Source organism: Acomys russatus, chromosome 22 (assembly GCF_903995435.1).
Source record: "Acomys russatus chromosome 22, mAcoRus1.1, whole genome shotgun sequence".
Classification (NCBI taxonomy): domain Eukaryota; kingdom Metazoa; phylum Chordata; class Mammalia; order Rodentia; family Muridae; genus Acomys; species Acomys russatus.
The window spans coordinates 30,923,651-30,995,739 of record NC_067158.1 but is presented as its reverse complement, the minus strand read 5'-3'; the positions used below and the strand labels follow the sequence as shown (position 1 = coordinate 30,995,739).

Genomic DNA, 72,089 nt, shown 5'->3' with positions numbered 1-72,089 from the left:
GTCCCTCAGTAGGAGAATGGATAAAGAAACTGTGGTACATTTACACTATAGAATACTACTCAGCTATTAAAAACAAGGAATTCCCAAATTTTGTGGACAAATGGATTGAACTAGAAATGATCATAATGAGTGAGTTAACCCAGAAGCAGAAAGAGTCAAATGGTAAATGGTAATATTCTTATTCTTAAGTAGTACACAAGAAAACACTGATAAGCAAAAGGACATGATATGTGTTGTTTATTATCAGATGGATTGAAAAAACATTGGATGTAGTAGGAGATGACTATACTGAAGCTATGTTTTCTGGACACAGCAGGGCAATTGCATATATGAAAGGAGGTAACATGCTCTGTATACTATTCCTGAGTGAATCACTGAGTGAGAGGGTGAGTGACTGATTAAATAAGTGGATGAGTAGGTGAGTGAGTGAGTGAGTGAGTGAGTGAGTGAGTGAGTAAGTGAATTCCTTCCTTATCATTCCTAGACACCATTCAGGATGAACTCTCTCAACACACTGACCTCTGTCATATTTTTCAGGTCACCAGGATGCATAAGCATGCTCTAGCAGGCCTTTCCTTAACTGATCTGGCCATGAGTGACATTTGAGGGTGTCACAAGATGATGAAGCACACATCCAAAGGCACCACCAAAATCTCTGGCTTCTTATCAATAAATCTACTCATTTCTTTCTCTCTTTATTCTCTCTTTAAGCACTCATTCTCTCTCTCTCTCTCTCTCTCTCTCTCTCTCTCTCTCTCTCTCTCTCTCTCTCTCTCTCTCTCTTTCTCCCCATTTCAACACTTTTTGAATTCTTTATTGCCTCAAGGGTAAACAGCTATGGTCCTAAAGCTCTGGCTCATGTGCTGTTCTCACAGAAGCCTTGCAAAGCCAGCATCTGAAGTGTTCTGGAAGCCAGAAGTAATTCTTTGTCCTCCAAAGTCTGTTACCTTAGTAATAAAACAAAACAACATCCCTTGCTTTTTCTTGGGTGTTTTCCCTCACACAGTCTCTTTTGATTTGCACAGTAGTCCGACTTTATGTTGAAGGCCCTTGACATTAAATGTGTGGAGTTCATAGTCCCTTTGGGGATCCCTAAGTAAGCAGGGGTCCAAGGCTTGCTTCCCTTGTTAGCTGGGTGGGAAACCCTTCAGGCCCAGGCCTCTGCCCCTAGATCAAGCAGCCAGGCCAACAGAGTTGCTTGCTGGAGCTTGCTCCCTGGACCATAGTTCCAGGTTCCAACCCACTCAAGTATTGTCACTACCACAGAAAAATAAAACACACAAATAAAAAAGAAACCAAATAGTGGAGACCCACCAGTCCCCAAAAGGAATGTAATTTGCTTAAATGCTCAAAGCACTAAAAGGAGAATTAAGTCTTAACTCTAAGAAGCAGGTCAGTTTCTAACCGCTTGGTTTATCTGGCCACACAGATCATGTGATTTGACTGCAAGATGAGAAGAATAATTAAGAGAACTAATTCCTGGAGGCTGAAGGCCATGGCAGGTCCCCATCCTTTCCTCTCATCCTGAGTATTGTCACATGACACTGAAAGGTCATAGACATCTATCACCTTCTCTAGGACCTGTCTCTGTCTCCAAAAAGGCATCTGGGGCTTCCCCTTTACTTGTCTAGGCTTTTTCTTCCTCCTCCAGAGAACATCCTGAAGACAATGGCTTACCCCATCTCCTGTGATATCTGTCTTCTTCTGGCAGAGAAATAACAAGCATCACTTTTTCAATTACCTGTTTCTTGCTGTGGTCACATTTAGCTGGCAAGAGGCAGCTTAAGGAAGTATGGATTCACTTTGGCTCACAGTTTGAAGGTACAGTCCATCATGGCAGCAAGACGAGAGCATGGCAGCTGGTCAGCCGGCATTAATAGAAAGACTGATGGGGTTTTCTTTTCTTAGGTAGACTATGAGCCCAGTCCTGATAATGGTCTCAAGTACATTAGAATAGGTCTCCCTGCCTCAATGACTCTAGTCTAGCTATCCCGTGAAAGAAGTGCCCATAAGTGTCTCTCTTTGAAGTTCTAGATCTTGTAGAGTTAACAATATTAACTATTATCATTCATAATCATCTATCCTTGCTTGGAAACAGGATAAGTATGAAATGGGATGGAGGTACAGGAAGAGCGAAATAGGACAGAGGTGTATACCACAGTATGCTGGCTCATGGGCCTGTTTAAGTCCCATTACTTACCGGCACTGTTAGAAAACAAGGACCACAGCCCTTAACCTGGAGAATCACAGAGCCTGTGATGTAACTCACTGAAAAAGCTCCCACAGGCAAGATGCTCCTTTGAAAAAGCATTCTTGCTTTTCTTCAGGCTGTGTTAGCCTCTTTCTGTGAAGAATCTTGGCCCTGGTGTCATGCTCTTGGAGGACACCAATATTCTCTAGTGAGTACTGAGAAGGATGGGACACCAGGGGATCACTATAGGCTCCAGAAGGGCCACAAGGACCTAAGTTCAGAATTACTTACAGAAAGCTGGCAAATGCAATACATTTGTGAACTCTCTTTCTCCTGTGAGGAAAACACATGCTGTCTTAGAGAGCCCTCACTTCCGTGACCTGGTGAAATGGCCTCCACACTGCCTTCTCCCCTGCCCCTCCCAAAGAAATCTTGCTCATTCTTTCAGATAACACAATCATATGCATTTATTTGAAAAGAATTACAACAGTGGAGAGATAAAATACTTAAAAACTAAAATCTTGGAGTGTTGATGTGCCAAAGATATTATATTAATTTGATAGATCTAGAGTTACATATTTTATTTCTCTTTCATGAAAATAAAATGTTATCTCTCCTGGTTTGTTTGCTTGCTTACTTGCTTGCTTTTTTTTTAGATAAAAAGTGATTGTTCAGCATCCTGGTCTGATGTCTGTAGGGTTTTTTCCCTGTGAATATAGAATGTTTATTTCAATAGTCATAAGGGAAATTAAGAAATGTTTACCATTTTTTTCTGACTAAAAACAATATTTCCAGTTTCCATTTTAGTCTTTCTGGCTGAGGAAAGGAGACTTAACAGTTAACTCCAGGACCTGTGGATCTCAGTGGATCAACATAATTCACAAGTCAGAACTTAAACACAATGATGTAGTATTTGCATGCAGCCTATACAACTCTGGCTGTGCCAACTCATTTCTAGATTAAACATAATACCTCATAGAATGCTGGTTAATTCTAAATCATTGTTATATTGCATTCCTAAGGTAATAAAGATAGGAAAAGAGTACTATATATACTCAGTAAAGATGTGATTATTTTATTAAATATATTTTATCTACAATTGGTTCAATACACAAATATAAAATGCTTTCATATGGAGAGTGAAGTGTTTATATAATTTTATGGTTGTTTATTGTACTGTAAAGGGATGATATTGAGCAGCTAATCAGGTGAGACGGTGTGTCTTATTATCCATATACAGCATAACTTGGAATTGACCAAGTGTCTCAGTATATGTTTCAGTTTGATGTTTAATATCAAGATATGGTGATAGTTAACCTCATTTGTCAACTATCTGTGGAAGAGGGGATTGTCAGGGATTGTTCGGCTGTTGGTATTATCTTGATTACACTAATTGAAGTAGGATGATCCACCCACTGTGGGTGTCACTGTTCCCTGGGCTTGTGTTCTACTGTGATATAACAAAGAGAAAGGAACTGAGCTAAGCACAAATTTTCATTGTCTTCTGCTTCTTGACTCTGAATGGCATGTGATCATTGGTCCAAATTTCTGATGCTATGACGTATCCACCATTATAGCTAATGCTAACCTTGACTTGTGAGACAAAATAACATCTCCCTTCCTTAGGTCGCTTTTGTCTGTTATTTTACCACATCAACAGGAAAGTGAACAAACAAATATGGATTTGATTATCTCCACCTAATGACGTTTGCTCGTATCTGAAAAAGAAGGAGTAGAGAGACGCTAGGACACAGTGTGGATACAAGGTAAAGCAAGGGCTTGTAGAAACCTGGAGCACAATGGGGTCAGTAAAGAGCAGTAAATGTTTAGAAGGAAGTTTTGATAGAGGAATGGTTTTGATGTAGGCCACTATATAGTGACAAATTGTCATTTACAATTCTACCTCCCAAAGAAGTACAACTACATCTAGAATATTCTCCAGAAAGGCAGAATCAGTGTTAGAAATCATCTCAAAAAGGAAATGAGCATTGAATGGAGCTCATATTTGAGTAAAACTCAGCATCCTAGCACGCACGCATGAGCACGCGCACGCGCGCACACACAGACACACACACACACCTGTTTTACATTGAGAATAAAAGAGACCTGCCCTGGGAGATGAGCAGGGGAAAAGACAAAGATGTGTACACAGTCACCCCATGGATCCCCTATGACTTGCAGATCTCTGTGCTCCTCCTTATGAAGTGTAATTTTTAATGAGTCTCTTGTGTGCACAGAAAATCAGATCAACTATGTATTTTCTTTAATGTTTATATATGTATTACACTTATAAGTTTAATAATAAAAATCTATTTCAGCATAAACATTAATAAGTAAATTTTACAAATAATTATAACCCTGAGTGAAATCCTGTATCTATCTCAATGAAAGTTTAAGATGAGTATCCTGTTTCTTTAAGTGCTTTGAACTCTGAACACACACACACACACACACACACACACACACACACACACACACACACACGATATTTACATATTAGCACAATGGCTATTCTATGCATTGCTAGTTTTACATGCAAACCCTAATAAATTATTGATCAATTGGCTTTTTAATGTATAATAATACACCTTTCCCAGGTATAACAATTTACCAAATATCAAAACAAAAGGCTGATACAAATCAGAAAACATTCGGAGGCAATTAGTGATCAAGGGAAGGGGTTCCTTTGAGAGTAGAAGGCATTTCTTACCTGGTGTCTCATAGAATCAGTACTAACTTGTTTTGTGAAGAGAAAACTCTTCAAGGCTGAGTTTTGTTTTGTTTTGTTTTGTTTTGTTTTGCAAGCTGGTATTGTATATTTCACTTATGCCATGGGCTGTTCCATCACACAACTGTGTCCTCCCCTAGTTGCAAGAATTCAAATCTTCCACTGAAGTGTGTCTCTGTATTGTGCTAGTACTTTAAAATAAATATTGTTATATTCTGAAGCACTGGAAGTTGGCAAAGAAAAGGAATGCAAATGGAGTGGTTGAGTGCTGCTATTACCCTGTGACTGCTGTTTTTAGGACTGGAGTGGAATAGGCTCACAGAAAGATTATGAGGACACAGAAGGGCTCCACCTATAAGCATTAGCAAGATCCCACCTGCTCACACCTTGCTCTGGGGCTCCCATTTTAGGGCAGTGAGGCCATCACCACAATGGTTAAGCCACTCTCTCTGTGACAGGCCTAGCAGATAACGATAAGACATTTTGCTTCAAGTTTCATTTCAGCTCATTATCTAATGACTACATCTCAATCCAATTGGTAGACTCTTCCATAGGCTTTCATTTCAAGCAGAGAAGAAAACCAATTTGAGTTTTAGCATTTTCTTCTAAAGTGTGTGTGTGTGTGTGTGTAAGAGACTGAGATACATGTACACACACACACACACACACACACACACACACACACACACACACACACACACACACAGCCATGAGCATATGGAGGCCAAGGTTGGCTCTTGATCTCTTACTTGATCACTTAGTCAATCTCCACCTTACTTTTGGAAACAGTTTATCACTGGAGCTTGTCAATCCTGCCAGATAAGCACTCTGGGAAACTCCAGGGATCCATCTTTCTCTGCCTTCCTGGGGGTGAGAGCATAGATGCATGCCTCCACGTCTCTTTTTAATGTAGGTGCTAGGATTTGAATTAGGGGACTTCCATTTGTGTGACAGGTACTTTACTGACTGTGCCCTCTCCCCAGCTTCTCCTTCTTAATTTTTGACTATTCTATCATGTAACAACCCATTGACAGTCCTTATTTCCCATTGTCTGCACTGATAGGCCCCTTCTGATACTGGTGACTTCCTACCTCTTTTCAGAAGCTCTGTGCTTTCCTCCCCCTACCAGACACAAAAGAAGGTTAAAAAAAAAAAAAAAAAACCCCACACACATTGGAATAGACAGGTACTTGAAAAGGCGGAACATCATACATGTCAATCATCCTTCCTAATTTTTGCTATCTTAAAAAATGCATTTACTCTTCTTTGGTATTATAATTACCATCTTATACATTTTAATGAACTAATTTGTTCATTGAATATATGACTTTCTTATAGGCTCAATTTATTACAATTAGCTGTAGACTTCCTTGCAGTGTCCCAGCCACTGCAGTTAAAACTCCATCCACCTGTTTTTTTTTTTCTCCTTCTCAATACATTGAAGCAATTGGTCTCCACGTGTTCTTGACTCAGTAATTAATACTGAAGCATGGATGTGGTTGTCCTATGACTGTGAGTGCTAAAGTAGAGAGCACTGTGCCACACCACTCTGGAAACAGAACGGAAAACAGCTTTTTCAGGTAGGTGAAGTCCACAACAGCAGTATAATAAAGGTTTAAGATTAATAGGGTATTTTAGTACTTTAACGTTAGTATTGACAATGTAGTTTGGAGTCCGCCATTCCAACTGTAGCTGTTGCTTTATCCTTTTCCTTTTCCTCTCTTCATTGAACAGTGTGACTTTGTAGTCACTTTTTGACACTTGACTTCCTAAGCTGATGGTGTAGATTCTTCCCTGTTAGTGTGTCCACAAGGCACTCTGCCTCATGTATAGAGGGTGCAAACAGGGAGCACAGGAAAACCCTGGAAAGCTGAATTCCAGAGGCTTAAGGAAGGCCCACTTTGCCAACCACACAATTTGCAGGTTGAATGACCTCTGCCTGTCCTCTACTCCTCTTTAGAGTTCATCCAACTCACTTGTAAAATACCTTTTAAAAAATAGTATATAAAACAAGAACAGAAAGGAAAAGGTCAAGATTCAATTTCCATGATTCCAAACTGAATGAGTGGGGCTAAGGGTGTAACTCAGTGCTAGAACTTGGCCTCTCACACACAAGGCCCTGGGTTGGATCCACTGTTCCTCAAACATAAACACACAAGGAACTAACTATATAAAAAACAAGCAGGATCTGGGATTTACAGGATTTTCACAGACTTAGCATGGAGGCAAAGATAAGAAAACCATAAGCCTCTGGGCTCACAAAAACAAATAAACAAATGAAAAACACCAACAACAGTCTTTAGTCATACTTTTCCCATATTGACCTGGAAACTTGGAAGGTTTGCAAATGTTTGACAACATTTTATACACTTAAACCATGTACATGTTTTCAGAATTGTATGACAAATTATGGGTTAATTTGGTCATGAAGCAGTTATAGTGGCCACAACAGTGACGACTTAGAAGTCCTTAAAATCTGTGCATTCTTCAGTGCCCTGCTATGAGGCTGCACAGCATTTGAGATATGAAAATAAATTCCACGCACCAAAAAGCAACCATTCACCCATGAGCCAGGCTCTCAGCTTTCTCCGCACACCTGTCTGGAAAAGATCCAACCGGAAGACCTCACCTACTAGAGATAAAGACCAACCCGCCAAGGACTAGGATGCCATGCGTTTCGTCTGTCTCCTGTGTAGCTCGGGGCTGTAATAAGGCTGAAGCACGCAGGCCTTCCTGGGCTTTTTTATTTATTCCAGTTCCCAGGGATGACACTCCCAACTCTGGGCAGAGGTACACCTTTGTTCTCATTCCAACATAAGCAAATAAAGCAAGCTCATGATACAGCAGTCTAATTACCGTATGCAAATTTTTATGCTCCCATTGCCTCTTGTGCTTTCCAGGTCATGCCTTATTTACAGGGAAGGAACACACAGCTCAGAAAAGCTGGCATGATCAAAGAATCCAGGTGGAAAAGACAAAAGAATCCCTCTGCACTCTTCCCCAAAAATTGTGGCTGGAAATGTGGTAAGGGTGAAAGGGCCAAAAAGTCATTGTCACAGTCACTGTCATGTGACATCATCGCTTTCAGCTTTGGTTTGGTTATGTGTCTGTGGAATGGCTGAAGGGTGAAACAAACTCACTGAATGATTTCTGCAGTCGGCCTTGAAAACATGCATACAGGTAATATTATTCAGACTGAGCAAGTTATATTTAGGAAGGTGTGTGTGTGTGAGTGTGTGTGTGTGCGCGCGCGTGCGTGTGCGTGCATGCACATGCGTGCAATTTGTGAAATAAGGGGCAATAAATTTGAAGGAGAGAGGGAGGGGTATATGGGAGGGTTTAGAGAAAAGAAAACAAAAGAAATATTGTCATATAATATTCTCAAAAATAAAATAAATATTTGTTTTTAGTTTATGTATACTTTCAGTGTACAGTTTTCTGAGAGTCCTAGCATAGCCACCACCATAAACAGTAAGGACAACAACTACGATTTCTGTTCAGCTTCTCCCACTCACAGCCCTGAATCCAGAGAGCCACTATCAGTCCATCTTACTTGTTTTCCTGTTCCAGAATAACACGCAAATATGTCTACTTCCATTCACCTCACATAAGGCATTCTAGATTCACTCAGCACGCGAGTCGGTAATTTGTTCTTTTTGATGAGACTACTGCATTCTCAATTACTTGAACAAGCCCGTGCTTGTTTGTAAGTTCTGCAGCTAAAGGGCATTTTCATGTTTGCAGGTTTTGGTGATTAGCAGTGAAACAGCTCTGAATGTTTAGATGCATGATTTTTGTGACTTATGGTCTCGCCTAGATAAGGTTGTTGAATCTTATGAAGGTGAGGTTATGACATTATAAGAAATCCCCCCAAGTATGTTGGAAGGTTAAGGGACTGTTTTGCATTCTTTCTTCGATGAAAGGCACTACATGTTGGTCTTCAACCTCAACAGCATTTAGTATTGACTGGTTTTATCTCTCTGCGATTTTATTATTATTCTAATAAATGTTTCCTCTCTTCTAATTGTGGCTTCGATTTGTGTTTTCCCAGTGACTGACATTTTGTGTCATTTCATCTTTAGCAGTTATCATCTATTACTGTCTTCAATTATTATTTCTCCAATTTTAAATGTGTTGCTTCCTTTGTCTTGAGTTACATCAATGATTTTATATTTGCTACTAACTAGGGAATGGCTGACAACCATACACATATAGAAATTAACAATAGACAAAGTATATGCTAGTAAATGCAAAGCTTTACAGTTCTAAAGTAGTGGTTTTCCAAAGTTGGTATCTAGTAAATTACACAAGGATCATTTGTAAGATGTGGCTTCTGGTTGAGCAGGCCCAAGATGGAGCATGATAATCCCTGTTTTCAGTAAGTTTCCAGGAGCTTTTAGTTCCTTGGTCTGTTAATTACATTTTGAATAAGAAGAGTCCTAGAATCTTTGTTTAAATTTTCCTTTTAGAACCTTAAGACTAACTAACGTTCATTATTTAATTAATTTTTCCTTTACATTTTGAATTTAAAGTAAACAAAATTAATAAATTCATCACGATATTTCCATCACTTTCCCCCTCTCAGGACGTAATGAATAGTGTCAGAAAGCTCTTAGTATATGTTCAAAAACTATTCTTTCTTCTTTTAATTAATTAATTATTTATTTATTTTTATATACATTGGTGTTTTACCCACATGTGTGTCTGTGTGGGGGTGTCCAATCCTCTGGAATCTGAGTAACAGACAGTTGTGAGCTACCATGTGGGGTGCTGGGAACTGAACTCTTGAAAAGCAGCTGGTGCTCTTAACCACTGATTCATGTCTGTAGTCCCAACTATTCTTTCTTGTTCTATGTTGCTGGCAAAGCACATGGAGAAATATTTCACTTAACCCACTCCACTAAGGAAATGTTTATACTTGTCTTTCATTGAAATGTTAATTTTTTCTTCTAAAATATTTTGATGTGATCTGTGGCTGTAGGACGATTCCTCTCAGTTTTTCCTCTGTATAAACAATAATGTGGGAGTGGGTAGTTTGTAAGCCATAGCTTGGCGTATTTGTTATGAATCTGAGAGGATAGGAAGTGATGCAGGTACAGTGTCTCCCATCATTCTTAGAGATATATTCTAAGACTTCAAGAAAATATCCAAAACCACCAATGGTATGAAACTATAGAGTCTGTGCTTTTATCTTATACACACATACACACATACCTACACTAAAGCCTCTGCTTGAAGCAGGTAGAAAAGTTCAAGCTACATTCAGAACTTAAGACTTCTGCTTTAGAGAGATGGGAAGCAACCCTGGAAGGGAAATGTCTTCAAGCATAAGATGGAATTAGGACATGGGCACGACAGGCCAACAGCAAAATCAAGTAGAGCATCTGAGGATAAAGACTGCTGCCAAGAGTGGCCAGCACACTATTGGATCCCACAGAGGCTCAAGAAAGAAGGGAGCATAAAGGTAAAGGGCAGATCCAGGACCTGTAAATGTCTAGAAGTAATTGCAGGAGAGACCGGGAGGAGAAGATATGGAACACTGCAGTTGTGCAGATCTCTATCTCCTCTTCTTCTTGGAGACAGAAAGAATGTCTTTCCGGTGATTCTGTCCACTTGGAGTTTACCTTCAACATATTTGTTAGAATGAAACCCACCCCACCATGGAGCCAGCTCTCCTGTTATCAAGTCCCTTAAGCTTCCTGATAATACTCACACAGGTCTGCTCAGAACTGTATTTCTAAAGCCTCTGGAGATTCTGGGTCAGGAGGTCAGCGTTGGACCCTATGTGATTGCTGTTATCATAAAAAGTTGAGCACAACTATGCAATTCCTTACGTGATGTGGATCTCTAGGAGATACTTGCAAGAGATTTCCCTAGTGGTTAGAGACACCATCTCAGAAAATCCAATGGGCTTTGAAGCTCTAGACAGACAGTTTGTAATTTTGCTCATGTCAGCTGATGCTCAATGTATTTCTAAATATAGATCACTGGATCTAGGCCCAGAATTTTTAATTCCATGTGTCTAAGGGTCTGACAATTGCACTTCCAAGTTCTCTGGTGGAGGAAAGTACATGAACATGTTGATGTGGGGACAGGTCAGTTTTCAGGAAGTACTGAAAGAGAAGCAGAGGGTCCACAGATATTCAGCACATTACAAGTCTGGCCTTAGAAGCAATGGTCTCTCAATTCTTTTAATCACTACTCTCTGACAAGAGCCCACAAAGCTGGCAAGATAATGCCCTACTAAAAGTTGCATGCCTTATGACACATAGCCCAAACCTATGCCCATGTGTCAAGGCATAAGCTGTGAAGCCCTTAGTGTGTTTTCTAGACCAGGCAGCAGTCTCGTCCAAGTCACAGTCTCTTCTAGATTGGACAAAGGGAAAAAGAGAAAGAGAACTGTGAGGTTCATCCATAGAGGAGGTGTCTGTGCAATTCAGTCTTGATGGAGGCCAGATAGAGTAAAGTCAAGGAAACGAAGACAAATTCAGGTTTGTGTATTAGAAAGAGGGCAGAGGATACATTGGGGATATTTACTGGAGGTGAATATAATAGGTGTGCATAGGAGAATATTGACTGACAGAACAAGACTGATAACCCATGTACTTGGGAACTAATCTTAGGAGTGCTTGCCATACCAATAATAAAATGCTTTTTCCATTGATCAGATCTCTTAATACACTAAGCAAATAACTGCAATTGTTAACATTATTCATTACAGATTGGAAGGTCTGGGGCACAAAAATGTCAAGTATCAATTGCAGATACTCAGTGAATCTTCCTGTGGGCCACATCTCAAAGTCAGAGTGACATCAGAGACTGCAGTGTCACTCGGACACGTTCCTGCTTCTCTTTTTACAAAGTATCTACCACCTAAAGAGCCACGACTGACAGTCAGTATTTCAAACACTTGATATGGTGATTCTAAGGGAGACTTTATTTAAAAGAAATATTTTGTCCTTCATTGAGATAGATGGATCCTAATCTGATGGGAGAATAGACCACTTACCAGCTAACTCAAAGACTGGGAGAACTCCAAGCATCTGTGAGTCATGGTAAAGACTGCAGGAAAAAAAGAATAACATTGATGGGATGCTTACCATGCATTACGTATGAAGGGCTTCCAGAGAAGCTAAGGTATTGAAGACTTGGTCCAAAATATCATCTTTAGAGGTGGGGTTTGGGGAAGATGATTGAATCATGGGCACTGTAATTTTATCAATGAATTGACTCATTGATGGTCTCATAATGTCCTGACAAATATTATGAACTAGAAGGAAGTGGTGTCCTGAGAATGGGCCTTTGAAGGATGTAACTCTTCCTCATCTTGTCTTCTCCTCATTATCTTTTCTTTCCTTCTTTCCATCTTCCTCTTCCTTCTTCTCCCCCCACATCCTCTTCCTTCTCTTCTTTCTTGTTATTCCAGGCTCTTATGAGGTAAATGGTCTCTGTCATGTTGTTCCACATCCATGATGCTCTGCCTTATCTGAGCAGCAATAGATCTAGCTGACCTTGAGATAAAACCCAGTTAACTCCATCTTCCTTTTCTACTGTTTTTTCTTTCTTTCTTTTTGATACTGTTACTGTAGTGAGAAGTAATGAACACAATAGTAAACCATGGAGATCTGATAGAATTTTTGCCTAGGGCCTTGAATAAATTGTAAACAAAAATTAGTCAGTGGGAAAAAAAAAACACCATATTCTGAACCTCTAGCCTAATTTTTAAAATTCTCCTTTACTCCGTGTCCTTCTCTGACTCCATTCTAGCCACCTGTCATTCTGCTGGGCTCAGAGCATAATAATCCTTAACTTCTCCAGCCAGACAGAAAAGACTTTTCACTTAACTCCCCACTGTACAGCTGAGGTGAGGCTGGAATTAAAAATAATGAAAATCAATAGGCCTTTTTTACTAAACGCTGAAGGGCAGAAACAGGGAAATAAACAGTCCTATAATATCAAAACTCCATCTAAGAGGTTTTCCCTATCCCCTCGAGACCTACAGGAAAGGAGGCCACGCCTGACATCTTGTCCTCTAGGCTGTTGTCTCCCTTAACTTAGCAGCTGCTATTTTTATCCATGCCTATTATCCGGACGCCCCCAAGTCTAGACAAGCCGGTGGACAATGATTCTCTTTGGATGTGGTGCCTGCCCTCCAAGGTACAGCGTCTCGTGTTAGAACTCACCCTTTCTCCAAGTAATTGAAAGTGACTGGCTTTCCCCCTATGGGCTACAATTTCTTTATGATCTTTTAGAGAATGCCATGGCTACCTTCTCAGAAATCAGATCTGGATGTTACCATTAATTAATGGCATACATTGGGTTCAAGCACTAAACCTCTCTGGGTTTCCATTTTTACTGTCAGCAAAATTAAGGGTTTGTACCAGCACTAACTCAGCCCTCTTCTGCCTTCCCTGGGGTTCTAGGGACATCCTTTCCACATGACTCAAGCTGTTCATAGCATATGCTTTGCCTCTGTGATACAATTCATTAAGGAACTTTCTGAACCTGAAAGTCTGCATAGGAGGACCACTGACTTAGCTTGAAAGGATCTTTGCTTTTAAAGAAGCCAAAGTGTGTGGGGTTTGTATTTTCTAGCCCTTTATTCACTATAACTAATTACATTAGGATAATGTAGAAGACTATTTTGGGGGCAACCTCAGATGTGTGTTAAATTAGCTGTTATGAAAACAAAAGCCAATACCTAGAGACCCCCTCAGGTCCCAATGTCCAGAGGCCTCAGAAATGACAAGCAGGGGTCAAACTAGCTCATGAAATCAAGCACTTTCCCAGAAAATTCAAATTATGACTGGAGTTATGTGCCATGGGACTATCAGCTTAGGTCTGGAAGTGACTCTCAGTTAATCCCTGAACTTAGACTCTCACCATATACACATACAGAGAATTTTGTATGATGACAATGATAGGCCTCAGACTTAAAGGAAAAAGAGTCCCAGTGTATGTAACAAAATGCTTTAGGTAAATCTACTGGCCCCTGCAGGAGTCTCTGTGATATACCCACCTGATTACCCACATACTACACTACATTTAGCCATTCTAAGCTTTAAATTTTTTCACTTTAAAGGACAATGCTTTTTCTGCTGCCTTAGGGCACTTTGCTCTAAAAGAGACATAGCTAAAAGTATACTTTAGTGTAATGACCTAGAAATTAATCAATAGAAAATGCCCAATGTTCTTCTAACATGGGGATGAGGATATGCTTGTATCTTGACGTTTCAGGTGGTTCCCACTCCAGTGCCTCTGACCAGCCCAACATCCCTGAGCTCACCAGACAAATAAGTGTATCAAGGTAGATGATATACCAATGAAGGAGAGACATCAAGGCTTTAACTCATCAAGCCTAGGCCTTGGGGAGACCATAAGGACATAATACTACTGACCCAAAATCAATGCTGTTATGTTTACTGACTGTATTACATGTTCATTCTCAGCTTGCCAGTGCAAATTCCAAATGCCTGTTGTCATGGCAGATAAGAGTCATACCTGCAATAGGAGATAGTATAAAATTATCTTGGTAGGCTCAGGATTGTTCCTTTGCACTTTTATTATCAGTCCCAAGGAATGATTACTAGAATGCAAAGAGAGGTTTCAAAAATGTCCAGTGTGATTAGTAAACACACTAATATCACAGCGAAAATTATTAGGAGAAATTAACTAAGAGGTGGATAAATTGAGAACCACAATTTTACAAAATAGGGCTCCTATAGATTATCTGTTGCTCAAGTATAATCTTGGTTGTCAACATTGGTTTCTTTAATGTGTCAAATTCCTTTCATACTATCAATGGCCAAGTTAATGGTCTACATAGAGAGATAACCAAAATCTCTCAAGTGACCTTGGAATAGGTATCATAATTAAGATGTTTATCTTTTTCATTGGTTGTCTGTTAGATATTCTCACAGTTCTGTTATGTTTGACTGTATGAGTAACACTAGCCATTCATGCAATAATTCAACCTTAGCCTCTAGAACATCCACAATGTTCTCTTTAAAAAAATAAACTTGAGGAGATTTGGAGGCACAGAAGTCCTTGTGCTCACAGATAAGCACTAGGGAACACAGAATGTAAACCACACAGAGTTGTTCTTTTAAATTATGAGATGCACAACCTGTTAACCAGAAGGCTGGAATCAGATGTTGCTAATAGCCTGGGGACCTCTGTATGGCCATAGACCACACTGGAACCTCCCCTTGACCCTAAATTTGACCTTGTTTTTCTCATTAATTCTTAGAAACAAAATCCATCTTTAAGGAAGGTGTCATGTGTGCTTGGCAAAGAGTTTCAATGTCATCACATCCAATTTTTACTTAGCTTACTTTGTGGTTTATTGTGCAGTGGGATTGAGTTATCAACAGGAAAGTTTTCACCTAATTGTGCTTTGCTTAAATATGCCTAAAGTGAACCACTTTGGGTCAGGACTCTCAAAATTTGAACCAACACCCGTTACTTAGTCGCATTGAATTGAACTGACTTCTTGCCTCCTATAGGTCACTGCTCTGTTGGCCATGGTGGTCCCATAGATTCGTTAACACCCACTGGCATCTGTTAAAGTTCATACTCTTGACTTCAGGTTTTCACCATGTAAGGAGCTTAGAATGTCAATTGTTTCTCCTTGGGAAGAAAGTCTGGGAGAATCAGACCTGAAAGATATAGAATAGAAGCAAGATGGAAATGTTTGCTTGTTGGGACATCACACTGGGCAAACTTTCATCAATGGAGAGCCAAAAGTAAGAGGTTAGGAGGAAAGAGAAGCAGATATTCAGATGTGGATGAGAATCAAGAGATCCAAAGGCCAGGAAAGGATGAGATCTGGGACCACTAAAGCAGATGGGTGCTCAGATAATTAGCTTGTAAAAGGACTGTAGAGCATCTAAATTGCTCCACTAGTTAATAATATCCAGCAGCACTTCAAAACCTGGATGTGCACAGCACAGGAATCATCACAGCTTCTCTGTGTCAATCTAACCCTCTGAAATGATACAGTAATGTGTTTAGTTGGCCTCATAATGTCATAAGCTTTCAATTTAATTTGGTTTCTGCTATTTAGTTATATGCACAATAGTTATGCATTGATGGGCAATAATAGCATATATTTAGTATATCACAATTTCTGCGAATCACACCTGGCTGTATTTCATCCTCTGCTTCCAATTTCTTCTAAAAAGCTGCAGTTGAGGGTGAGCCAGGCCTGCAGCCTCTCTTCAAAGTATGACTAGAGAATCATCCCCTTCCAGGGCCTGTGGGTTTTTGGCTTGCATGCTGCTTATTGCAAGCTGTCAGGGTAAGGTCCTCAGCTTCTTGCTATCTGACAAATAATAACTGCCCTCAGCTCTCAGCCATGTGGTCTTATCCCGACAAGAAGCAACTTTTAACATAGGAACTCACTTCATCATAACTAGCAAAGTGAGCTGCCCAACAATACAATGGCATTATTGTCCGTAATCTAGTCATGGCTGTGCAATGACACTAACTCCTTTTCTACCATATTATTATTGTTGGTTAAAACCAAACAACAGGGCATGAATTTGCACACTCAGAGACTGAGATAGGGAGCCCCATTAGAACCTATCACACACAGAGACAATTAGAGTTAGTGCATGGTATTAGGGAACCCCTTCAAAAAATACATAAAGATCCCACAGCAGTAGCAAGGAGCAACATCACATAATTAACTACAGGCAGCAAGAAGAGACAATGGGTGCTCAAGCTATGTCAAGCTAATGGGACAAAGTTATTTCTTTCTCTTTACTCCTGTGTGAATTTCTTTCCCAGAAATCAAAGCCTTTCTTTTCCCAGATAGACAGAAACCACAAACAAGATGAAATGAGGTGAGTAATCTAGCAGGGACAAGTGTAAGGATCAAGATTTGGGCCTCTAAATTGACTTCACAAGTTGAGGCAGGGCTGGGTAATAAAGGCTTGTGAATAAGGCTTAAGGGATTTGGCTGAGTCAGTGAGTCAGCAGCATGAGGCAGTTGCCAAGAATAGCAAAGCAATTGTGGGCAGTGTTAGACAAGTCTAACTCACTCATCCAGAGGACCGGAGGGGACCCTTCCTCACTGTGCTACTGTGAGGACACGTGAGGGATGGGTCACTTCATAGGTTCCCCATTCTAAGAGAAACATGGTTCAGTTAAAGCTCCTGTGAAAGAGAGGTCCCAGGAAACTAAAGAGACGCTGCTAAAGGCAGGGCTAAAGACTAAGGATATTGACTCTGCAAAGTCAAAATTCTACAGTGGATAACCATATTCTTGTCGGACCCTAGAGAGCTTTGCTCAAGGAGGACAATTAGATGACATGTTAGTGATTTATCTGCTTGCTGTCCCCAGATACCTAATGAGAAGCAATTGAAGAAAAGGGGTTTAATTTTCACTCGTGTTTTAAGAGGGGATAAAGGCCATCATGGCACAAAAGACATAGTAGCAAGAGTGGAGCTGGTTTCATTTGTGCTTTATGCCCACTGCAGAGAGATGAATGGTGGTGCTCAGCTTGCTTTTTCCTTTTTGTTCATCTAGGGCCTCATCTCATGGGATGGTGCCTCATTTAGGGAAAGTCTCCCCTGCTGAGTTAAGTCTTTCTGTAAATAACCCCAGAAGAAAACCCGCAGGTATGATTTGTGTGTGTGTGTGTGTGTGTGTGTGTGTGTGTGTGTGTGTGTGTGTGTGTGGTAGATTCCAGAGCCTACAAAGTTGGCATGAAGACTAACCACCAAAGATAATTTTATCTAGACAATGAAACTCAAAGGCATAAGTAAAAATAAGTCCTGCAGGGTCAGCTTTTGCTTAGAGTGAAATCACTTCCAGTAGACACTGATGTCCTAGCAAGAAGTCTATGCCTCTGATTGGAGGCTCTCAGTGAATCACGAACTTATTCTATCGACTGCCAAGCATAAGCTATGTCTAACAAAGATGACACATTCCCTGTCACCAGATGTGTCCTTTAAATAAGACAAAGCAATAAATTCTTGCAATTAAAAACAAAACAAAACAAAACTGGAAGTGTTAAGTGATGAAGGAAACCAGCACTACTCAAGTCTCAGTTGCTTATTTCATGTTCATGTCAAGTGCAGGGGGCTAAGGATCAGCACTGGTGGCTTTTTGTATCTTCTTCTCATTTTTGGGACCAGACTGAAAGAACCAAAGGTGTAAGAAGAGCAGGGGAACTGGTGGGAGTTTATGTCTTTGGACTTTTCCTAGGGGATGTTATTAATCAGATCACTCCATTGGCTGAAGAAGGTCACATGGCCAAAGGCAGTTTAGAGGAGAGAGACACATAATCTCACCATAAGTGGAAATCATAATGCTACAGATCACACAGCACTGGGCAAGTAAGACCAATGCTCAATAGAGAAGCATCCTTAGGAGGACACAATACTGCTCTCCCTCACAAGTCAGATATTTATGGGAGCAACAACTCTTTCCAAGTAATGTCCAAGAAGATCATCCAGATCTAGCCAATGGACAGGACATTCTTCACAGTTGAGTAGAGAGTGGGAACTGACTTTTACACGAACTCTGGTGGCCCATATTTGACTACGTCCCCTGGATCACTCAGAGGAAGGATAGCAGGCTACCAAGAAGAGACTTGATACCCTATGAGCATATACAGGGGGAGGAGGTCCCCCTCAGTCACAGTCATAGGGGAGGGGTGGGAGGATACAAGGGAGGGAATAACAGTTGAGATGTAATATGAATAAATTAATAAGATGTATTTTTTTTAAAAAGATCATCCTCTCCAGTCTTGGCCTAGTCATCCAGTTTTGGAAACCTCCATTCACACACACAAAGTAACAACAGGCTTCACTGTGAAAATCGCCTACCTGCTGAGCTGTGGTCTATGTGGAACAGTTTCTGTGCCTGGGAGAGCAATGGAGGACGTAAACTACTTGGGAAGAGAAATCTACGGAAGTTCAAATCTTGTTAATGAAATCCAACAGCTGAGAAAGCACTGCTATGAGGAGCTAAATTAATCTGGGGATGGGGGGCAGGGAATGGATGAAAAGAAAAATAGGAGAAGCTGAATTTAATTAAGGGACCTTAAAAGAAAGTGTTAGTAGCTAGTCTCCATAAGGAATAATAAATGAAAGCAGCCGAGTTGGGCAGCACAGGCATAAATTGTGGCACCTCTTATGTTTCCTTCCCCCAAATTGAACTTATTTATCTGTGAAATTTCCATAGATGGTGGGAGAAAAAGCAGGCTGATTAAAGCTTACTTATCAGCTTTTAAGAAATTCCTATTGTCTGGCCACCAGAATTGCAACAATCCCCAGTGGTATAGAGAAGGAAAACTGCTCTTTATTTCTTCAGTGTGCCCACAGTGCCGAGGGAGGCTGGGTGAGACAAAAGAAACATTTGGCTCAAAATACTCCACTGCTTTTCAGCACATCCTCTAATTTTTAAAAGACTTAATGTTGATAGTCAGAGTGTAGTTTTGTTTGATTGTTTGCTGTCGCTTTTGTTCTGTTGCCACTCATTTTCACCTCTCGTAAAGATTGGGGATGTAGCCGGGCATGGTTGGTGCAAGCCTTTAATCTCAGCACTTGGGAGGCAGAGGCACGTGGATCACAGTGAGTTCAAGGCCAGCCTGGTCTACACAGTGAGTCCAGGACAGCCAAGGGTAACACAGAGAGACCCTGTCTTGAAAACACACACACACACACACACAAAAGAAGATTGGGGATGTAATTCAGTTGGTGGAGTGTTTGCCTAACATGCATGAAGCTCTGAGTTCAACTTCCAGAACCATATAAATCTAGTACAGTAGGGCATGCTTGCAATCCCCACACACAGGAGGCCAGAGGGTCAGAAGTTCAAGACCATCTTCAGCTACACAGTGATTTCAAAAACATCATGGGCCACATGAGACCTCATCTCAAATAAATAAAACAAACCACAACTCTGGGAATGACCAAGTCCAAAACTACCCACATAATACATAGCTTATGACAATGTAGATTACTGAGGGGTCTGTTACAAAACCAACTTGCTGTCCTACGAAGAAAAAAAATGTTTTAAAATTTGTGGAGTTATAGCCAGCTCAGCAACATGCACAGCTAAAGCTGGCAATATGGCCCAGGGTGACATGAAGGGGGTGAATAGGCAGAATTACCAAGTCTTGATCTGGCCAATGGAAATTGCAAGGCCTGGATGGGATCCCTGGTGGGAGTTCTCCAATCTTGGTTAATGCTAAAAGCATTAAACACTTACTTTACAACACATATGGCTCTCGGATCTTGCCTGTATTGTTTGATAATGATATTAACATTATTTCTGTGCCAAGTTCACACGTATGAAACCAGAACCACAGTGGTAGGCTAACACATGTACAAATTTATAGAAATTACTTTAAAAAAAAAAAAAAACTCAGCATGCCAGGTGTGCAGACATTTAACTCCAGCACTCAAGAGGCAGGAGGGGGCTCTATGAATTCAAGGACACCCTTAATTTATTAATTAATTTAGTTCTTCATAGTGGTGCCTGGTTTAGAAAACAAGTTCCAGCCCAATTACAGAGTTAACAGAGTGTCCAAAATTGAATGGCTTGCTGTTGCCGGTCCTGGAGAAGGAGCAGGGCGACACAATTGATGAGGCCCGAGCAGATCCTGCTTGGTTTGAAAACTGATCAGTCTTAACAACCAGGCTGGGGTTTCTCCTGGGAAGACAGCAGCCTCACATGAAGTCTTCACCGACGTAAGTGTTTGCCACTATGCGCTGAAGATTATGTAAGACTGCTCCAAGAGGCAGAGTTTGTCAAAGTGTTAACTAACCAGAAACCACAGAAATGCCATCCACAGAAGGGCAGCTAAGAATACCCCACATTCAGCCCACGGCATCCAGCATTAAAAAGAAGCTACAGCCATGTGCAAAAGCAGGTGAATTCTCTAAACAGTGGCGAACAGGACTGAGAGACAGAAAGTAAATGTATTGGTGGCATTTAAAACAAGGAACTGCTCGCAAAACTCAGGCTAACTGGAGACTTTAGGGGGTACAGGGGAGGCCTGTTGTTAAGGAAGAGGACTCCAGGGCATCCTGGAATGACATCAGTGTCCCACACATCCCCTGCGTGAGAAATAAAAAGCTGTCTTTACCTCTAAAACAGTTTTCTTGCATCCTGCTTCATGAATCAGGAGTGAGTGCTGTGGGGCTGGCGCAGTGGTAGAGCTCAGGAACTGAGCATACGTGAGGGCCGGGGTTCAATTGCCAACACCAAAATAAGAAACAATCATACTGGAACAACAAGAACCGGAGGTTGATCTATTACTTGCATTTCTTTAGATCCGCATATACAAGCATGTGGGCTTTTACATTTATTGTCTTATGCAGTAAGTGTTGAAGTAATTGCTTTTTAAATGAAAATTTCTGCTTTAATTGTACCTGTGCTTGAGAAACCAAGAAACTAAATAATCAACATTATGTTTAATAAAGCTCGACGTGAACTGCTTTAAGTGTTAAAGTCTTAGCAATGCTGAAGTACAACAGACCAAAGGCTGGGTTTCCCTCTCAACTGAGCCTTGCTGCTGCCCCAGTCTTCACCGGAGGGTTGCCTTTGGGTGGTGGAATTACTGCTGTTTTCTTCTTTATTATTTCTAATTTTCCCAATCACCTTTAATGTTTAAAAGGGAGTATGTTATAGCGAATGAAATACAGAAACCAACTAACCATTGTGCTTAAGTAAGTCTTGAAAGCAAAGATGTGGGGGTCTTGAAAGCAAAGATCTGGGGGTTAAAAACAAGGCACAGTGCTCTGGGTGATACTCCAGTGGCCACCTGCTTCTGTTCCCATGTCAACTCACATTATACTCAGTAGAGCATGTGCCGCTTGAATGTCTTCCCAGGACAGTAAAACCATGATGCACAGGAACTTTTCTCTCCTCGGTTATAAGGACTATCTTCTCTGAGCAGACAGAGGGAAGCAGTGCTCTGTAAACCTAACTGGTAAAAGGCAGAAGGATCAGAAGCTCATCTCTAGCGATATGGAGAAATCTCAGGTAGCCTAGACTGCATTGAAGCCTGTTTCAAAAAAGTTTACACTTTTAAAGCTATGACCAACATTTACAATACTGGTACACATTCTTGGGATAGAGTAATTAATACTGATATCTTGACAGATTAAGGGATTTACTAGGGCCTCAATTTTTGATACAGGATTACTTATTATTTTATATTTTATAATAATATTATTATCTATTATGCAATGTTAAGGTCACAAGAAAAACATCTAAAATATGAATTTAAAGATTTTAAGAATTAATATAATGTAATTTATTGACCTTGAGGGTTTTGATTTTGCACATTTTAATACTTGAGAAAATTGGAAGGCCTCATGGCTGATGGCAACTTAGTCCTGCTGCTGGCCAAGTGGTTACATGGTGCTGGTGCCACCACTGCTGCTGGTCCATAACTGTTCCTCAGTGGAAGGATGTTCCCCTGTGTGGAAGGATACTCCCTCCTGTATAAAGATGCTTCCCATGGAAGGATATGCTCATGTGGAAGGATACTCCCTAGTGAAAGGATACTACCACATGAAAGGATGCTCCCCTGTGGAAGGATGCACCGTTGTGGAAGGGTTTTGCCCCCCTATGGAAGAATGTTACCCTGTAGAAAGATATTCTCCTGTGGAAAGATGCCTCATGTGGAAGGATGCTCTTCTGTGGAAGGATGCTCCCCCATGGATTGATGCTCCCCCATGAAAGGATTCTCCCCCATGGAAGGATGCTTCCCTCTGGAAGGATGTTCCCCTGTGGAAGGCAGCCTCTGCGTTGCCTTCCAATGATCACAACTCTCAGTATGTGTGCTGCCAAGAAACTCACTCAGTGTGAGAACGGGCTAGATCTAGTAATTTGTTTTCAACAGCTGAAAATGTCAAATGCAAGATGACAGTCAACGGATTTAGTTACAAAGACACTATGGCATCTACCTTGGATGCCCTTTTTATTGCCACCTGCTCAGTTCATAGCCAACTACCTGCCATGAAATGCCCTATAAAAAGAATACATAGTAAGTAATGGAGGGGGACTCTGCAGCAGCCATCAAAGAACTCAGCTCTCACCCTAACAACCTATAAAACCTGAGTCTTCTCAGCAGCCAAATGAATGAACTGAGACATAGGTCCTCACCCACAGAGCCTCTATAGCCACTGTTACGTCTTGTACACAGCTTGAGATACAGGGACCAAAAAACCTAACTGTGCCAACTGAGACCAAAAGATAATACACACTTCTAGCTTTAGGACAAAAACATTGTGGGTGTGTTATCATGCAGCAATAGCTAATTGAGATATTGGCATGGTATGAAGTATAGTTGTGGACTGTAATCGCTAGAATATTTTTAAAAATAGACACTAAGATTTGACTTAAGAACAAAATTTTAGTATGTATGCAGAAATAAAAAGAAAATTGGAAATAAAAATTAAGTGCTTTATGGCTCAGGTCATATAAGAGTGATGAGGAATTCTGCATTTTGCCAAGCCAAAACCAAATGCTTTATGAGCAAAGACTGCAAAGGTTGCTTTCCCAAACACAGGGCCATAGACATGATGACCTACACAAGAGACATTTGTTATGTTACAATTCTAGAAACAAGGTCAAGGTCTGAGCAGGTTGTCTCCTGCTAAGGGCCATGAGAGAGAAAGCTTCATGCCTCCGTCTTTAGTTTGTAGATAGTTCAGGTCTGCCTGTGTTGTTAAAGTCTCTTCTTTTTCTAACTTTGTGCTCATATTTACTCTTTTCAAGGTTGCCATTTTATATTGCTTTGGGACTGTGAATTGAAAGGTGCAGAAAATACAACCTGACCTCTCTGGTAGGGCTTATGGCATCTCCTTAAAATACATTTGTGGGGAGTGCACTCTCTCCTCTTCTCCTAAATAGAAGCAGGTGCTAAAACACACGGACTATGAACACACTGGAATCACAGTAACATCAGAAAAGCTGTGGGCTATGAATACAATTAGAGAGCTGGACAGGGTTTAAGTCCTGCAAATTGGGGGTGGTAGAAAATGGCGTCAGGCTCTGTAAAGGAATAGGATTGAGAAAGTGCACCAGGGCTTTTGAGGGGCAGATGAGGGTGTAAACAGCCTTGGCCACAGCACCACTTCCCTGTGCTGGTGCAAAAATGACTAAAACAGGAAAGGGCTAAGCACACTCCTTTTCATTAATAGAGACTAAGCTGGAAAGTGTCACCACAGGAGAGGAAAAAAAAACCTGCTAGCTGACCCCACAGGAACTATACTTATCCAGGAAGAGAGGGCCACCTCACATCAGGCAGAACTTCTTCCTGTACAAAAATGTCCCTGAGTCACAGCCAGGAACCCTCACCAGCTGGCCACTCCCTGAACACCGTTTGCTCCCTAAAGGAGGAAGGATTGAACTGGTGGAAGCATCTGCAAGGATCCTTTCCACATCTGTCAGTAAACACATGTCCTCCTCTCTGACAGGCAGTACCCCCGCCAACTCAAAGTTGCTTCCAGGAAAGATGAACCCTAAAGGGCAGGACCCTTCACAGAATGAACAGGAGCCAAAGAAGGGCATTAAATCCTGAAAACAGTGAGCCAGCCCCTCTCTGATATGTCTCTTGTCGGGACAAGGTACTACTGGTAGTCCACCAGTGTACTCAGGGTCTATCACCCTCCATGTTGAGCTGAGTAGGATGGCCTTTGACACAGATGCTCACAGAGCATCACATGAAATCAATGGCCTCAAAGAGAGCCAGGGTATGCCTGGGAACTCTGAGACCATAATAGCTTTTCTAGTTAAAGGCTGATTATATGTGGGAAGAGGAGCCCAATTACACAGAGAACTGAGCTCTTAAGCCTAGCATTTTCTTTTGTCAATTAGTTTATGCAATGCAATTACAACAATATCATGAATATTGCATTTAAATACTTTATGGATAGTTACATTCCTGGAATGTAAGTACATTTTGAAGGCTTGAAGAACTCAACTCTCTTCATTTAAGGAAATAATGTGGAATATACTGCAGTCCTGTCTCTTGGTCTCTGATGCACATGAACAAGGGAGACAGGACAGCAGATTTGACTTGGGCCAGCTTCTCTAGCCAGTACTGCTGTATGTAGCTGGGACATTCACCCTTCAACTCTGAGTTCTCCATGTACAAAATATATTCAGATCTCTTGACATGGAGTTAAAGGATGCATATTTCACTTACATATTTTTCTTGGTTTTTTTTTTCATGTTGCCTAATTGACTTTCTAAATTTTGCATGAAATAGCTATTTTTGTTAATCAAAAAGCTTATTTTTTGATGTTATGACATATATTGAGAGAAGTTTTTATTTCCAATGTAAAATAATATTTTTTTTTTTCATTTAGGAACTAACTGTTTAAACTTCAAAGCATGAGATGAAGTACTCTTTACTATCACAAAAGGATAGATGACAAACAAACAGATAAACATATAGATAAATTATAGGCAAGCCAATAGATTGATAATGGATAGAAATGTAGACAAAGGAATATACAGATGTCAAGTAGGTAGGTTGATAGGTAGGAAGATGGTAGGAAGATGATAGGTAGAAGATAAATAATAGGTTTATAGATGAATAAATAGATGATATATAGAGTTAGATGGACCAGCTAGATAGAGCGCTCATCGATAGATCGCTAGACTAGCTACGTCACTCTATCAGATGATAGGCAGGTTAATAGAGAGATTGACAATAGAGAGGTGGATACGTCGCTAGTTTATGGGTAGGGGTGGCTACCAGCCGATGGTTGCTTCGCCGCTGCCTGGCTCGCTCGCGCGCGCGCTGCTCCCTTGGTGTTCAGCTGGCTGATGTCTCCTGCGAGGATCGCTTGTCGTTTGAGGGCCACATGAAGAGAGAGAACTTTACCATGAACCTCAGAGAAAAAAGCTGTTGAGCTGCTTGAAGCTGGGAGTTGAAGGTGCAATGTGAGGGCAAAGGGCTCAATGATCCTTCTGTTTCCTTGGTACCTAACAGGCCAGGAGCTTGGGACACTCATCAGATGAATCCATAGTTTCCTGTTCCTACCATGCACATCTATGAGTTGCGTTAGAAGTGGAATTGGCTTTCATCTTCTCCATAAAGCTCCACCCACATGCCCAGCATAGAGCTGCAGCAGAGGAGGGAGCCTGGGAAGATGCTTTGACTGAATGGATGGGGTTAGAGGAAGAAAGAAAGACTTTCACTTTTTATTTTTTATTTTCTGAATACAAGGAAATTTCCAGTATCTTTGAAGAAGGTCTACAGGAAAAACATCATCAAGATCAGCAGAGGACATCCTATTGGGACTCTAAATGAGAGAAGCATGGGAGAATAGCAAAGTAGAAGGATCCAGAGGGTCCTAGAAACCTACAAATAGAACATTATGATAGGCAGATTTGGGCCCAGGGGTCCCGCTCAAACTAAGGCACCAGCCAAGGACAATACAGGTGGTAAACTTTAAGCCCCTACTCAGATCTAGCCAACGCAGAACATTCTCCACAGTTGAGTGGAGAGTGGGATATGACTTTCTCACGTACTCTGGTGCCTCACATTTGACTGTGTCCCCTGGAGGGGGAGACCTGGTGGCACTCAGAGGAAGGACAGCAGGTTGCCAAGAAGAGACTTGATACCCTATGAGCATATACAGGAACAGTCATAGGGGAGGGGAATAAGGGGAAAAGGGGAGGGAGGGAAGAATGGGAGGATACAAGGGATGGGATAACCATTGAGATGTAACAAGAATAAATTAATTTAAAAAATTTAAAAAAATCAGCAGAGGGCCTGTTAATATTGGTCCCAGAAAATCTAAAATAAAAAAGGAGTACCATGGTTTTCTGTTGCCCTGAAAGTATTGCAGTCTAAGCAGAATTGAACAATGTGAACAAGGAGACCACTTATGTCCTGCAAGGTGGCATTTTTTGTGGCACTAATGTGTGTAATTTGTGGCAAAGTTTGACAGGAGATGGCAAATCAAAGCAGTAGGTTGTTTATAGCTGTTTATCCAACCCAACCAATGGCCTTTCATCCACTTGCATGAAATCCCTTTTAACAGACATGCTTTACCCTCATCAGCTAAGCACTCAAGCACTATGGTACTCCCTTCTGCAGAGCCAACCTGGTCCCAGGTCCTGTTATTGCCTCAGTGTCCATAGCCCACAGTGCTTTCAGAGTCTTAAAAGAATTTTTCAATTTAATTTAAAGTTAGAAGATAAGCAGAATGAAGTTTAAGAAAAGACATTTAAATAAACAAAAAATAGTGTTTGTTATCTTTAAGCATTTAGAGTCTTGCAAAGAACTTCCCAGAGACCATATCACCTATGCTGGATTAGAGAGCAAGAGCTGAGGCACTCCATGTTAATTTAAACTAGGAAAGGATTGGAAAGCATTGCTAATTTTCCCTTTCCTTTAGTTCTCTCTCTCTCTCTCTCTCTCTCTCTCTCTCTCTCTCTCTCTCTCTCTCCTTCTCTCTCTCCTTTTCTTTTGTGTGTGTGTGTGTGTGTGTGTGTGTGTGTGTGTGTGTGTGTATGCACGTGCATGCGCACGGATGTGCTTTGGAAGCCATGGAAAGCTGTCAGGTATTCTATTCCATTGCTCCTGGCCCATCTCAGCACTGGAGTTGCAGCCATGGCCAGATTTTATATAGATAACACACAGAATTAGAATTTAGGCTCATGTCCTCAAGCTTGTGCAGGCTTATTGACTTTATAACCACTCTCAGGAGGATTACTATGGTGTCTTGAGAGAGTCACCTTAACCTTTTCTTGGGGTCAACCTCAGTGAACAAAAGACTTTATAACTTCCCCTTCCTCTACATGAAGCCACCTTTGGAAAAAAGCCTTTAACAGTGGGGTCATTGGTGGTGGTGGTGGTGGTGGTGGTGGTGGTGCTGGTGGTGGTGCTGGTGGTGGTGGTGATGGTGGTGGTGGTGGTGATGGTGGTGGTGGTGGTGGTGGTGGTGGTGGTGATGATGATAGTAGTGGTGGTGATGGTGGTGGTGGGGATGGTGGTGGTGATGGTGGTGGTGGGGATGGTGGTGATGGTGGTGGTGGTGGTGATGGTGATGGTGGTGATGGTGGTGATGGTGATGGTGGTGATGGTGGTGATGGTGATGGTGGTGGTGGTGGTGATGGTGATGGTGGTGATGGTGGTGGTGGTGGTGGTGGTGGTAATTCCAATCATTTTTAAGTCCTAGAAAATGAAAATGAGGGGGCTCATAGAATCAAAAAGTCCAAATTTACCCCAGTGACCACACAAGACAAGAAGAAATCAGGTCATGTTTTCAGAGAAAAGAAAACCATCACATAACCTCTTAATTGTAAAAGGGTGGATTGTTTGCACATGAGTGTAGACAGTTTGGGACTTGGGATGGGCTGCAGGGTAGGCATGCGATGGCCAGCTGAGTTGGAAGGACTCCCCAGCCTTCATGTTTGTGGACATGACCCTGGCTTCCTCTCTCCCAAGCAGACAACTCTGGCTAATTAGCAAATCAGAAGAAACAGAAACAGTCTTAGACCCCAGCACAATCAAATTAGTGGAGTGATTTGAGGATGCCATTTCACACAGTGTAATCATGCTCTCTTTGTTTGTGGTCAAAAGGAGTGAAAATTATCTTGCAACCCCAAAGCCTTCCCTGTAACCAATCGACTCAAAGGATGGCTGCATTTCCTATTGGCTCTCTTCAATTTTAGATGATCCTTTTTGATGAAGACAAGAATGCACAATGCACAATTAAGCAATATCCATCAAGCCTCCCATACAAGGAGAACCTTTTAAAAATACATTTGACTTTTAAGGTGATTCAGCACAAAGAGCCATTAGCACACCATCTAAATCAGGACCTGGAAAGTTTATTAAAATTGGATTTTTAACCTGATCCCAATTTCTGCTGCTTGTAAAGAATCCCACTGGACTCCTTAAAATCTGTGCTATTAACCTTAAAGACTCAAGCATCCATTATGAGAAGAGAGGAGATAGAGCAAGGCTTTAGTCAGGGACTGCAGGGAGGATCCCTCGGAGTCAGGTAGTGAATGTGACTCCTCAGAGTCCGCCGAAGATGCAGGCTCTCTCTGTTCCTCCTCTCTCCCTGACCTACTCCTTAGTCATCACACATCTGAAAGAAAAGAAAAGTAGACCAACAGCGAGAAACATAAGCAAGCCATTCAGTTGTGAGGAGCACTGGACTAGGCATCTGGTTTTAACTTGAAGAGGACCTGTTTAGATTAACCACTCTACCTGGGCCACTGATGAACTCTCTTAATTTCAAAATAGAGAAGGGTTAATGACCTCTGGAAATGGTGAAGAAAAACATCTTATTAGTATGTTATTGGAAACAAATTACTTTCTGTGAAGACTAAGTTCTCCTACTTGTAAAGTGGGACTGGTCTGTTTGTTTGTTTCTAACAAGGTTGCTATAGGAACAGCAAATGGATGCTGAGAAGAGGACTGGGGAAGTAAAGTGCTTGCCTTGCAAGTATAAGGACATGAGTTTGGATCCCCAGTGCATCTTTGACTCCAGGGCTGAGTGTAAGAGAAGAAAGGCAGATCTTTTTTGTGGTGTGGGAGGGAAGACACTGGCTAGTCACTCAAGGCAAACAGTAAGCTCCAGGTTTAGTGAGAGAGCTTGTCTCAAGAAACAAGGTGGTGAAATATAGAAGAAAATCTAATACATTCAACTTTTGGCCTCTGTATACATTATAGGAAGTGCACCAGCATATCTCTCTCTCTCTCTCTCTCTCTCTCTCTCTCTCTCTCTCTCTCTCTCTCTCTCTCTCTCTCTCTCTCTCTCTCTCACACACACACACACACACACACACACATTGAGCAGATCCAGTGTACATAATTCATTTTGTCCACACCTGGCTCAAGTCTTGGCTCTGTCTTAGATGCTATTACTACAGGTTATTGACGATAGGCAGAGGTCACCAGTTTCTGTTTTCTTATCACAGCTTTAGCTTTGCTCTTCTGTGAACAGAGTTTACAGACTAACAAGGATGAATGAGTCTCTGTAAAGGTGGCTTGTGTATATAAGCCTTATGCTCCTTGAGGAAAGATAGTCTGGTGTCAGCAATGACATCTTAATGTTTTATTTCTCTCTCATATCAAGTACTCAGCACTTGCTCTAAGAGCTTATGTGCTACTGGTGCAGAAATCATCTGCAATACACTCTCGTTTTCTAGTTGATGACACTGGCTGGTTTTCTGGTTGGTTGCTAGTATGTCTCTTATATCTTCAATTCTCACAGCTACTGTTCTGATATGGAAACTTGTCTGAACTAATCAAACTACCCTTAAAATAGAAAATATATTCACTTATTAAAATTATTTTTATTTTGAATTTTAGATGTGTGTGTGTGTATGTGTGTGTGTTTGTGTGTGTGTGTGTCTGAATGAGCACATGCAAACACATGTAGATTGTGAGACCTGAATAGAAGAAAGGATTAGATGCACTGGAGTTGAAGTGACAGATAATGACATTGTGAGCCCCCTGTTCTAGGAACAGAACTTTGGTTTTCTGCTGAAGCAATGCTGGAACTTAACTGGTAAACCATCTTTCTGGGCCCTAACGACTACTGGTTTTATATTTTTTGCTTGTTTGCTTGTTGTGTTTCTTGTTGATGTTGTTATTTGGGTTTTATGTTTGTAAGGTTTCTTTTTCCCCCCTCTTAAGTTATACTGTCAAGTGAGCTACAAAAGGTTGGCAGATGATAATTATGGCATGGTTGCTCATACCCAAGGCTCGTCTAATCTACTGAAGAAGACAGATGCAAAAGCAGCTCTGTTCAGTACAGCACTAGGACTGATAGAGCAGATGTGAGATCTACACTGAGTGAGCAGAAGCCGGGCTCAGAAGGCATCGAGGAGAGAGAGGTCAACAGCTAAGCAGACACAGACACATACAACCAAAGAACAGAAAAAGAAAAAAAAATCCACTGGTATTTTTATTTACCTAAATCTAAAAACATTGCCTATTGCTCAATAAATATTTGATGAAGTTGGGGTGAGAAGGCCAGAACCCTCATTCTTATAACTTGGGACATGCCTAGAGTCGCCTCTGCAAAAGCAGGCAACTAAAAGGGGCTGAAATTTTAGCTTCTTGTGAGGTTTTGTGGTAGGTAATTAAGAGAGCTGGTCCATGGCCTCTGACTTCCAGGATGTGAAGAGAAGAATCCTTGCTAATCTCCCTTTGTGCCTCACGGATGGCTTGTGGAATTCATACTATGCCTTGGGCATTGAAACACATTGGACCCTTCAGGGAGGAAAAATAACCTCGATCAACTTAGTGTATCAACACCCCCCTCCTATGTCTGATCTGCACTGGAGTCTGGTAGAAGCTTAAGGAGATCATAATTGATAAATGGCAGCCTGTTAATCTTAACTTTTCATTTGACCACACAGCCACTTGCAGAATTTTACACAACACTCATAGAACGGGAGAAAAAGCATGTTTCTAGATCTAATGTAAACTTTAAATGCTCAGACTTTTCAAGATGCAAACTTAGGGTGAATATTGTAAATGCACTTTAAAAAATATTAAACGGGCATGCCAATTTGATATTTACTTAAAGATTAAAATTTCTAAAAATGTATAGTTCAAAAAGAAGACTTGATCTAAGGTCTCTTAGATGCTTCTGGCTTTATAAGCCACAATATACTGTACGCAGCATTCCTTTTTTTTTTTCTAAAAGGACCTAGGCTAATCTTTACACCATTAAGTGGTCAATTTCCCAAAGGAATTTTTCCCCCTTAGATGGGAGAATATTGATTTAAGAAATGCAGATTTTAAATATTTATATCCTCATTTTTAAGATTGGAAGATATTAAAATAGTTAAAGGAAGTTCTTTTGATTTGTATTTAGCTCCTTCCTTGTCTTTCCTTTCACCTTCCTCCTCCTCCCTCCCCTCTTTTGTTTTGGTAACCTGCTTTGGAAGGCAACTTACTTCTGGTTGTGAAGCAGCCCAGTGTCTCCAAGGAGATTCCAGCTCCTTTGCCCTCCAAATCGTAAATTGAGTTACAATATACAGGTTGGCTCTCACCTAAAACCTCTCTGCTTTGGAACCTCGATTACTTTTAGAAGTGAAATTAGCCAACCTAGTTACTTTTGCTAAAGGAGAGCTGAATCTTTGGCACCGATCTTGTTAAATTCCAATCCTCTTTGGAGGCAAAGGAGAGAAAGGGTGTTTCTTGGCGACACTGCACCTTCTGAAGCCAGTCATTCAGGTGGCTCCTGTCCTTGCTTCAGAGCAAGATTGAGCTAAGGGCTCAGGAGCCCTCGGAATCTGTGCACTGTGCACAGGCGCCCAAAGGGCCCTGGTAGAGAACGCTGGATGCAAACATACTTGGTTACTGCGGTGGTCTTGGAGACCACGTGGAATTTACGAAAAAGTTAACGGACAGATGGGCCCAAGGTTCGGATCCAGCAGGGATCAGGAAGTGGACTAGGAGTCCACGGTTTGCAAGGTGGATAAAGTCATCCACGCCACAAGTCCCACTCTCTAGACTAAGCTAGTCTCTCTCCCCTTAGGCTGAAATCTGAGGAGCCTCCGCAAGAGGTGGGCTGAGCTGACTCCTTCCAGACACAGAAGCCCAGAAGCCAGGTGCTTAGCTGGGTTGCTGGAAGTCGGCGCAGAGGGAGGCGCAAGGAGGCGGGATTCGGGCAGCACTGGAGCTAACAAGGCAGCAGTGGGCGCTCGCGATCCTCTTCTGCCCTCCGCTCTCTCCCGGAGCTCAGGCCTCCACTGTCCCCTCCTCCCGCTCGGCTCCTCCTCCTGTTCCTCCCATCCTCCGAGCGGCACCAAAACGCTCGTCTGCAAGGTCCTCTGTGCGCTGCAGCGGATAGCTGCCGCCACTGCTGGGTAACTCTCAGTGAGTCCCTGGGTTCCTTCCGTGTTCGCCAGCCTGGGAATTTGCTCCAAGGGGCGCAGGTGCTCGGCGGTGGTGTTGCCCATGGCCCGGCCGGAGAGACGATTGAGGGCGCCGGACCGGCTGGACGGGTACACGACTCAGGTGAGCCGTAAGCGTGTGTGTGTGGGGGGGTGAGGTCGTCAGGCTGGGGAGTGGCCGGTGTGGGCACCTTCTTCTGGCGCTCGGACTTAGGACAAGTACGGAGCCCAAGGTGAAAAGAGGCTGAAGCTGGTAAACTGGAGAGTACACGCTACTAGAGGGAAGACTCACGGTTTTCCGATCTTGCTCTCTCGTGTCCTGGAACCTCGTCTCTAGAATTCGCGACATGGAGTATAAGGGAGAAGAGTTTCTGACTCTTGAAAGACTGGACTTATGTCCCCAGCTGACTCGGGAGGGTCGTCGCCGGCCGCTGCTAGGCGTTGAGGCTTCTCTCTAGGACCCTGTGCATCTGCAGCAGGAGCGGAGCGCTCGATCTACCTGAGGCAGAGAACTGGGCCAGGGGGACAGCTGACAGGAGTCATTCAGAGATGGGGCATCTGGGTTGCGGAAGCTTAGGTCTGGTTTGCCTTTGCTTTCGGTAGCAATAATGGGGGTCCGGGGGAGGACCTAGTATCTGCTGGGGTACTCGAAGAGGAAGGCGACAGGCAGGATCGTAAGTATGAAGAAAAGCAGTTACATAGGGCTGTTGATTTTTCATGTTACTTTTTTACTTTTCCCCTCCTCGGCTTCTATTTCGGGTACCACCGATAGAGGAGGCGGATAGAAGGGGGCAGGTGGATAAGGAATGTCAGGACATGAACCAGGAAAGGCTCTGTTTAGAATGAGCATGGCTTACTCCAAGCCCTACCTCTTCAGGTGTGCCACACACCCCATCCTTTGCAGCAGTGGACTCTACTGCCTTACCCGTTCTGTACACTGCCTTCCCTAGAACTGGAGGGCCAGCTCTTGGAACCTCGGGCTCAAGCCAGTAGGAGAACGGAAAAACCAATGCCTGAGCCAGATGCAAGGTAGGGATTGGTGGGCTGTGCCAGTCTCAGGGATCATTTGTGGGTGCCTCAGATCCTTTATGGCACTACCCAAGCTAAAGGGGCACCTGACCTCATTTGCACACGCGGGGTCCTCCTCTGGACTAGGAGTAGCACCCTGCCTGTCCAACCCCCACTATGCAGAAGCTATGGTATTCTTGCTTTGCCTTGCGCGAGACTTACTCCTCCTCTTCGCTCCGCGTTCCTTATTCTGGGCTATTTTTATCCATAACTATGCTAAGATGCTTTGGGGGGGGGGTGCAAGTAGGTAACTCTGTATCCATAGTCTTGGAGCTAGTCTTAGCGAAGCAGTTTCTTGTTAGTGAGGAGCTGGGGTGAAGCTAGGAAGAGTGGGTAAGGGAGAGAGAGGGAGTGCGCCTTGCTTCAGCCTGGGCTCACCTCTCAGGAAAGTACCACTGCCACACAGGCTGCCCCAGCTCCCAGGCATCACCCAACCCTTGGGGAGCAAGTCCCCAACACAGTCTCCACGTGCCTCCCCCCCCCCCCAGCCCTGCGTATTTGACCAGCTGCTGGAGGGAAAAACAAGGTCCCATGGTCTCAGCTCTGGCCTCAAATCTCACTGAATTTGTTGAAATTCAACTACCAGCTTTCACCCAGGAGTTAATTTCATATTTAACTTTAGTTTTTAATAAAAGGCGATGGAGATAGCTCAATTTCTGCACCCCTAGCTCCAGCATTTCTAAAGTGCTAATTCTTTTTGACACTGGGAGTGTCTTGCTATCTACTGTCCCAGCAATGTGAATACAGTTAGAATTAGCAGGACTTTCTAAAATTCTAGAGAAATGCTGAAGCTTCCCATCACTGCACTCTCCTTCTCTATTTTCAGCGTGCTCAGTTATTTTCCCAGTTCACAGGATTGGAAAAATAGCATTGAGACTGACCATTGAGTTATGTAAGGTAACACCGGACCCCTGCTCAACCCCCCCCAACCCCCATCACACAGCCAGGTACGAGAAGGTGAACTTTTAAAAAGAGCCTCTTTGGCAGTCAGTTACCCATCTAACTCTTGTTCCACAGGGATGGGCAACTTCCTGACTAAGCAGTCCTAAGTCTCTGCACTTAATTAGGCAGCAGCCAGATATGATGTCTTAGTGAGCAAGGCTGGGCTATGGATGCTTCTGGGGCATCACATCCTCCGCCAAGCTGCTGTGTGCATGCAATACACCAGGACTTTGACATGGAAAGTTTTGAACAGGGAAGCTGGTGACAAAGTGATGCCTTGGTCTTACAAAGGGAATTTTGGCCCCTGCTGCTGGTGTGGGAGCCAAGCTTTATCCCTCCAGGGGATTATTGCCTCCCTACACCTTGTTAAGCAGAATGAGCTTTGACTTACTCCTTTATAAAGCTGGGACTTGTGTTTTCATCCTCAAAAGAAGAAATTCTCAGCCTTGAAAAATCCCAGGGATTCTCCGAAGGGAGATGCTTCAAGGGAGCTTTCCTTGTCTCACGTTAAAATTCAGTGGTGATTTCAAAGCAGCTGGGGGTGGGCTGGCTAGTATGTTCTGCTCAACTCTGTGCTCTGCCTTTCTGAGACCAAGCATGCCCCCTGGGTGGCACACAGCTGCCAGCAGGACCCAGCCACATTCTCTCCTCTTTTCGGTAGTTAGATTTGGAGGCAGGGACAGTCACACAAGTGGATGCTTCAGTGGGTTGTAACCTGTGCCTGTCAGGAGTATCTAGAAGCCAGGTCCAGGGCCTGAGTTGGGAAGTGTAGAACTTTCCTGGCTGCTCTGTCGCAAAGGTACTGGCTTCCCAGATGGTACAGAAGGCAGGGACTTTGCAGCTGAGGTTAGAAAATACCAATACTGCTTTTCCGTAGTCCCCAACCTGGGCATCGAGTCTTCTGCGTTCCACTCAGGCTGAGACCACAGGCTGGGGTGAAGCCAACTTCTGGCCCTGTGACCTTAGGCTGACAGTTTTCTCTCTCTAAGCCTCCTAGTCTTTCCTGCAGATTAGTGACTGGAGGATGATTAAGAGGAAGTAATAAAATACACATAAAAGACATTCTGCTGACTATAAAACACTTGCGAAATTTTGTTTATTGTATTTGCCTTTCTGATATTTTTTATATCTACTTCATGCTCATTTTAATTGGAATTGGAGTACTCCTGAGTTCGTCACATGCACTAAACTTGAAATGAGGGCAGATTAAAATATGTTTTGTGTTATGTGAACTCTACATGAACTGCGTCAGCACTGAGCCCCACTGCTTCTAGGAATTATAATTTTAATATTCAGGATCAGCATTAAGTTTTAGAGTTGGTTTTCTTCGTTGTCTTCTTTGAGACGGGGTCCTATATCCTGGGCTGAGCTAAAACTTACTATGCAGCTAAAGATGACCTTGGACATCCTCTGGCCCTGCTGCTCCCAGCTCCGAGTGTTGGGGTCGTAGACATAACTATATCACTCAGTTATTGTTGTCCATCAAACCAGTGTGCTCAGCAAGCGCTCCAACGGTTGACCTGCATCCCTGGCCCTTTAAAGGTTTTTGCTGTAGTTTTGCTTTTAAGTTCAGTATGTACATGTGCCTTAACAAGATGTATTTGGAGGGAAGGACTTAATAGTGCTTAATCATAACTGGAGAAAAGTTAAAGAACAGTGACTCAGCTGGGGGAGAGTGAAGTGTGAGGAATTGTGGGTCTCCCTGGTCTAACATGGTCATCTGTGCAGAGTATTTGCTTTTCTTTTCTTTCTTTCTCTCTCTCTCTCCTTTTCCAGAATTTGTCCCCAGAGCCTAGTTCTGTATCAAACACTTAATAGGCAGTTCCTAAATGTGTTTGGGAAAGTGAATGAATGATTGAACGGGAATCTTCACAGCTATTCGGGGGAGCAGATGGCATCACTTCTATTTTAACAATTGAGAATCTGTAGATTAGGAAACATTGTCAGTTTTCTGAGGGTACAGAGGATTCCAGATTGGAAATTTAGATCTGTGTGTTCCCATTACAGCCTTCAGTACTGCTTTGGGTGCCTCTCCCTCCCTCCCCACTCGAAGTCCCACTAAGTGTCTGGAAGGTAAACCAGCAAGCAAATGTCATTATTCTATAGAGAATCTCACAGTGTTGCTTCAGAGAGCTGCTCCTACTTAGAGGCGGAGTTTCTTTTTCTACTTTGTATCTTGCAGCCCTGACCTAAGTTAAATGATCCCACCAGGGGATTGGAATCTGGAGGGAGCAGCTCAAGGACAGAGGAACTGTAGAGTGTTTATCACTGACTTGGGTCATGGAGCAAGTGGCTGGCGTCAGCAGCAGCATCCCAGTCTCAAGATGTGCTCCCAGCGGAACCATTCCTTGGGCACTATCTTGACGTGATCCCTGGAGTTGGCTTTCCTTCATTCCTTCTCAGTTTCCAATCCTGGATTTTCAGCATCTCCCTAGTTCCTAGAGGCTGCACATAGTCTTCAAACAAATTCCTTTTTGTGTCTGAGTTAAGCAGCATCCGTAAACAGCTGATGCACACAGCCTCCTCAATCTATCCTCAGGACTGCCTCTGGCATGAAGTCTTCTCAGCTCCCTCCACCCACAGGGAATTAAGTCCACAGCTTTTGCAGGCCGTTAGAATAATATTTACTGGGCCATAGTTTGTCAATAGTTATGTGCTACCAAGAGAGGACTAGAAAAATGAATGCATTATTCTTCGAAGGAAAGGCTTAAAATAACAGAAATAGATCCCAAAGGACGTCTTTCCTAATTTTTTTTTCTCCTTCATACTGCCTGCTTTTTGGTAGCTTTCCAGCAGGGGTCGCAGTGCCTTCAGCTGCCAGCCAAGGATCAGCCTGCATAGACAGAAACAGGCCTAGAGCTCAGATCCAACACTTTTTTGCCAGTGAAACATATGCTCTAATCTTGCCAGGTTTTATTTACTGCTTAATATAAATTGCAGATTCGTGTAAAATATACTGACGTCAGGTTCTAATAGCTAATTCAAAATGTCTAACTAGTGCATGTTGGTGCAACAGAGCATTTTTCTATGAAGGGACCTTGGAGCCCTACAGACTACATGGCTCCGGGTGCTTGCAATAGAAGGAAGTTTGGGCTTGAAATGTGACACTGAAGATCTAACCTGTAAGATCACAACAGGAGTGTGGGGAAAGGGGTTTAGACTGTTGGGATCACTTCCGTTCCATGTGGCTGGAGCATCTGTTTCAGCCAGTTTGGGATGCCTCTGATCCTTGTCTCAGTAGGCAGCAGCTTCAGAGTCCTATTTACACCTTGAGCTCATTTGCTGAATTCCAGCCCTGCAGCGAGCTTACTACCGTTCTTCCTACCAGTAACACAGCAGGGAACAAAGCAGATGGAAACCCCCACCCATGTGTACATTCTCTAGTGGGGGACACAGAGCAGGAGAACCTATGAAAAAGCTCAACTACTTAGATGGCCTATGCTAAGGATGAAAAAAATCAGGGAAGTGAAGCATGGAATGTCAGGGGAGCCGGTAAGTTGGGAGGCCTGAGACAGGTAGCCTAGGCTCTCGTTCAGAGCAATGGATGTAAAGTTTTACTGCCAGACACAAAATGGTTTTCAGTGTGGGAAGGTGGAGTCTTGGTTGCGTTTTTCAATTCCCAATTAATTTCTGGCATTTCTCTGTGCACCTAATTTGTTTTAAGTGATGAGTGGGCACGTTGAGCATCTGTATTGCACCAGACATTGTGGTAGGTATGATGGTAGAACACTAAACCAACCAATGATATCCTAGACCAACACGGAGGACACCAATACAAGACCACAGGTGACTAGATGAAGAGGAGTGGGGAAGACATCCTTGTGGAGAGTCCATGCTTAGAACACTGGTGTTCAGGGCCTTTTTAAATGAACAGTGAATATGCATATGTGCCAGAAATAGTTTCTGTGTGTGCTTTCCAACTTGTTTTCTATGCCTGGATTCCAGCCCTAGTGGTACTTCTTTGGACTGATGCTTCTTTTTCTTAAAGAATTATTATTAACTTTGTCTCTAGGAACAAAGTGTTTAAAATTTTTTTCAAGGTATGGAGTGTGCTTGTGCCCTTGGAGACCATCGTCCAAATCTGCCTGACTTTCATTGATAGGCAGTTGTCCAGGAGATTAAGGCATACTTTGAATGCCCAAGGAAAAGTCAGATAAATTAGCATTGTTGTGCATAAAAGTTGCGTAGTGTACAGCGTCATTACTGGGCTCATCTCAGAGATAAGCCTCTTTTGTCACTTTCCCTTTGTTCACATCAATACTTTAAGACAATTGCGTAGCTCCTGAGTGTGCTTAGCTCTGGTTATCTTGCTGCTTGCCTGACTCACTTGCTTACTATGCCGCACTCCCCCACAAGGAGATACGCTCCGTGAGAGCGAAGACATGGAGGTGTATGTTTGCTTCAGTTTCCAGAACACCGTGTCTGCTCCCAACTACTGGCTCAAAAAATGAACTCCTGAGAGTCTTCATCTGGGGAAATGAGGGAGGTCTTCATGGAGGAAGAAACATTTAGGAAAACAGAGAGAAAAGAAGAAGAGGATAATAATCAAATATAGTCAAAATTGGTATAGATCCAATTATTGAGAACCCAACAATTTATTTGGGGATGCCCAAAGTAAGTATAAATTTGTCTGAGTAACTGATCTATTGGCAGGAGCCTATTGTGGAGCCTATCTTGGCCAAGAAAACCCTCCCTGGTTTAGAAAGAATGCAATAATGATAAGGCCTTACGTTGGCAGCTGGTGATAATACCAGCTGTCTGCCTCACCCTTCCCCGCCCTCTCAGTCCTGCAAAGATGGGAGAGCTTGGTTTCCTTAATTTATGTTTAAGAAAACTGAGGCCTGGAAATGCTTTTTTTTTTTTTTTTTTTTTTCCTATTCCCTTTGTGAATGTGGTAGGTGCAGGAACTGCAGCCAGAATCCCCTACCCGTGCTTAGCAGATAGCTTGAGATTACTCAGCCCCCAGAGGACTGAATGAGGAACCCACACTCTGTCCGTGAAGAAATCCACATAAACTGAAAACCGTTCACAGCTTCTTTTATCCATCAAGAACTTCCACTTCAGCATTTTCTGTCTTGTCGCCTTTCCCCTAGAATTCCTGCAGATTCAGTGCATGTGAGCCCTGCAGTAGGTTGTTTTATGTAAATGTCTTCATTCTTCCATTTAAGAGAGTCAATCAAAGTCCTATATCAGCAGTTAGTATACAGTGAGAGAAAGGTGATTGCAGATGAAGCTGAAATGAAAAAGCATGCTCGCCTTGCTGTGCTCAGAAAAATAACTACTTCTGAAAGAGAGGCCAGAGTGGGCTGGGCAGTCTTCTCTGAAAAACTGGGTTGCCCTTGACTCCCACCCCTTCTCCAGACAGACCCTTCTGAGGCTAGGAAGGAAGGAGGAACTGTGTGTCAGGAACAGATATCAAGATTCTATTTTTGAATTATTTTGGCTTTGCTGTTATTACAGTCTGTGTCGGCTTTCAATAATGGGTGACTTTTGTGGGCCTTAATTTTCTCAACTTTGTTCTGAAGTTATAAGGACATAACACGGCCCTAGTGCCACACTCAGAAAGTTGCCTTGTAAAAAGGTTGGTAGGACTTGCAGATGAGTATATAAAACTGCCAATGAAATTTGAATTTCATAAAAACAATAAACAACAGTTTAGATATAATGCAGATACTTAAGGGTTTATTTACTGTTGGTTGTGAGGATAGGTAGTGGCAGGCAGTGTGCTGGTTGAGTGTCCTTGAGTATGGGAGTCGTCTGTCTGTGATGATGTTTGTCTGCTATCCTATATCTTTCAGAGTCCCACTAGTCTCCTATGTCTTCTGAGAAACTACTTTTCTGAAAACTCCAAACCATATGAAGCTAAGGAAAGGGTTACAGTGTGTAATCTCAAAGGTAAAATGGCTTAGCCTCGGGGAATGGTCCAAGAGGAAAAAAAAATGTTTTCCCTGGTAAGCTAAGCGAGGAGCAGCCTGGCCTAAGAGAACTTATTTGCCTGTTAAAAAGAGGGAAACAGAGCCTGGTATGGATTTAGTAACTGAGACACACATTCTCTCTTTAAGACCCTGATATTATGAGCCAGGTCTTTCTCAGCCATCTGTGGGAAAATGGAATTTTTGACCTGTGAGCCTACCAGAGGAGTATCAGGTCTTCTAAGACAGGCCCTTATTAAATGCAAATATCATATCAAGCTCATCTCTGTAGACCTAGTATTAGAATTTCTAATTCTGTGTGTTTAGCTTGCAGTGCCAAGAGAATCCAGAAAACTGGGAATAGGCCATTGAGAGGATTGTGGCCTAAAGGACAGGAGGATAGTAGAACATAGGTGACATGAAAGTAGACAGAGGGAATATAGGGGCGATTCAAGCAGGAAGCAGTGAAGGGAGAGGACAGACAAGGAAGTAGGAAGGAGGGCTAACCAGATGAAGTGATATTTTTAAAAACTGAAATGGAAACCGACAATCTCGTATCCAAATTAAAATATATAATTTATTTTTAATATATTTTATGAATATTAAATCTAAATTATTATCCCATCCCTTGTATCCTCCCATTCCTCCCTCCCTCCCATTTTCCCCTTACTCCCCTCCCCTATGACTGTGACTGAGGGGGACCTCCTCCCCCTGTATATGCTCATAGGGTATCAAGTCTCTTCTTGGTAGCCTGCTGTCCTTCCTCTGAGTGCCACCAGGCCTCCCCATCCAGGGGATGTGGTCAAATATGGGGCACCATAGTTTATTTTTTAATAAACTATTTGAAGGGAGATACTCAGCATGGCTGGGAAAAGCTGCTCCTAGAAGCCACGGGTTATTAAAACAACAATCCTGTGCCAGGGGTGGGGTATGTTCTTATAAGTTGTTGGTCAAGGATCTCCAAAACAGTACCAGCTTTTATCATTTTCTTAGTTGTCAGCCAGAACTCGATGGTAAGACAATGTTGCTAAAGACACCATATCCCTTGGATGCATGACACGGAGAAGTCAAGCTGGAGTGGACGTGGCAGCACCATCCCCTCCGCAGGCTAGCTTTCACAGTGCTAGAAGGTGCCAGACAGGCTGCTGGGGCACATGGGAGGAGAAGGTGTCAGTCAATGGTCTTACACGTTATGAATGTATACTTATGTATCCTACTGGGAAACCAGGCTGACAGGCAAGATGAATCTACTAATGTCGTAGTGGCACCACTAAATGTGTGCAACCACCTGTTCTCTGGGTGACTTTGAGACCTGCCTCACAACCCACAAGAAGTAATCCATGCTTGCTCCTGTAAACCTGATTTAAAAAAAAAAAAAAAATGGCACAGGAGATAATGGGCCTTAATGGGAACTGAATACTGTCTCTTAGCTAAATTGACAGTGCCAAGCTTCTTCTGTCTAAAGCTTTATGTTTATACACAGAGATGTTAATTCCCTCTTTCTAGTCAACAACAGGGAATGCAGAGGCTGTAGCTGCATCAGGTGCTGGAAGAGTGCTCAGCTCTCAACAAGTAATTTCTGTCAACCCCTGCGAGGCCAAAGGAACATTATGGAAGAAAGGGAGGAAAGAGTCTAAAAGAACAGGGCTGTGAAGTGCTCTCTTCTACCAAGGCATAGTCATGGATGGTGACCATGGCCTAAGAGCACCTGCGGATATTTACGCTGGGTCTGCACAAGTCAAGTGTGGTTGGAGGAGGGACTCAGGGGGTCCTGTCCCTCACTGCTGATAGATTAAGGGAGAGGAAGGAGGAGGACTTCGTTGCCTTTATTTGCATCCCTACTGGTGACCCCATCAGGGTACAGTGCCTGGTTCCAATCCCGCAGCTACACTAATGGTCCTGGCTATACCAATTAAGTCACAAAATCAAGCAAGCAAACAGACAAACAAAAAAAAGTAATCAGGAACCTCGGACCGATGAGCATGGTAGATGATGCTCTATAGGGATGGGATGGAAATAAGTGGCAGATCATTTGCTGTACTTTATATACATGTGTGAAATTGTCAAATAAAAAAAAAATTAGTAATGAAAGCAAGGTTAGATATCCACATGGCTCCGCTGGGACTGGATGCCCAGCCATTTGTAAGCTTCCCTTGACACTGCTCTACTGTCAGATAACTGCAAAGCTTGTCAGCTTGAGGGCCTTTCAGATGTACTGTGCCTGGATGGCTGGACTGGGACACCGAACAGAGTGGAGATCTCACAAAGATGGATGGACCATGCTGTGAGGATGGATGAGAGTATGTCTGATCAGGCAGCCACTTGATAGGGAATCAAGCTAGCAAGGCGTTTTGTTGCATGTATAGCTTCTAGGGCAGTTTTTAATAGCTTCCTCAATGGAAGCTATTGCTTCAGGTAAAACAATACATTTCTGTGCACATGGCATTAATTCTTTGTATAATATGAGCAGCCTGCTAGTGGTGTGTTTCTATAGAATATTGTCTAGAAAAATACGGGTAGAATGACATTTACTTATCCAGCCAGTTCTATATTTGAAGTGTACCATAGACAGTAAGTTGCATCACATGGTTAAGCCTCAGTCTTCACATCTGTGAAATGGACATGCTTAAATTTATAACAGGCAGTGGTTTAGTGCACAGTTAACTAAATAAACTATGTCAGGAGATACATGATGCCTGACAGATAGTGTCACATGAAGCTGACAACAGAAAGCAACAGTTACCCTGGATAGAAAATTGAATAAATATCATGGAGGGCAAGAACTAAAGCTCATACATTATATTAACAGGACAGTGTCTCAGTCTTTTGTTTTACCAATTTTCCTTTATAATACCCATGTGAAACAGTGATGAAGAAATGGTATAGGATGAGGACAGGAGAAGACCAAGAGTACATGTTGTGGGGGAGAAGAATGGAGACAGAAAGGAGCCAAGAGCATAGGGAGAAAAGAGAAGTTGAGACAAAAGGAAAAAAAATAGAAGCAAACAGAATTCAAGGGCAAGGAGTCCAGTAACGTGTGGCAAGGCTGTCCTCTGCAAGCCTTGCTTACATCCTCATGCAGGCACTTAGGGTTAACGCTAACTGCATGCCCTGTCTTAGGTTAACACTACCTGCATGCCCTGTCCCACTGCTCAGGATCTCAAAGTAATGCTCCTGATGTGGAGGAAAAGGTATTCAAAACTATAATTGTCAAGCTGGAGAGAAGCTGGGATCCTGATGCAGTGAAAAGTTGCAGATGAAAAGACTAGAGCACTGAGTGCCACCTTGTGGAGGGACGGGCCACTGTGCCTTTGTTGGTCCTCTGTCTGGTGACTGGTGACGTGGGGCTCCTCTTTGGTTGGGCTTCACAGTTTGGTTGTTTAAACTACCTCTTGAAGAAGCCTTTCAGAGTGGTGTCTTTTCTGCTCTGTCTTTCCTGGGAATGGGTATTCAGGAAAATGTTTTCTCCCGTTATTCTGAGTTCCATCTGCACACCTTATGTGAAGAACCCTTCAAGGGGACACTAGAGCTATCCTTTAGCAATCTTCCTGGGATGTAAGGCCACTCATGGGGCTAGAACTCTGTTCTGAGAGTAGATCGGAGTTCACAGTGACTCTGAGCACAAGAAAATATCCCTGACCAGGATATTTCACATTTGGGAAGTGACTTTGCTTTTTTAAAGCCTTCATTGTCTTAACTATTAAAATCTGTATTCTATTTGATGAGGAACCCTATCTGTAACGTATGTAGAACATCCATTAGGAAGCCTGGCCCATAGATAGCATCAACATAGTGGCATCTGATACTTATTATTGGTTTCTTTTTTGGGCAAGGTAGATTTTGATTGAAAGTCAGCTCAAAAACACCATCTTGAGTATAGCTGATTGCCCCCTTTTGTGTGCTGGTGCCCCACACCAGCAGGATGAAAGGTCACAGTGCCCCTCACACATATGATCTTATTATTTTGCTCAAAAGTAGGGAGAAATTGACATGGGGGCCTCTCTTGTCCTTTAAACAGGAAGAGAAATCTTTAAAAACCTCTAGATTTTGCCAGTAGTTCCTAGCAACCAAAAATTAGCCTAAAGGTGAATAGGTGTGTGTGTGTGTGTGTGTGTGTGTGTGTACAAATACAATAGGAAACTGAGGCACAGAGGTACTTGAAACAATAAAAGCAAAAATTAATTGACTATGGCAACCCTGAATCGATCTCTCCTACTTTGAGCAACTGTAAGAGCTGCGTTTGTACACAGCAGTCAGTGATTGATCAGGCTGAACTTCATAACTTCTTTTTTATTGCTGTCTTCAGCTGAAATACAGATCTTTTAGCCTCCTGCTTTCCTCTCTTTGCATCCTCCGGCTCCATAATATTTGCAACTGTTTGCAGTCTACAATATTTCTCTCTGTTAGTCGCTCCTGATGTCCTGGACAATCATTGCAGAACTCGGAGACAAATAGAAACCTCCCTGCCCCCAGTGCAATGGGCAGTCTCAGGGATTGTGGGTGGTGTTGGGCTCTTAGACATAGATGTGATCTCATCCCACAACATAAGGCTTCAGAACAGATGTCACCTTGGGCAAGTTAATCAGCTCACTCTTCCTTAGGTATTCACTCATAATTTTAATTACACAATTCTCTTTGCTCTTTTATTTAATATTAAATCTATTTCAGGAGATGAAGTTATAGAATTTTGAGGAATTTTCCTAGAGTCCCCCAAAGCCCAGCAGACTATTGGTGCTACACAATAACTGTTGAATGAAAACACCAGAGACCCTGCCACCCTCCTTTTCAGTCTTCAAGATTAAGAGCAATGAGGCATTTAATGATGGTTTTAATGACAGTCCATTTAATTAGTTGAAGCATTCAATGCATATAGTAGGTGTATAAATGCTCTGTCTTCTTGTTCTGATTTGCTTTTTAAAAGTGAAGGTATTAATGAGCTTCCAAGTTGGCCAGCTACTGTGCCCACTAAAGTCCCTCCCCACTCTATTCTCTGTAATCTGATGACAGGGGACCCTGTGGCCTCCCACACATAGATCGGGGGGCATGAATACCCCACATTTGGTGCACACTACTTCATGTTTGGCACCTCTATGCCTTCTTCTCATCAGGTTCACACTGGCTCATTTTTATGTTCTTTCTGGATGATTTCCTGATACACGGCGTCTTTCTCCCACGGCAAATCATTTCCAGTGTGGAGAGCAACACAGATCTCTTTCCAATTACGTGATGGTCCTATGCTTTGCTTCTTAGGTGGCAGGGAGGGCCTGTGAATTTAGAAGCCATCCCGTGCTTGTCACATTGGGGTGTGTTCGCTCTCTTCAGGCTGGTGACCTGCTTTACTTGAAACAGTGGCCGCTCCCTTTCAGGATCTCTGAAAGAGCAGAGTGTGCAGAGGCCTGCCACCAGAGTGCATGTAAAGAGAAATGCTGAGAAGTAGGCCCTCATTTCAAGCTTAAGAAAGTTGAATAACCAAGGACACCTCTCCAGTGCTGAAAGAGCACAACTCTTCTAGGTGACATGCTTATGACCACTGTCAACTTGACTATGTCCCTCAGGACTTGGATCCCAGACAACAGGACAATCAATGTCCCAACCAATTCTGCATGCTGCTTGATGCCTTGCCCTGAGTACAGGTGCAAAAAACTGCAATAGAGAATGAAATAAATGTAGATGGATTTGTTGAGCATGGTTTAAGAGAGGGTTGTGGTCCTTGTAGTTGGGAAGTGAAAGTACTATTATTATGAATCCAACGCCGGCTTGTTATAAATAGAAACATCAGCTTTGAGGGCAAGCTCATGTGCTAGCTCATACTTCCTGAGTTCAGATGCACAGCTGCCCTCTGTCTCCTAAGGAACTTAATGCAAGCTGTGCAGATGTTCATTCTGTGGTCAAGGTCACCACCCTCTATGCTCGTCTTTGGTTGGGCTCACAGGAGCCTTTCTGTGAAACAGTTCTCCCAGGGCCCCAAGGCTTCTGCTCCCAGGACACCATTATTTTTGAGTCTTGCAGGTTGAGACTGCTCATACTGATACCATCTTCAGTCTCACCTTCATCACACACATTCCAAAAGAAGCTGTGCAAAGGCCTTGGGTTGACCTCAGACCACATAGTAGGAATCTGGTCGCATAGCCCACTAGGGTTGGGCCTAGCTGCCTTGGGCAGATCAGTGAGTGAGATTACCCTCACCTGCTTTCCTTCCTTATGTGAGTAGCTTTTAAGGTTCTCTGATAATGACAAACTGTCTCCTAATAGCTGTCCTTCATAAATACCTGCCTAGGAACCTTTGTATCCAGTCGTGTACCTTCTTTTCCCTTTGTTATTGTTTTGTCTATTACTAACAGTATGCAATGTTTGCTTGTTTGTTTGCTTTTAGAAAAAAGTGCCCCCTCCACAAAAGAAAGTGGTAGTATTCAGAATGTTGCAGTTCCCTCCCACTTTTAGGATAATTATTTAAGGAGATAGAGTATACTTCTTTTAAAAGCCAAATTATTATCATTTTCCAGGTTATGACAGCATATATCATCAAGTACCTGTTTACTGAAAGTCTTCTTTGTAAAAGGAAAGTTAGTATGATTCTTATGATAGGTCACTTAGTTCTTATAGCCACTTAAGTAGGACAGCAGGGTAATCTTTCTCACTTTCTGAATGGAAAGCTGAGGCCCTGAAGGAAAGTTATAGCCTCGGAGGAAGACAGATCTGAGCCTGGAGTTAAACTTGTGGTATCTCATGTACATTCCTTTATTTACATTACACATTTCTCCATCCTTGTCCTGTAGTCTGGACTTCAGTCAAGTGTGTTGACCTTTGTTCTTATTCTTATCAGACCCCCAAGTGGTCCTCACTGTAAAGTTCTTTTAGTTGCTAAATTCACATCAACTCCAGTCTGTTGCTTCTCACTGTGGAAGTGGCTGTTCCTCTTTCCACAGTTTCCTTGCACAGTGGGTTCAAATACAACTTGTCTGTAACAGTATAAAACTACTGCTGTCTTATTTTCATTCTTGTAATAACTAAGCACAGCTTAGAGACTGTTTTTCCGTCTATTTGATCTCCTCAACCAGACCTTTAGTTCAATTAATATTCATTGAATAAGTGTTAGCTGTAATCTGAAGACAGTAGGCTTTCCTATTTAAAAAAAAAAAATTGTGTTATTCCCTAATACCTCCTCATCAAGAACACCTTAGTAGCTTGGAAATTTGGCGATCATTGCTGTACCGACCTGCGTCTGTTAGGCTAACGGATGGTGACAAGGCTTTCTGGCTAACTCAACAGGAATCGTCCTGTTTGGAATCTAGGGTAATTACTGTGATTCATGAGAATGTGTCTTAGTTGTCTGGACATTTCTGATGTTTCTTAAATAGTTAGAATCTGTGTCCTAATTACTTCCCTGTTCAAATGAGGTCTAAAATATCCCCAACTCCTGAACAAGGTCACAAAGAAATGAGAGCACAGTGCTGAACTCCTGACAGTAGTTTCACGTGGATCCATTTCCATGCACTGGCCCTTTCAAGAAGGAAAACTTTGTGGGGACCTGTTGTATGTGCCTGAAATTATCTAGGTTAGTTACACAGACCACCTGCAAAGAGCCTGTATCTGCTACAATAGAAAGCAGAAGTCAGAATCTGGCAAGGGCTGACACTTCATGAGGCTTCTCTCTAGGCCACGCCCCTTCTTTAGCCCTTTCTGTACTAACACTTCCTTTGGTTCTCAGACAATGCTACAAAGTCAGTCCTGTTGCAGTCTCCACATCTCAGATAAGAAAAGGATGCATACAGATCACGGGATTTTCTGGGCTATGCAGGAGAAAGTCTGTAGAGCTGGGATTCAAAGCCAACCTCTAGACTCCCAATCCTTCCCATTGTGAGTGCCAGAATTCATCTAGATCATCCCATAAAGTTTCCTGTTAGTGCCAACATGTCTCAAATGCTTTATCTAAGTAAATAAAAATAATATTTTAAAGGTACAAAGCGCAAGTCAATCATTTTGTATTTGCATTCTGAAAGAATGAAAGAGGAGACTACTAATGACCTTCCTTGACTGATGCCATCATATTTGATCTGAAGATATTGAAATTATAGTAAGAAATAATAAGAGACCTCCAACAGAGTTATGTCAAGGGCAGCATCTGTGAATAGAGAACATGACTTTTAGATTAAAAAGATAACAATACAAGTGGCCTTTGTTTACAGTACATTCATTATAGATAAATTGAAGTTCAAGTCAGAGAAAATTGAGGCACTAATTAACGATTACCAAATTATAACAAAGGCATGTTGAACTCAAATAGCACTTACATTTTTTAAAGTATAATTCATGGTGTGTGTGTGTGTGTGTGTGTGTGTGTGTGTGTGTGTGTGTGTGTGTGTGTATGTGTGTAGTAGGAGAGGTCAGTGAAGGTTGATCCACTAGTTGTCAGATTTATTCAGGAAAAGATGTGGTCACTATGAAATCGGTGCCTGCTGAGATGCTAGACCTTGGTTATTTTAATTCCAACTTCCTTCCTGAGTTCCTCACAGGCGTGATTATGTCTTTAAAAATCTATCTGTCTGTCTGTCTGTCTATCTATCTATCTATCTCTCCCTATATATCTGTTTCTCTCTCTGTGTGCATCTATGTCTATGATATGTCTGTGTATGATGTCACTGTGTGAGTTCATCTATGTCTGATATCTATGTATATGATTATCTGTGTCTGTCTGTATGTGTGCAGTTTTACACATACCAACACAAGCATGTTGGGGTCACAGTATGACCTAAGATGTAGAACCTTACCTTCTACCTCTTTGAGAAAGGGTCTCTCCCTCCCTCCCTCTCTCTCTCCATCCCTCCCTCCCTCCCTCCCTCTCTCTCTCTCTCTCCCTCTGCCTCTGTTGTTGTTGGTCATAGTTGTATATGATGGGCCACCTGGCCTTGAGCTTCTGGAATGTCTCCTATCTCTACCACACAAATCACTGTTAGAGCACCAATTTGCGCATTGCCACACTAAGGTTTATATGGGTTCCGGGAGTTCAAACTCTGGTCCACATGCATGCCAAGTGCTTCATACACAGAACGATCCCCCCTAGCCTGTGGTCGTGTCTGTAGCATTGTTCCCTCTCTGGTTCATTCATGATAGTTGGCAGTACAGTTAAGTTGTGCTGTGGACATAGGAGTTTTCAACTTTACTATGGTGAGAAAGCAATATGCACCCAGCACTTGTATTGTCCATCTTAACTTTGGAGTTCCTCCTAAGCCAACAATGCTTGGCACCATTCTCTCTTGGGATGCTGGGCTGCTCTCTGCTGCACCTCAAACTCAGGTGAGGTCACCAGGGAAACCATCAACATGCTGTGGTGTACATTGCTGCTTGGCTTCGATATTCTATTGCCTGTATGTACTCAGTGCATCTTGTAAGTTATGGCTGTTTTGATTTGCAGGGCTGTATCAGGGCAGCGCCACGTTCATAGTAGAAGCATATATACTAAATGCTCAGATTTCACTGTGTTTTGTTCTTGAGACAGGATCTCCCTAAATAGCCAAGTCATTCTGCCCTTGTTTCCTAAGCATTAGGATTTTGGGTATGTGTCACTATACCTGGCCTAAATACTTGGTCAAGCACTCATGTATATATATATAAAAAACCTCTGAGCAGAAATTTACAAGAATTTTCAGTCATATCCCCCAAGTTAGAATCTGTTTGATGAAGTGGCCTTGCATGAATTCAAAGTTGGAATGCAGTGTTTGTCCTCCTACTGGGGACGCTGTGGAGTCCCCAAGCTGCTGAAGCTTCATTTCTGTCAACACTCACCAAAACATGTGAGCTCCTCAACAAATGCTAGGTTAGAAGGAACACACATGCACCCTGTTTTGTGTTACAAACAACCTAGAATGAATGCCCTGTTAAGGGCTCTGTAAAGTAAGCCCTATGTCTCCTTTATGACTGTGCCTAGGCATCCCCTTTCCTGTGGCCTCCTTTTAGACACTCCTTGCTTCTCTCTGGCTCTCTGCTATCTGAGCCTTGTATTTACATGACTCTCTGCAGGTTCACTCACCTTGCTATTCGCTCCTTTATGTGTGTTCTCTACTGTAGAGGTAACTCTTTAACAACATTGAGTTTATGTTTATGTGTCTTGAGACCTGTATACAAGCTCGGAAAACTTAGAAGCCACTGTAACAGTGAGTGCCCACCTGAAGGCAAAGTAGAGATCTTGGCATCAGATCTTGCTCTCCATCCTTTCTTCCTTACCTTCTCCTTATTTGGCAACAAATATTCATGTATAACATTAATAAACCCCAAAGTTTCTCATATAAATATCCATAGTCTGATCTGGATACTGGATACAGATCACTCCAGTACCCGGACCTGAATGACATCTGCACAAGTTGACAGTATCTATCTCTTCAGACAGACCCTGTGCTCAGCTTGCTTTGTCACAGCTCCAAACAGCCACCTGCCTTCCTATGTGATGTCACCTGCCTGGATCCCCCAGACAACCCTGTGCTTACCCAGCAGCAGGGCTTCCCACAGAAAGCTTAGTTCTGCCCTTGTGTCCCTGAGGACTGTATACCAGAGAGGCTGCTCAGCAGCCGCTAGGGATAGGCAGGCATGCATCGCTCCCCATCCTGGAGGATGAGGTCTCAAGATCAAGTGTTGAGGGACTCGGCCCTCTATATGGGCTTTCCTCCTGCCCTATAGGCAGCTTCCTTCTTCTTTGTCTCACACATGCTGGGCACGTAAAGAACTCTTTTCATCTGCTCTCCTTTAGAAGGACACCTGTCATTTCAGATTAGGACTCCAGCTGCATGACGTCACCTAATCCGAACCACTTCTCAGAGACTCTGACCTGCAAGTACGATCATGTTGGACACCAGTGCTTACAAGTATGAATATTAAAGAGACATGGATATCCATTCCTTTAAGGCAGGCCTAAGAAATAAGGCAAATCCTCTCTTGCCTTTGGTCCAAGTAGAGGAACAACTTACTTCACAGTACACATATGTTTACAATTGCAAAATGCTCTCGTCTCCCTTGCCCCCAAACACCAAAGCGCATCTCCATCCACAGTGCAGTTTGCATTCACAGGTATGGAGACAAGACTCCATGCTGCCCTACTGGGTGTAGCATATCTGTGCATGATGTTGGGGTTCTTGCTTTTTGCTTTCTCCAGGTTCACTTTACGTGAGATGGTACCATACGATGACAGGCAAAGATGATGGTATATGGCCTTTGTGCCTCTCACAGTGCTTGTCTCTTGGCATTTCTGGGAAAAACATGCGGGACTCATGAGTGCTCGCCACATATGGCATGAGAGATGACCCTCTGCCCTACCCAGGAAGGTCCATGCTGCTAAGAAAGCACTTGTCAGAGGTTGAGTCACAGCTGAAGCAAGAGTGCTGCAGCACCCAGCACCAGCCCCCAATCTGCTGGCAGGGCCCTATTTCCACTCAGCTAAGTGGGAATACAAGAGGCCCTGTCCGCCCTCCTGTCACACAGCTCTGCCATGTGATTCCTATGCCAGTATGTTTCTGTGTCTAATGAAGGATTTATTTAGGTCATTGCTGCCTTCTGTGCCCAACAAAGGTACAGGAAGCACACTGCCTCCCTCCCTTCTCTGTGGCTGTAGCACCTGTACCTGCCTTTCTATTTTTGTTGGGGCGGGGGGAGTCTTAGCAATGCCCTACTCTGTGCTGTCCTCAAAGCCTGATCCTGTCTGTATGTCACACTGTCCTTTCTTCCTTGAGCTTCTGCCTGGTTGAGTCAGCAGCAGTTTGGCTCACGAGAAAATACATTTGTCTAATTATCATCCCCAGGTCCTATTTATACCATAGAGCAATTTTTTTTTGGAGGGGGCAGATAAAATTAGCTACTGTGATTTGCAGGCTGGCCATATGAACTATGCAATAAAACAGTGTCCTAAGTGCCCCAATATGTACAATTTTACTTAATTCTTTCAATAAAGATACAAGGTGAATGCTCTTGAGAGTTTCAGGGCTTTTCTGCAGGTTTTAAATTACAGAGCTGAAAGAGGAACCCACGTTTGGCTGGAAATCCTTTGTTAATTCCAACTTCTTGTTATTTTCTTCCTCAAATAACTCCACCTCTGTGGCCAGACAGATCTCTCTCTTTGTTGCCTACCAGGATTGTTCTTAATCCTGGGTTTAAAAACAAGCTATGTCCATCCCAATGAAAAACAAACAGGGCACAAAGGGCAGCCCTTCCACCGGCCAAAGCAGTGAGAATTGTAGTGAGCACTGAGATTCCAGGCCTGTTCCACAGACTAGTCAGTAAGACAAGTGCCCCTGAGAATTTAAGGATGAAAAAATTCACACCTGTCCCAGAGCTTGTAGAGTACCATTTCCTCTTTAACTAGACCTCAAAAGGTTGGTGTGTGGTGTCCCACTTCGGCAGCTGGAGTAATTCAGGGAGATTGTGATGGACATCCTGGGGTGCAAGGAGAAAGAAAAGCTGGAGTCACTTCCTCCCAATACCTCCTCAGGATCTTCAGGTTCTGATCCCGGAGGGGGACAGGGCAGCTCTGTCACTTGTCTTCCAGTAACCTGTGAAGGGAGATAGGGTTCTCTGATCCTGGAAGGGCAGCATGATGCCTTCCTGTCCTTGCCAAGACACCTCCCACCCCAACCTCGATCCTATCCAACAGTGCTCACTATCCAGGTAGCCTCTAGTGGATTTGGAGCCTACCGGCATTGGGGAGGATTCCAGGGAACTCGGAGAGCTTGGAGGCACTGCATCCCAAGCACATGAATCACTTGGAAGGGAACTTGGGCCCACTTTCACTTGCTTTCCTTAGACAGCAAATGTGCTCCCAGAACACTTATTAACATTCTGCGAGCTGTCCTTTGGTCCTTCCTACCCTGAACCCATCTCACTTCATCCTACCTCCCAGCAATTATCATAGCTCCAAACAAAATGGAATGTCAATGTTGGCTGAAGAATGTCATGTAGAGGCAATTTCCAGAAAATAAATATTTATGGAGGTCTTGAGATACCCATGTCCTTTCACAGACTGACAGGCACAGACTGAATCTGTTTCCTATTCCTTGCCTTCCAAGATGCCCTGCCCAGGATGGAAATTTGACACCACAGAAACAGACTCTTAAATCATTGTGCAAAGATGAAAGTGAAGACATTTTTGACTCTTCAGGATGAACAAATAACCTGATGCTTTCTATTGCCCAGTTTAGTTGCATTTTAAAAAAAAAATGACAGTTCTGTTGTTCAAACTGTCTCTACTCGGGTTTCAGTACATTCCAGAAAATTAAATCACTCATCACCATGGGAGACTTGAAAGAAGCAGCTTTTGCACAGCAATTTATTAGAGCCGGTGCCTTCTGCCGTCTTCTCTGGCGTTTTCAGGAGTTTCTGCCTTTGCCTGGTGTGTACTTGTACTGTCTGCGGGGGAAGCTTCCCTTCCAAGGTGAGGAAGGCAAAGCAGGGCCGTGGAGAAGGGCCCTGCGGTTTAGATTTGTTGCTTCCTGGTTCTGTGGCCCTGAAGATGCTGGATAAGCTTAATAACACACTTTCATAACTGCCATGGGGAGAACAGAAGGACTTTGATGTTTGCTGAGGACCTACTGTGTGCTGGACACTCACTGTAATGCGTATTTAGCAAGAGTACTGATTTAATGTGGATTGGCCACAAACACGGTAGGCTTAGGCCCATTTTGTAGAGTTTGTAGAAGAGTGGCTCTGAGGCTCAGGTCACTCACTGAAGCTTTCCAGGTCCTCTGTTCAAGAATAAAGGACTGGGCCTAAGACCTGAGGCTCGTGGACCTTCATCAGTCTTCTGCATAGCACTTGCCTCTGCTGTGTGTTTGTGAATCTCTCTGGCTTCTCTCAGACATGCTCTGCTTATCCCATCGGCCTCTGGACAAGAAGTATTTCCAGCGCTTCCCTGCTACCTGGTTTCTTTCACGTATTACTCTTAATGCTGCTGTCTCTGGGCCACACTAGCCTGTCTGTCACAACACCTACCCCCGACCACTCTGGTCTCACATATCTTCCTGGGGATCAGAAGGGGTGATACACTGCATCCCTAAGAGGTAACATACTTACATATAAGAATTCCCACCTGGATCTGTCTAACTACCAGAGCTTTCCTGCTTTTCTGCTGTTCTCTAACACCCTTTCACTGCTTAAAAATATGAAACAAAAAGCAAACAATCGCGCTTGGTGGTGGTGGTGTTGCAGGACGTAGAGGAGACCTTTGCTCGGCTGCTTACTATCTGGCATACAGTGGTTGCTCAGCCAAAACAAAACAAAACAAAAATCCTCTTGTTTCCATCTCTTTTGTTACATTCCAAATCCCTTTACCCTTGAGAAGATGCTTGCATCTGGGCACAGTAGTGCACACTTTTAATCCCAGCACTCAAGGAGGGAGAGGCAGGTGGATCTCTGTGAGTTCGAAGCTAACCTGGTCTACAAAGCAAGTCCAGGACAACAGAGGTGGGGAAGGGAGGGAGGGAGGGAGGAAGAGAGGGAGGGAGGGAGGAAGAGAGGGAGGGAAGGAGGGAGGGAGGGAGGGAGAGAGGGAGGGAGGGAGAGAGGGACGGAGGGAGGGAGGGAGGGAGGGAGGGAGGGAAAGAATGCTTGAGCCAGTTGTGTGCTCAGGTGGCAGGACTGTGAAAGTTTCATGAAGACAGAGGCACACGGGCATCACTGTTTCTCTTATTAAATATTCTGCTTATTTCCTCCAATCGTGAATCTGTTCTATTGGTGAGACTGCAAGGGTATATTAGAATTAATTACATTTGGAGTCTGAGTCATAATGTGAATTATGTAATAAAGAGACTTAAGGAGAAAATTAAAGTATTTTTGAAGGATATTTCATAGCTACCCCTGCTTTCTAATTAAGATGTTTTCTAGACTCCTGGGTGAGAGTGTCCAATCACAGAGCAATATGAAGCACTCTCCCCCAACCTCCTTCAACATCTGGCTTCTTCTTGTCTCTCTAGGAAGAGAAGAAACAATGCATTTTGGCAGTCTTTCTAATGAATAGGCTGTTATGTTTCACTTTTTGCTAAATTAAAATCTGTTCTCAGTAACTTATAGCCATTGGCCTTGCAGGCCCTTGCATTTGATAACTTCATGGAGAGAAGAGGTTTTTGCCCCCTTCAATGTGCCAGGAATAATGCCATTCTCAGGAGCGAGCATCTGGGGAAGACAAGTCACAGCCAAGAGACTCACTGTTGTGCAAGACTTGGGGGGGAGAGGTGGATGGCAGATGTGATTTGGTACAATGGGCAGGGACTTTAAAATGAGATAATGTGAAAACCATTGAGGGGAAGCTGATGTTTGAGACAAAATCTGAGTAGAAAGAAAGGGACAGCTCCCCCAAGCCTGGGATGCAGCATTCTGGAAATGGGAATCTGTGATTGCCAATCCAAAGCTGGGATGGACTTGGTGAACTATGAGGGATAAAGAAGCTAGTGGGGCTAGATTTTGGCCAAAGGAAAAGACTGAAGCCCAAGAGCCATACAGGTCCCATGCTAAAGCCTGTGGACTCTTGGTTTTTCCATTCAGTATTGTCATGGGGATGGGGTGCAAGGAGACCTGTGGGCTTCTGATTCTTAGTTTCTCACCTCAGCACACAGAAAAACAGTCACTTTGACCAAAGAAGCAGAGAGTATGATGGCTTCCCTCTTGAACCTAATAATCCATCTGTAAAAGATGAAGGTTAATTTGACCAGCCTAGCCAGTCTGAGTCTTCATAGAAATTTTGTCCCCCGTTTGAGGTAAGACTATACAATAGGACCTCAAACCAAAGGGCTTGTTAGATGCACAAGTTTTGGTTAAGTATCCAACCAAGGACCAGGAGAGAAGATGAATCAGTGACTAAGAGCACTTTCTGCTCTTCGCAGGGACCCAAGTTTGAGTCCCAGCACCCAACACTAATCCCAGGCGCTGTGAAGGAATGGGGGTGACAGTGAGGCCCTGGTGCCCCAGGTTCAATGCCCAGCACCTACACTAATTACAAGCACTATGAAGGAGTGAGTGTCATAGCAACGCCCTGTGTCTCCTTGCTCAGACTCCCTCTGGACGCGAGCCCTGCTCATTCGTTCCTGACAAACCTTCAATTCCTTTGAGCCCAGCTTTCCAATAGCAGTGCTAGATGTCTTGAGGGCTCATTGTCAACACTGCAGGCATGCTTTGTGTGAAGCTGCCAGCCCAGAGACTGGTGCCAATGGAAGCTGGAGCAATTGTGAATGCTCTTGCCAGCGTGCCTGGCCTTCGGTCCAGGTGCTGGGAAATAGTCTGTGTCTGTGCCCTTGACAGCTCCAAGCTTTCAGATAGCCCTCTGTGTTCAAGGTCACCTGCTTTACTTTCTGTGGGAGAATAATGGAGTTATCAACAGATAGAATATGAATGTATTTATGTCACCTGCAAGTTCAGGCTCGCCTTCCCTGTCCTTTTCCTGCACGGGAGCTTTTTCTCTGTGAGTGGGGAGGGGATATCTCTATGAAGGTATCGTGAAGAACTACATCTTCCTGGACCTCTGTCCTTACCTACCTCAGTTGCCCTTGGGTATGCGGGGCCAGGGAATGAATTGCTGCTGCCAGAAAGACACATTCTGGCTAATCAAGGCTTATTGCAAAATACTGAAAAAAGTGCTCATTAATTTTATGTCGTGGTTTTAATCTGGAAACAATGACGTTTTGTATACATCGAGTCATGTAAAATGGGTTTCTCACATGTGGCTTCTAGGAAAACCTAAAGCACTAATTTGGTTCGTTTCTGTTAATTCTGTTAATTCTCTCTGGTACACACTTCTTCATTCACGTGCCAGAGGAATCTTCTGGTAGCATCCTGTTTCCCAGATGATCAGAATGAGGCAAAGAGGCAAAGACACTTCAGCTAAGCTCGAAACTAAAGGCATGGCTCCTGGCCCCACAGGCTGCGCAGTCTTCTTGCCCAACTACTGCCTAAAAGCAATGAATGGACTAATACCATTCCTATTGTACTCTGTGAACATTTGCCTTCTAGAAATGGGAGCTGAGGTGTGGTCAGAGCCGACTTTTTTACATGGGGCCTTTCTTTTTTAACACCTGCTCCAAAAACATCATTGTTATATTATCAAGATCACCTGCTTTGGAGACATTTTATTTTATTTTTATTTACCAAAACCTTTCATATACCTCTCCTTGCTCTCTTCCAAATTCATTGTCTCTTTTTCCATTAATTGTTGTTGCAAGCATGTGTACATACACATACATATGTAAACATATATAAAATATGTATATTTGTATTTATATATCTCTAAATATAACCGGTTCAGTCTACGAAATGTTATTTGTATCTTTCTTTTCAGGGCTGACCATTTGTTATTAGATAACCAGTTGGACTATTGTCCTATTCTAGCATTCCAGACAAACTGTATTTAGCATCTCAGCTACTGTATGCTAGCAATTCTTTTTGAGGAAGAAGTCTCAGGTGTATTGTATGGTGACCAAATTGCTTCAAAATAAAGCAGAAAAAAACATGAGCAGCCAGATACTATTGAATTCAGCTGTAGCCTGTAGATTTGCCACATGAGTATTGAACGCTGTGAATTGCTGGTTGTTCCTGAGTCCTGAGTCCAAAGGCAGACCTCTAAGAACATGACAGCAGCGGCCACCACACACACACAAGACACTCTAGCATGTTGAAATTAGTGCTACCCATGCTTTACCTGTGCACACCGCCCTCAAATGTGTAATAGGCAGGAATAAATGGCCCATTGATTCTACCTACTTGAACAGCGGAGAAGGAAATTAAATTTGGGCAAAGCTTTCTGAATCCTTTCATTGAGGAATAGCAATCTCCTTTGCCAACCCAATGCGACACACTCATCTTAATCACAGCCACCATGAGCACCTTTCCCACGGGCTTCCTCGCTGACCTCAAGTCACTTCTTGTAGTGTTCCATGGCCCACAAGCCTGTTTTCCTGTGTGTTTGGCTCTCTGTAAAAGCTCTTCACGGGTTCAGTGCTCAAGACTTTTGCTTTGGTTTTATTTCATGTTTTAGCTGTTAATTTATGCAGCACTGGACTCTTCTGGAAGACGGCTTAGCATAATTTATGCACAGCTAAATGTATAGATTATGTTTAAGGTATCAATTAATGTGGAGGAGGCTTGGAAAGACAGGCTGGCAGTTAAGAGTACATAGTGCTTTTGCAGTGGACCTGAGTTCACTTCCTAGCACCTACTATGGGGTGGCTCACAGCTGCCTGTGATTAGAGGGCATCAGGCCTCTGCACTTGCTGCCTCCTGCACGCATGAGCAAATGCGCCTGCGCGCAGGCACTCAAACCACAACTAGGTCTTAAAACGGAGAGTAATAATTTAATCCCACAAGAGAAATATTTGACTTTGAAACTTTTGTGTCCGTAAATAAAGTTTTATTGAAATGCAGCCACACCCTTGACTCTGTCTATTGTCCCTGGCTGCTTCAGATCCATAAAAGCACAGTTGAAATTGGAGTTACCATGGAAACATACGTCCCACAAAGCCTAAAATATTTACTCTCTAGTCCTTTAGAGAAAAATGTCTGCTATCCCGCCTTTAGAGAATAAAGTCAGAGTTTGGGTGAGGTGAGGGCAGGGCTCATGACTATCGATGTTGCTTGGATTACTTCCATGTTTGCTTGGGGTTAACAGTTTCTTCGTTTCCTCCCTAGTAACTGGCAACTGGAGATACTCATGTTTCAGTAACCAGGAGGCACCTCTGCCGCCGCTTCAGGATCCAGGGGGCGTGTGGCCCAGTGAAGCTCCTGAGGTGTACAGCATGATCTTGCTGCTCCTGGGTGCCGTGCTGCTGGTGGCCCAGCCCCAGCTTGTGCCTTCCCACCCGGCTGCTCCTGGCCCAGGGCCTGTACAGCAGGAGCTTTTGAGGAAGGTGGGCACCCTCCCGGAGGACGCCCGAGAAGGTGCAGCAGCCAATGGTTCCACACAGCAGCTGCCACATACCATCATCATCGGGGTGCGCAAGGGTGGTACCCGAGCGCTGCTGGAGATGCTCAGCCTGCATCCTGATGTAGCTGCAGCTGAGAACGAGGTCCATTTCTTTGACTGGGAGGAACACTACAGCCAAGGCCTGGCCTGGTACCTCACCCAGATGCCCTTCTCCTTCCCTCACCAGCTCACGGTGGAGAAGACACCCGCTTACTTCACTTCGCCCAAAGTGCCTGAGAGAATTCACAGCATGAACCCAGCGATCCGCCTGCTGCTCATCCTGAGAGACCCATCGGAGCGCGTGCTGTCTGACTACACCCAAGTGTTGTACAATCACCTTCAGAAACACAAGCCCTACCCACCCATCGAAGATCTTCTCATGCGGGATGGCCGGCTCAACTTGGACTATAAGGCTCTCAACCGCAGCCTGTACCATGCACACATGCTAAACTGGCTGCGTTTTTTCCCACTGGGCCGCATCCACATCGTGGATGGCGACCGCCTCATCAGAGACCCTTTCCCCGAGATCCAGAAGGTTGAAAGATTCTTAAAGCTGTCACCGCAGATCAATGCCTCAAACTTCTACTTTAACAAAACCAAGGGTTTCTATTGCTTGCGGGACGGCGGCAAGGACCGCTGCTTACACGAGTCCAAAGGCCGGGCGCACCCCCAAGTGGATCCCAAACTACTCCATAAACTGCACGAGTATTTTCATGAGCCAAATAAGAAATTCTTCGAGCTTGTGGGCAGAACATTCGACTGGCACTAATTTGCTGTCAGTTAGGCTCGGGACTTTTCCTGTTGTAACTTCTGGTGTAAATCTAAGTGGGGGTGGGGGGTGGGGAGGAAAAAATTTTAAAAAGACATTTAAGCTATAATTTATTTGTAAAACCCACAAATGACTTCTGTACAGTATTAGATTCACAGTTGCCATATATAGTAGTTATATTTTTCTACTTGTTAAACGGAGGGCGTTTTGTATTGTTTTTCATGGTTGTTAACATTGTGTATATGTCTCTATAATATGAAGGAACTTAACTATTGCACTGAAAAAAAAAAAAAGCTTTTTCTGGAGACGTCTTTCTTTCTTTTTTTTTCTTTTTTAAATATAATTAACCTGCCTCCAATTCAAATAGCTCTCTGTTTACACCCTCCTTGTCAAATTTATATTCTTTTTCTGCTTAAAAAAAATTGTTGGTATTATGGACCTCTCTCCTCTCCTTTCTGAATTTGTTCTTTTAAATTCAATGTCTCTCTGTGGTCATCAGCTTTAGTTCTTACTTGCACTTTAAATGTCCTCCTCACTGAGAGTCTCTGTTATTTTTGGAAGTGGCAGTTGTATCCATTTTCACGACAGCCTGCATGAGGGTTTAACCCCTGCAGCCTGCATGTAGATTTAACTCACATAAATTTTAAGGGAAGAAGATGGTACTGAGGCTAGAAACTCATATGATAACTAGAAAGAGGTGCCCTAAGATCCAATTTTGTCTCAGAGGATATTTGCATATAACTCTGATCCCAGCAGTGGGCAAAACCCATAATAAACAAGATTACATCCTTGGATTTTCAGAATGATCTTGGGCAGTAAGCACTGCCTTTTGGGGCAATTGGCCTCTGAAAAGCTACTTAAGAGAGAGAAGAGACCATGGAAGATGTCTTTGTGTGTGCGTGTCCATCCTGTAGCTTGTGTGGGGGCAGAGTAAAGGGTAGCCGGCACTCATACCAGAATTTGTTTCCTGAAAGATCAGTATGGACTTATGACCGTCCACTTCATACTCATAAGAACATAAGCATGTATGTGCTTCGAAATCAGCTCCAATTTTAGAGTCCCAAAGAGAAGAGAAAATTAAAAATCTCAAGAACTGAAGTTAAACTATGAAAACGCCACAACGTAAACATGCGCGCAGTGCACTTGAGCGGGGGTTTCACTTCTCCTTGGAACAGCCGCAGAGCAGAGGCTGGTCGCAAAAGCCAGCTCTAAGCCTCTGCATTGTCACCATGCATGCCAATCTTCTTTTTACAATTAAATAGACTAGACCTTTTCCATTATAAATAAATAAATAAATAAGTAAATAAAGTGTGGCCGTGACAGTGGGAGAGAATGCAAGCCACCAGTATAAAACCATTTCCTGACTCTTTGCTCTGAAGGCGTGAGACACACAAATAGGTACCCTTGATTGGCTTCTCCATCTAAGAGTGCTCAGGAACGTCCTCTAAGCAAATTCAAGATGAAGGGGTTACTCTGACAAGTTCAAAGAATAGAGAGTAGACCCCAAAACACGAGAGACTTGTTGAAGGCCACATTGACTATCAGGTTTAGAGCCCAGCTGCTGCCAAAGAACGAGTAATCTGCTATTATTTGTTTACTTCTACCAAGCTCTGTCTGAACTCTAAAGAAAAACTCAGCCTCAGAGGCTGTTTTTCTGACTTGACCTGACATGTTTTTCCTGGTGCCAAAAGTCTTCCACCCTAAGAGCTGTGTTTGAGCCAGAGGAAGGGCAAGGGGAAACCAACATTTTTCTCAGCAGATTTCTTAGGGAAATGAGTCACCTTGGTTGTGCCTTAGCAGTCCCAACTGACCTGACCTTATCATGGCCCACACCCCATTCCTGGCCAGGCTCTGACAGCAAAGAGGATACTTTCCTGTTCAGAACCCATTAGGGTTGTCATTCAACCACTGTCTCCTCAGAAAGAGAAGCAGAAATATTAATAGCAGATTTCCGCAGACTTTGAGACATGCACAGTGCTTCCCTCTGCAGCATATACTTTGGTCTTTTATGACATCTAATCTGAAGAATAATAGGGACCAGAAAGATTACATCAAGTTTCCAAAGCTGCCCAGGAATGTGTGACTAAAAGAAAGCTCCAGTGGGGATCTCTGTGCCCAAGAAGATGCTTGGGTGGAACAGATATGATTGGAGCCTGGTCTGTTGCTCCCAGGGGTGCTGGTTAGGAATGAGGAAAATCGGAACTGGCACAAAGGGTAAGACTGAGCTCTTAGAACAATCATAGCACATAGCATGGGGTAACGGTAACGCAGTGTAAGTGATGAGTGGATGCATATTCAATTAATTGCTTTACTGGGGACACAGAGTACTGACTCAGGGAATCACAGTTTTGCGTATACCACCAGCAAAGATGCCAGGAGTCCAATTCATAGCACATATTCATTTTTTTAAAAACTACAGCGAGTCATCAGTATATTCTAACAAGCAAAAAATTCCCATCACTTTCTACTTGGCCCCAGGCATTTAGACCTCATCCAAGCCCTGTTACCTTCAGAGGATACTGCAGTAGACCCATGGCCATATTCCTGTCAGAAGAAAATGCTGTGAGGCGGGAGTCAAGTGGCATTAGGTCCCTCCTGACCATACCAAACGCCAATCCTCCTAACAAAGACAGTTCCCTGATGGGAGCTTTAGGCTCTGACTCCAGCTCAAGCCAAGGCCATCTGAGAGCTCTAGAGAAGCAGCTGAGATTTACTGGGCAAAGCGTCTCCTAGGGAGGTTGGACTCATGCCTCATTTGCTGTTGTAAAGAGAAAATAACACCACTTTTCCTTCCTCCAGGAATCAGACAGTATTGAAATCCTGGTGATGCTGTGTGACTATCAGCTAACAGCCTGGAACTAGGCTAGTTTGGGGAAAAAGCCTGATATTCCTTTGAGCTCAGGTGGCCTTGTTCTTTCAGTCCCCAGCAGAAGAAACATGGAGTATAGAATATGCGAGTGCTCATCAGGTCTGTTGCTTAGAGATGTGGGGACAAAGGTCACTATATTTGTTAAAATGATTTTTTCTTGAGTTCTTATTATGTAGCAAGCATGGTGCCAATTTTTAAATTAATTAAAAAGAAAAAGACCCAAGAATTAAGTGTTTGGGGTTTTAATAAGAAGGGAAGAAGTACTAAGAAGTCAAAAGAAATGGCCTTGAGTTGTGTACAGACTGGAAAGGACAATATGTCTCATAGTTCGTCATCAATTCAGCTGCATTTCTGGAAGGAATCAACTAGCCCAATATGAGGAGGAGGAATGAAGAATGGGGTATGAGATTTTCCTGCTTGCCAATCAGTTTTCTAGAAGAAAGAAAAACATATTACCTAAAGGTTTCACTAGAGTTGTGACCAAAGCCACTAATTCAAGGGTCACAGAGACCCTGCCCTTTTACAGAAAGGCTTTGTGGAGAAATGCTCTCCAGTCAAAAAAAAAAAAAAAAAAAAAAAAAAAAAAAAAGCCATCACTATTACTAAAGGGAGACATTCTGCATAAGGATAAGGATATGTCTGGAATCAGAAAGTGGTGATAGGGAAGGGAAAGGAGATTGGGAAGTACAGGGGAAAGCCTTGTCTAGCAAGTGTATATCATGGATTAAGCATATTAAGAAAGTTCGTTGTGTCAGCCACATGGAGCCTTGGCAGAAGATTTCCAATACAGTGGTGCTGAAGGCCCTACAGCCCACCATGTGTCTTTGACTCCTGTGCAGGTTTATTGATTGCATAAGAATAACCATCATTTTCATACCTGCTATGTGCTTGGTATATTAAATATATTGTTTCTGACCTACATAAAGACTCTGAGAGGTAGGAAATAGTGCCCTAGTTTCACAAAAGAAGAAACTCAAGAGCAGAGCAGGGTTTGTCTGTGATGACAGAGAAGATAATTTCTTTCATTTGCATGTTTGTTTTTCTAGTGTCTTGAACCTGGTCAATTTCCATCCATCCCATAGAGTGTAAAGGGAAGAAGTAATGCACAGGCCTCGGCCAAGACGTAATTGTGATAGGGTGTGAGATTGGACACAGGAGGACTCGAAAGTTACCTTCCATTGAACCATACATGAAGGATGACCTAAAATGTATTGCAACTGGCAGAAATTAGAAGAAAAATACATCACTGACCATGAGAGAAAGCCAGAGCAAGCATCCCTCCATAGCACAGGATAAGCAGAGGATCCATAGCATATCACCTTATACAGTTGCCTGGCTGTTAAAAGCAGCACTGGCTCTTCAGGTCAAACTCCACTGCTAGGTAAAAAGAAAGAAAATTCAATCAAAGTCAAGAGACCTATGTGTGAACCCAATTTGACCACGTAGTCTTCAGTTCAAATGCTCAGAGCCTTAATTTCCTCTTTGGTAAAAATGGGTTGATACTTATTTCAGCTTTGGGGTGGGGGGGAAGTCCATGAGGTGAACTGTAAAGACCATCAAGTTGCTGCATGCATGTGGCTTAGCCAGAGACAAACAGGGACTGATTTTAAAGTGTTGAGCAGGAACTCACTACTTTGGTTCTGTCCCCTCCTACCCAGCTATGAGACTATAGTCATTGCTGTTAGTAGCCTAGGAAGATCCTGTTTTCCAATGCTCCTCCATCGTGCATCTCTCACAAAGACAGACTACTAACAGCCACACAGAAGTGTGTTCTGAAAGTTTCATCTTAGCAAAAGCCACATCACCTAGAGATGGCTGCAAAGTTGTGCCCAGTTTCTTGGGAGCAGGGAGTCACTAATGTTTGACTGGTGTGGAGAGGAAGGAAGAGAACTAGGCGGTTATGGGAAACTACTCAGGTTTCCTGCCTCTGCATAAGCCACCTCATCATACAATTTCTGCTCACAGCTCCTCTTGACATCAGCCTGGGTCCACACTTCTAAAAATGTGTCTGTTTGTTTCTCTCCATCCTTTTACCCTCACCTTACTGGTGGTCATTTATTTTGTAGCTCTATTTTCAGTGAATGAATCACAGCTCAACTTTTGCTTCTAGAACACCTAATGTCACATAGTAACGCCACATTCATGTCTTGTTCTCTGTACATACAATATAAATAATATAACCAACCTACAGATGTCACTTTTCTAATTAAATAAGGAGTAGAAAACAAGTCTATGTTATTGGTTAACACATAGAAGGATTAAATACAATAGTGGAGGAAATTTTTACCAAGTATACTCTTTTCCTTGGATTATTAGACTATCAAACATCAGCACCCTATCCATGCAGCCAGGAAGGTTGGCACACATCCCCATAATCCCAGAATTTAGGCATTTGAGGCAAGAGGATCATGCATTAAAAGCTAGCATGGGCTACATAGAGAAACCTTGCCTCAGGAAAGAAAATGGTGTCAATGCATCAATGTAAATCTTCATGTTTTGGCTTATGAAATATTTCTGTGTCTCACAGATAAAACTGCATTGCTCTAATTTACTTTCATTCCACAGTACAGTTTTCTATTAATTTACAAAGTTCTTCGAGGGTCAGTACAAGGATGAGTCTTCCTCGTGACTGCAACCTTGTGGCCCTTTGCACTGTGCCTGCCTAGGTAGAAGGTAGACAGAAAGCGCTTGCTTATGGATTGGATGATAAATCTTGTCTAGTTGTCAATCTAATGTGAAAATTCTCTCTATCACATCCCAGCCTCACAGTGTGGCCTCCCCTGGGAGTGCTTTCTTTGGTCCAGGAACTGCTAGGCACTTAACAATATGGTGTTTTATTCAGTCCTCGAAAACCCCTGGGGAAATAACCAAACCAAGTTCCATGTGTTTGCTTATTAACATACAGCCAGCAAATAGTACAATACTTGAAGTTGGAACCACAAGTGTTTATTAACTAAACAAATCTTCCTGCTGCCCAGCCTCCTTCTACTGTGCTTTACTCTGCAGCTTCTTCTTGAATATTCAAAGAGTGGGTAATTCAGTATTCTCCTAGGCAACCAGTTATGTCTTCAAGCTGACTGTTGACATTCATACTTTCTGGACCTATATTCTCTAGTTTCTGCCCATGGGTTCATGGATGACCATTCCTTAAATCTCAGACACCTGGATTTATAAGTTTAATGTCTATCTATTCATGTATTTTCTACTAATTTATAGATTTATTGTGTGCATGGGTATGCGATACCACAGTTCACGTGTGGAGATCAGAGGACAACTTGTGGGAGCTCAGCTGTCTCCTTGTGGCCATCTCACTAGCCCAGATTTAGAGGGTTAGAGTAGCCTTGTTCATCACTTGGACAAATAGCATAATTTCTCCGAATTTCCAGTAGGAGACAAAATGCCTTTCCCACAGTTGGACAACTTAACACTCTTAAGGTCATAATTCCATAAGCATTGGATGAGGTATACTTCAGTCTTCAAGACATCCAATGGGCCTTTGTGACCTTGTTTATGATGAGGAAACCAAAGGACAATGATAGCATTTGCCCAGAGTCCTGTCAAGTAAGAGAGAGCCAGGACTCTGCCCTGGGTGAACACTAGTACACGTGGCCTCTATAATTATCCCATGAGTAGTGTCTGTCACACCAGGCCTCCAGAAGTCTCCTCTGGGAATTTTCTGGCACACTTGGCTCTAATTCCCCCTGGGTAATCTCTAGCACCCTTGGCCTCCCAGCTACTCTCCATTTCAAAGAGGAAGGGGGATATTTTTCAATGACAAGAGCAAAGCATTCAAATCCAGATCAGGAGCTCAAGGCAAACAAACACCTCCCTGCAGTCTCTGGCAGGAGGACTCTTCTAGAATGACCCTGGACACCCACCCTTTGGTGTATATTATCTTGTTTAGCAACCTCTCCCCACATCTGAGTAGCATTTGAAAATAACATGTGTGATTTATTATCTTAATTAGGTTACTCTGCATGTCAAAGGCAATAGTTTGTGATTTAGTAGGTCAGCTCAAAAAGAAAGGGAGAAAGAGATAAAAGAGAGTGAGATAGAGTCTCCTGGCTTTGCCTGCTATGCGTAAAAGGACTCTGAGAAGATGATATATAGAAGGACTGTTGTGACTACTAGTAGCTAAGATTATTTCTAGAAACATCCAGCATTTTTTCCAACATTGGTGAGCATGGAAGAAGATAATGATTAGAAACGATTCTGGCTGAAATCTTATTGTCTTCTGGGGAGAATATCCCAGGGCAGGCTTAATCTCCTGAGTCACCTACCCTGCTATTCATTTAGTAATGTGCTCTTGCCTTTATGTCAATACAAAGAACTAAATCAGTTTTTCTAGTCCATTCAAATGGCTTATGCTCATTTTTCTATATCCATTTTTAAAACAAATAAAATCCATAGTCTTTTTTGTTCTTCCTACCAAATAAATGTGTTAACATTGTATAACAACCAGAGCCTCCATTTTTTGACTTCTCAGAAACAATTATAATTGCCAATGTTTATGTTTTTTTTTTCCTTGCAATTTTTTCAATCTGGAAACCATAGTACCATTCTTTGTACCTAGAGACTTTTTATTTTATCATTCACTACCTAGTAAAGGCCCTTTACTGCCTAAGGAAGACAGTATCTCATCCATGTCCCTACAACAAGCAGGAGTTCATCTAGAAGGCTCCAGTTAAAGCTGTGCCCTTTGATTAGGAGTTTTTCAGAAATGGAGGGGAAATCAGTCAGCCTGGTTCACTTGTTCATCACGTCTCTGTATCAAAACACCCCAGCACTGCTGGCTCAGTGACAAGTCTGTAATCTCATGGACCCTGGAGGTTAGATGAGAACAGCTGGTCAAGTCTGACTTGCCAGAGCCTTATGTGTAATAAGACATTGTCTGTAAAATAAATCACTGGGGGGCTGAACTGAATGACTATCCAACATGATGACTTGAATCACGTGTGTGAATCTGCAGTTGGGATGAGTGGACTACCAACCTCTCTCCCAACTTTCTTTCTCTCCCTTCTCCCTCTTTCCACGTTACCAGCTTGGGTTTGTTCATAGCAGGACAGATCTAGAATAATAGGTAGACAATTCATATGTTTGGCTTGTTCTAGAGACTTCCAAAGGAGAAATCAAAAGTTACTAGGTAATTAAGTGAACGTGTGCCTTCATTCTATTGTTCCAAAAATGCCACTTGGGATTACTTATGGCAAAGGAACTAAATAATAGGAGAGGTGGTTCATGAGAGTCCATTTGTAGAGACTAGCTACTTATCAGCCTACAATGTACTCTTTAACAATAAAGTGGACAGCACACCTGCTTAACGGATCATTGGCCATACTTTAAGGGAAAGATTAATATAGGTTTAAGCTTTCATGATATCAAAGTCCATTATACTAATGCATGTTATTATAAGTCCCTGTGCCTCCTCTGTAATTTCAGCTATTTTGACCTCAGTCATTTGACTCTTTTCAATCTAATTCTTTGATGATATTGATGGTGATTAAGTGATTTTACATAAATCCATTCATGTCATAAGTAGAATGCAGGTTTGTTTGTGGTATTGCTTCTTCTGAATTTTGCTGTGCGATTCAATCGAACCATTTGAAGAAAAGACACACTTAAAACAAATTACAGGTTGAGATCCACTTGGGAAACTGTGCTATATGGAAGCGCATAGCCTGGCAGACCTACCACACCTCTTAGACAATTTGTCAAACACTAAAGAGTGTTGCTGAGGCTTTTAACACTGGATATTAAAAGCTGTGTATGGCATTCAAAAGAGAATGTGTGGCACGTTCTATTTCCATCTTCCCAATTTGGAAGTTCTATTTTAGTAGCAATTTACATTTTCCACACAATTAAAGACTACCTAATTCTGATTTGCACTTCAAGTATCCAATTTCTCTGTAATTTACATTTTTTCTTTTATTTATCTGTTAATCTCCTCAGAAACAAACAACCACAAAATTCCCTAGGTTTTAAATGTTGCCATAATGACTTAAGATCTGAGTAATACTAAGAAAGTGGACTTAGCATTTTAGAGGGTCAACCTGCTGGTCTGTTGAATAGGAATTAGGAATAGCTACAACCCTTCAATCCTCTGAGCATATTCAGGCACACAGGTACATCCATCCTTTATACATTTATTATTTTAATATACTTTCCATGGTTGTAGGAATTTACAACCAACAATACAACAGCCCTAAACATCAACATGAACGCACTTACATTTTTATATATAAAATGGATTTTGCCTCTAAATATGACTATTCACAGAGATTGAATTGAGGTTCTGGATAGTTGTGATACAGTCAGCAAATACATATTGTGTTTTGGTCTCACCCCATTCTTGATCAATAGCTTCTAAACTCTTGAGTTTCCTAAGCATTAAGAATAATAAAGAAGCAGTCTTTGGTTATTCATAACAAGTCATACTTTAGTGTGTATTAATAAAAATATTTTTCACTGGACAATGAAAGGATGGAAGACAGTTGTGGTAGGGGCCAGCTTTGACACTAGGAGTTTTCATTATCCTTCCACTAACACTCCCTTGATCTTCTAGGGTACTGACAGCGACAACAGGCAATAAAAGTTGAATTATAACCCATTTCCAGCAATTTAATTAACTGAACATCCTGAACAAAAACTCGATAACATTCACAAAAATTGTCCCAAACAGACAGAATCCAGAGAGGTCCTGGGTTGGTAAAGATGTGACGGTGCTGGGAGGGACTTGCTGAAAGTATAGGGAAGTTTGCTGGTCCATATGTCATTCCTTTTTTGGTCTGGTCCCCAAGTACATAGTTTTTAATGAACTGTTAATCAAATGAGAAAGCTATTTTCTCAAATTCCATTAACTGTTCTAGAAAAGGATGGAACCCAAAGAGAACCATTTAAGATCCAATGAATCAGAAATGCATGTGGCAAAATGGATGTCCATCATCAGCTGAAATGGCGATGGATTTATGGAATTCAGCCCTTTACATCTGCCATCAGAGGGTAGGTATCTCAAGAGATTGCCAGAAGTAAAATAAATATCAGGACACCCAGATGGTGTCTGCCAATAACTGGAGAATTGTTTGTTGTGGGGGAAAAAAAACAGCAAAAACCTCCATATATTTAATGACCAGCAGAAATGAAACAGTGAGAGAGCTGAGTCAGAATAGAGACAAGTATGTTTTATTTTTACTGTACAATCAACAAATGCAATTTTTTGAACCAACTCTCTGACAAGTAAAGGTCATTTTGTTTCCACGTAATATTCAAATAGTGAAAGAGTCAAGGTAGAATGTGCCCTGTTTCTTCTGTAACTGATGCAGATAAGAGATAATTTAAAAGAAAACTACTTCAACTAAGCCATTTGGAAATTTGGTTTTACTCCTTTGGGAAGGAGAAGTTGTTAACTATATTCTGCAAACATAAAGTGGCAATTTTTTTCTTTTAGCAGTTTATTTTTTCATCTTGTCATCGCTATTCCTTGAAAATTAAGCTATCTCTACAAATGTACAGTGACCTACTTAATATTCTTTTCCTTCCTTTGGGAGAAAGGACACAACGTGAAAAGTCCATTAAAGAAAGTTAAAGTGCAGCAGATATCTTTGCCTAACCATCTCCATATATAGTCAAGTGTCACTTTATTTACAGCCAAGAGGAAGAACCTGACAATTAGATTAGTTACTTTTCTATTCCTTTGTGAAAATACCATGACCAAAGCAACTTCTAGAAGGAAGGTTTATGTGAGGCTTACAGTTACATAGGATTAGAGTCCATTATGGTGACGTAGAGGTAGCAGGTGGGAGGTGGCTACAGCAGCATCTGAGGCACATCCTAAGGCACAAATAGGAAGCAAAAAGTGCACACTCAAAACGCTGGGAGTCTTTCAAAACTTCCCAGTCCATCCCTAGTGACATACTTCTTCCAGCAAGGCCACATTTCCTAAAGATCTCCAAACAGCCACCAACTAGAGACCAAGTGTTCAAATGCTAGACATTTATGGGGGACATCTGTTTCCAACTACAACCCCGATGTCCTCAGTGGATGACTGGATAAATAAAATGTGAGGTATCCATGTGATACTGTATTGATCAAGTACTCAAATTAATGATGTTTTGATATATTCACGGATTGACCTTGAGCCAATTCCAAAAGACAAATATGGTTCCCCATATAAAATACTTCGAAGAGGCAAATCACAGAAATAGGAAGTAGACTAGTGTTACCAGAGAATAGGAGGAAGGCAAAGAAGGGTAATGGTTTTGGAGGCATAGAGTTTGTCCTTGGGATATGAAATGTATCAGAAACAGTGGAGATTGATATACAATCTTCTGAGTAATCAATGTCTGTGAATTGTATGCTGAAAATGAGTGAGATGACAAATTTCATATACTATCTTTCTCTACAAGTATACGTACATGCATACATTACATATATACAATATGTTGCTTATGTATCTTTACATCTTTCAATGATGAAGGATGTCTAATTTTAGCCTACATATGAATTAGGTTCATATAGCATTCTTGTTTCATTTGTAGTATATATGAAAAGATTTCCATAGGAACACTTAATCCATATCTTTTCTGTGGGGCAATTTCATTCCACTGGATGCATTATTTATCAGTTAAGTAGAATAGAAGTTACCGTGAGGCCTAATGGGAAACAAACCTATACTCACTTCTCTCATGCCTACCTCATGACTTATCATAAAGTGAAACAAAATCATTTACGTTCCCAATTTAAGCTATTGAAAGAGCTTACTGTTTCACCACATCAAGAACCGCATTATTGTCTCTGATAGGTATCCTTTCCAAGCTACCCGTGCAGTGTTTAATAGAAC

General features: G+C 42.6%; 1 protein-coding gene across 1 annotated transcript; it reads left to right on the top strand.

The window, feature by feature from the left end:
- The first annotated feature begins 32,669 nt into the window (after positions 1–32,669).
- Hs3st1 (heparan sulfate-glucosamine 3-sulfotransferase 1) lies at positions 32,670–60,711 on the top strand. Its single transcript, XM_051164822.1, has 2 exons — positions 32,670–32,895; positions 59,342–60,711. The coding sequence occupies exon 2, from the start codon at positions 59,449–59,451 to the stop codon at positions 60,382–60,384; it is 936 nt and encodes a 311-aa protein (XP_051020779.1). The 5' UTR covers positions 32,670–32,895; positions 59,342–59,448; the 3' UTR covers positions 60,385–60,711.
- The last annotated feature ends 11,378 nt before the right edge of the window (positions 60,712–72,089 follow it).

Excerpts from the sequence above, each read along its gene's own strand:
- Hs3st1 (XM_051164822.1), top strand. The coding sequence starts at position 59,449 with ATGATCTTGCTGCTCCTGGGTGCCGTGCTGCTGGTGGCCCAGCCCCAG.